Source organism: Gopherus flavomarginatus, chromosome 6, assembly GCF_025201925.1.
Source record: "Gopherus flavomarginatus isolate rGopFla2 chromosome 6, rGopFla2.mat.asm, whole genome shotgun sequence".
Lineage (NCBI taxonomy): Eukaryota > Metazoa > Chordata > Testudines > Testudinidae > Gopherus > Gopherus flavomarginatus.
Genome location: NC_066622.1, coordinates 85,142,562 through 85,214,650, shown reverse-complemented (window position 1 = coordinate 85,214,650; position 72,089 = coordinate 85,142,562). Strand labels below are relative to the sequence as shown.

At 39.6% G+C, this 72,089-nt stretch overlaps 1 protein-coding gene across 2 annotated transcripts; it reads right to left on the bottom strand.

Moving 5' to 3' along the window:
• Positions 1-29,233: 29,233 nt before the first annotated feature.
• On the bottom strand, positions 29,234-51,252 carry RGR (retinal G protein coupled receptor). 2 transcript variants are annotated; one of them, XM_050959107.1, is made up of 8 exons: positions 51,100-51,252; positions 47,835-47,909; positions 46,373-46,529; positions 42,980-43,101; positions 33,515-33,668; positions 32,304-32,421; positions 30,741-30,854; positions 29,234-29,540 (listed from the first exon to the last, which is right to left on the bottom strand). In XM_050959107.1, the coding sequence occupies exons 1-8, from the start codon at positions 51,176-51,178 to the stop codon at positions 29,397-29,399; spliced, it is 963 nt and encodes a 320-aa protein (XP_050815064.1). In that variant the 5' UTR covers positions 51,179-51,252; the 3' UTR covers positions 29,234-29,396. The 2 variants fall into 2 exon arrangements, with proteins under 2 accessions (XP_050815064.1, XP_050815065.1); XM_050959108.1 differs by lacking the exon at positions 47,835-47,909.
• Positions 51,253-72,089: the final 20,837 nt, after the last annotated feature.

Sequence of the window (72,089 nt, the reverse complement as noted above, 5' to 3'; positions counted from 1 at the left end):
CAAACATCTATCAGGAATGGTTTAGAACTTAGTCCTGTCTTGAATGCAGGGGACTGGACTAGAAGACCTCTCGAGGTCCCTTCCAGTCCTATGATTCTATGGCTGGAGGCATCTATGAAAGGGAGGTGGACTTGAGGGAAGATGAAGACATCTTTTTTCAGCCCATCCATCAGTCATTAGCTAATTTTATTGCTCCTTTTCAAATGACAGTGTAATTTCCAGAACTCATACTGTTCAAAGCACCAGTGACTTTTCAGGACTACTTTGTGGTGGACAGCATATTAAAGAGAGTATATAACTGATTTGTGGCAATTTAATGCCACCTTCTGGTTTGAAAATATAACAACAGAGCTACTCTTTTAATGATGTTTTGATGCCTTTTACTAACTAAACAGGATTGATCAAATATAGAGCCGCATGCGTCAATAATCTGCTTCCATTAATAGGTTTCTTTTTAATGTATTTTCCATAATACAACCAATTCATCTGATACTGTATATTGTCTTTATAAATAAAATAATAAAAAAATCAGCATTCCATGATTTGCTATTGCTCTGACAAGAAAGAGTAAAGTTTATGGAATTAAGCTTTGGACCCCTCCTACAGAAAGCTGTCAAAGTGAATTGACTCTGTCAAACAGGTGCAGCCCAATGGATCAATGTTATTTGTTCCCTAGGTACATGAATGTAACTGTATATTAAAATTTAGTTTAGTATATTTCACGCTCACTTTGCATGTTAAAATAGCTTAACTGCCCATCGTAAAGAGCAAGAATACAGTTTTTTTGATCTTACAAGAACGTGATCATTTCAGAAAATAAGGACTTTAGATGTTGTTTCTCTTCATTATGTGTTAATCTACTGAATAAACAGTTCATCAATAGAAACTAAGGGCAATTGCAAGTTTAGTTACAACTGATTTATTTAATATGATATCTTTTAGTCAGAATGTTTGAAATAAAATACAAATCTGATAGTTAGATGCACAGGTTAGAAAGAAAAGAGGCATTAGATCTGGATAGGATCCTCTTGGGTTTTACTCATGAGTTTTTCCCCAGCAGAGGGTGCAAATGTATTACTCATCGTGAGGGGAAATCCTGCTCTTTTTCTTCTGAACATCCTGAGTCTGATTCTTTACTGCCTTGTACCGGGTGTAGTCATTTACAGGAGTGTAAAATGAGTGTATTGTGATTATAATTTGCTACGTGAATGGAGTATTCTGACTTGATAGTATTTCATGCTCACTTTGCACTTACTACAGAGGGTTCAAGGCAGTGGAGAATCAGGCTCCTTCTGTTTACTACAAGCCCATTTTATTGTAACTGAAGATAAATGAGTTGAAGGTAAATAAGTATTTTGTAGTGAAAGTATATTTTATTTCTTTGATTTGGATTGCTGAAGAGATGCTGGTTTCTTTTCATTGGCATATACTATCTGATGCCACCTTTTAGAGTCCTGATAAAAATGTCTTTGCTGAAGTAAACAGGAATTTGATTACTGTGACACATGGGAAAGATAGATTGCCTTTCTAATTGATATAATTTGGACATTTACATGTATTGAAAGGCAGCAGGCCTGGACCAAAGTTTCAGATCCAATGCCACACCCCATGTTTGTGGCTGGATGAGTTTAGTGATCTTGATCCTAATTGCACAGTTGACTCTACTTTTGTTATTGAATAAACCAAAACCCCTCTGGGAACCCCTGAATTTGTTGGGTGTTTGATATTTGAATGCATACTTTGCAGTTCATGCTCCTCTCCATTAGTGACACTGCTGTTATTATACATACTCTTACTTGGTTTGTAGATATTTTCCTCACCTGATCTAGCCTGACATAAAGCTCTGAACTAAACCATAGAACTGTTTAACTTAACGCCTCTAAGATTTGTGATTGTGGTGGGAGTTGTATGGTTGCACCAATTAGTTTTCCTATAATGTTAAGCATTCTCACTAGATGCTATGATAATGATAAATTGTAGCATAAAATCATTTGAAACACTAAAAAAAAAAAAAAAAAGGAACAGCATTTTTTTAAATGACAAAAGTAAACTCCTTTTGAAATTCTGGTATTTTTGTGTATTTCATTTGCTTAAAACATTAGGTCCAATCCTGTAATTTTTTCTCATGGAGGAATTGCATTCTGCCAGACAAAGGACTGCAGGGTTGGGTATGGGAAGTATTTTTCTGTATTCCCATTGCTATTATTGAAAACATCTTTTTCATAAAGGTTTCCTTCCTCCTAGGACAGGATCACCTTCTACTCGATCCTTTAGTGAAGATATAACCATGTGTTTATGATATCATAAGGTATTATCGTTTTGTCTATTGTGATGTCACAGATTCAACATTTTGACTTTACTGCAGATGAGCTGGAAGACTGTCCTTATTTAATATGATTAAAATATACTATAAACACTACCTGAGGTTTAAAGTAATTTAAGATCTTTAGTGAGATATATTTGTAAATTCCTCTTTAACACAGTTTTTTTCTATTAAGAGCAAGCATGGTGGTGATGTATCATCAGAGTGTTGTATAGATATCATCAGTAGTTACCTTTATTTGCTGCCAACTTGTCAGTAGGCTAGCCAGGACTTAGGTCCTCAATGAAATCTTCAGTATTTATACAAGAACACAAAACAAACAACATCTGCTCTGCCTCGGCTGCTTAGAGTAGATTAAGATACAGTCAGGTGTCTTGCTGCAATGCTGACTATGTAAATCAGCCTTGAGTGACAGAGCGTTGAACCTTGGACTTGAGTATACAGAACTATGTCCTCAAGAGGGGTGGCTCCAGGCACCAGCATGCCAAGCGCAAGCCTGGGATGGCAAGCCACGGGGGGCGCTCTGCTGGTCGCCGTGAGGGCGGCAGGCAGGTTGCCTTCTGGGGCATGCCTGCGGAGGGTCTGCTGGTTCCGCAGCTTCGGCAGTCCTCCTGCAGGCTGCTGCCGAATCCGCGGGACCGGGGACCTCCCACAGGCAGCCTGCCTGCCATGCTTGGGGCAGCAAAATACCTAGAGCCACCCCTGGTCCTCAAAGCGTAAAAGAAGGCAGAAATTGATGTGTGATTAGATTGCTGAAAAAGGAGAGAGCCAGAAACTGTTGAATGAACTGGTCTGTTAGGGGACTTTCCCTTCACCTCCTCCCCTGGTTCTTGTCATGCAGACAGAAAGCAGAAGACTGGAAGTCCAAAGTTTAGGCAATACAATGTTTACTGGGGTTAGTTTCAAGAAAGCATATCCATAGCTCTTATGCCATAGAGCCTTATTTCCCAGTGTCCCATCCACCCCCCTCCTTAGCAGGCATAGATATACCTGTAGTGCATACCCTTGATCCCTTACAATTTATGGTCATGTTCCATTTTGAGGAGACGTGAGTCTGAGGGCTTCATCCCACCTCTTTTGTATCCCATGAGAGGGGTAAGGAGTGAGGTTGTATTTCGGTCAGGGACAGGCATTTCTTTGGCCCTAGTGTTTCTTATCTCTCCCCCCTCCCCGCTCCCGAATCTCCTTGCCCTCCTGATTGGTTGCTTGACCTTGCCTTGAGATAGAGTCAAAGCAGTCTTTAAGTGTGCGCTTGTATATTATACTCCCACCATACCCAGTAACACTTTAGCTGTTCTTATCTGTTTCCATTATACTAACAAACCCATCTGGCTAGGCAGAAGCCACACACGATGTCTTTGTTCTTTGTTCACACACATTAGTAAGGATATAAATGTATCAAAAATCAAACGGGCAAACAAGACCCAAAATTCTATCTCAGGCGAATATACAGGCCTGAATCCTATATTATCGTCACTAACACTCCTAACATGGTCCATTGGTCCAAAAATAAAAGATATTGATTAATTCATTTTTAAACATTTTAATTGTCCTCTGGCCAGAGTCTGAGAAAACTAGCTACCTCTGGCCTTTTGACAATGAACATTTTCTCTGGATATGAGTCCTCCAGGCCCCCTCCTTAAATGTCAAGATGCTCTGGATAAATCCTGAAGCCGTTTCCCAGTGTTCACTTAGTCAAATCTCACTTTGTATAAGAACTGAGAGCATGCTAAATAAGGACTTCTGGAACTGTCCAGTATACTTTCCTATAACTCAAGAGCCACAGGAAAAATAAAATAAATGAACAAAAAAGGCCAGCCCTGAAGTCATGGATGGCTTGGAGGTGACTCCCTCTAGAGATCATCAGAGCAATCTTGAGATGGAGAGAATGGTTACTAAAAAGATATATAAAATGCTTCCTCCTCCCAAGTGCTAAGCATTCTGCCTTCTCAGCACTATCTGCCAGCCAAGGATCGAAGGCCTACATCCAAGTTCTTCCTCCCCCATCACACTATTGTTGGACAGCTGGACTGGGCCTAAAGAACACTTCAGTGTCTCATGTTCATTTACAATCTCTGGTCATTGAATCTTTGCTAGGACTTTGTAATGATGGTTTTTGGATTATGTGTCCTAGGGCCACCAGTTGCAAAGTTGGGGAAATAAAGGGAAAGCATTTGCAAGTGCTGTTTGAGCATTATTGGCCAAGGGCAGGCTACTGGATGCAGCCTGGAGAGGCTTGCTTCCTGCAGTGTGTACTATCATTACAATAAAGAGTGTGAAATGGGCAGACTGGCTATCAGAGTCCATGTCATATCTATGTTTAAATGCCCTTTGAAGGTACAAGTCTATACATGTGTATCAATGCCACTCATAGCAGTGATATGCCTTGATAGGTCATGCATTGCTGAGAGATTATTGCACTTCTTAGGTGATTTATTTCTTGGTATCTCTGAGGTGGGTGGTAATCACCCAGAAGTCCATTGCCTGTTTTATGTCAAAGTGTTTAAATGGATCACACCATTTTCTTAACTAATTTTGAAAGTTGCAAATATGTGGTCAGGCTTTGGCATGCCATCAAAATGGTGCATTTCAAAATGCTGAGAATGGCAATGGTGTTTTAAGGGGTAGTATGCTCCTGCTTTGGGATAGTTGTAGTCTTTGATGGGTGAGTCCAGCTTTCATAAAGAGTCAAACCTCCCCCATCATGAGCAATCCATTTCCTCCTTCTTCTCAAATTGACATTGTCTGTCAGGTTGAGTGAAAATGCTTATTTCCAGGATGAGATTATCCAAAGGTGGTTTGTTTTTACCTTGTTGTGACAGGATGATGACAACTGACATTTCACTCGGAGTCATGCCAACTGTATCTTTCTACAAAAAGGAAAGGCAACTATTATTATGAACGATGTAGTTAATTTTAATTGATTCCATCCTGTCCTATTTTTATGTATTTATGTTTTGGGTCACTAATTGGCTGCTTAGAGAATGCTAATTTTAATGGTATTTACATATTTTATTGATTATATTTTAAAATCAATAAGAGTGCCCAAAATAGGGATCATGAATGAACCATGAGGTATGTATTGTAGATCCATAGGATCATGTATTCCCTTCTTTTTCATTGGATGGAGGAAACGCAGAGATGCCGGTTTTGGCCAAAAGGATCTAGGAAATCCATTAGAAGGTTAATACTGTAACATGCATTGGTTAATATCCACTAAATCCAGTGCTTACTGTTAGGATTTTCATAGTTTTTGCCTTTTAACTCAGCTTTTTTGGTAATGCTCTAGCACAATATGTGCTGTGTGAATATGTCAGGGGGTGATAGTGTAGCTTGCTACCTTTCTTCTTTGTGTGACATCTGAGACCCTTCCATGCTGGAGAAGTATGATATGGCCCTCAGAAAGGGAATACATGTTAACATGTGTGTATATATATACTACTCCTTCTACTATTTACCTATAAGAATCAATTGATATCAAAGTCCTTTATGAAGAAGGTAAGCATTGTTATCCCTATTTTACAGATGGGGAAACTGAGGTGCCAAGGGAGCTGTGCTATGTAATTAGAGAGAATATAAAAGCAGTGAGGCCTATAGCTATACAATAATTTATGATGAGAGCCAGCCTTCACATTTTTGGATGGGCTTTGGAAACTGTTTTTCAGTGTCCAGACTCCACCTGCCCAGCTTTATTCTATTTCACTTTGATCATACCACTACACAAAAATCATGGGGGAATTAGCTATATTGCTGTGTTTTCCTGTAATTAAACATGTCCCTTTCTCCCCTATGAACAGAGGTCAGTTGGAGAATTCATTTGGGGACCTGTATTTTCTGGTTCAGTCGATCAAAATAATTTTGTAAAATGCTAACTATTCAGGAGTTGTCTGAGATATCTGCGTCACAAAGCATGTGTACACTGCTATTCAGGTGGCTTATAGAAAAGCTCAATTGTTGTTGCACTATTTAAACACTAATGGATGTGCCAGGAATCCATCTGTCACTACAGAGACTTTTACGTATTGTGGCTAAGACATATAGTTTGGATTCCCTTTCACTGGAATTTTTGCCACAGTTCACTATATAATTTTCTTCAGAATGGTCTTTCCACAAACTAAAGCTAGATTTAAAATCACATAACTGCTTTAGTGGACGTTGGTTTTAATACACAGTGTAGATTAAACATTCATATCCCAAAACAATTTAAATAAATGGAGATAGGCAGCTGTCTGTTAGATGGAGCTATGAATGGTCAGGACAAAGGAGTTCTGTCCTGTCAGCAAGGAATTTAGTGATCTTCCTCACAGCACTGCTCAGCATTTGCTAACAAGAATTTTGCACATGAAAGAGCCCAAGGAATAGGGAGAAATGACTTCATTCTTGGTGGAAAAGAAGACAATTCCTAGGAGATTTTGTACATATAAATGAACATTTTAGACAACTCGAGACAGAAGGGCTCCTGCAGGGACTTGTTTTCTCCAGGCTAGGTGGTGTTAGATGAAACTCCAGTGCTGGATGATTTCTTCTGATTGTTACATGCAGTGGTGTTTTAGTTCTGTTGGTTCTGAGATATTAGTGAGACAAGTTAATATCTTTTACTCGACCAACTTCTGCTGGTGAAAGAGACAAGCTTTCGAGCTACACAGAGTTCTGTTTCAGGTCTGAGAAACTTATTCAGAATGTCACAACTAAAAACAAAGGTGGAACAGATTGTTTAGCGTAAATAGTTAACACGTAATAAAATTAGGCTATTTCCTGGGATTAGTCCAAGTTTTTTTTTTCTTGTCTTAGTTGAAGTGTCCCCCGATGTCATGGATGCAACTTATAGAAATTTGAACTTTAGGATCAAAATAGACAAGGTCAGTCTTCAAAAATTTAGAGCAAAATTTCTGAACCTCTTTAGAATCAGGTGGTATTTAAAACTCTAGCCAGACCTTATAGTGTCACTGAAGAGTATAAGAAGATTAAACTAATCTGAGGAAATTAGAGCATAGCTAGCTGCTTAACTGGCTAATCTCTTGAAAAGCATCAATAAACATGGTGTAAGAAATATTAAGAAATTCTACAGAACGAAAGTAAATATAAGAACCAGGTGTCTCTGGAATCCACTGAATGAAACCTAGACTATTCCATTTTCTAAAATGCCCATTTTAACACTGTTTGCTACTTATAAGAGATTTAGTATGAGACAGCTGTTTTTGAGCAACATGACAAGTATTTCAGGGAACAATGCCGAGTCATTTGCTTTCAAGAAATACCACACTGTGAACAGAAAATTGTAATAATGCAGGTGATTCTGACCATTTGTAAATGATAGCACTGGAATATATTCCCCATTGAAATGGTGTTTTTTCACTGTCTATCACAATGGCTCAAAATATATTTTAGATTAGAACATGCTATAAGCTATAATGTATAATTAGGAGAGTAAGCAATGATGATGTAGGTAAAGTTTCTCTGCATTGCGTATTTGAGAATCCCATTGCTGTAGACCCCTATACTAAATGGATATAGTTATTGATTAAACATAGCATCACTTTTGGAACAGCCATTAAATAGGAGAGTTAGGAGCCTGATCCTCTTCCCAGTGTAGAGCTTTGCTGTTGGTTTAAAAATTGAGGGTGGGATTAAACCCTTAAGGTGAAACATTGCCCATTGAAGTCACTGGAAGGATTCTGTCTTTACTCATTTAGTGAAGTGTCCAGCACATCTCTGGATGCTCAGAATAAATTAATAAAAAAATGGACTTGGAGATTCTTCCTGATCTTTGCGCTCTCAGTCACTTTCTTGCCTCCTTTTCAGTATCTTGCCATGGTCAAAAAGTTTTCTTCATGTTCCTCCCATGCTCCTTATTCAGGAAACTTGAAAGAAGTTTATTATCAGATCAATTAAGTTCTAGAAGCAGCCTGAGAGGCTATGTACATCATGAGGAGCTGAGCTTTTCAATTTACTTGTATAACCAACCTAATTCTACTGATAATTTGGAACTTCAGTACTATTGTTTTATTTGTTCATTTATTTATTTTAGAAGGACTTTGTGGCTGAACTATCTAGATTGGGGTTCTCAAAAGATTTCAGTTGTATGGATGATAATCTTAATAGAGAGGTTTTCTGATGGATATCCTCACCCAGCCCTAGTTCCCCTCCCATTCACAACTGCATAACATCTCTGTGGCAACTCTCAGAATGGCTTACATGGAAACATAATACTAGGGATGTATTTTACTACAGTTATAGCAGTCTTCCAGTGTGATAATTGCAATATGTTTTTGTGGACTTACATTTCATCTGTGTAGTAAAGAGCAGTAAAAGGAAGTTCTCTGGTTGAGAAGCTAATTCTCAGTTATTTATAATCTTTATGATTTATGTGTTCCAAATGCTAAGAGAGAAGTAGAATACTGTTTGCTCAGTGCTCAGTTAACCTGGTTTAAAATGAGCTGAATCTAAAGTTCTTCATAAATCAGCACTTGGGAAATATGTCATTAAGCAAAGAGGTGACACAAAGATATGTTCCGGTTTTAGTTGTTGCTGTGTTCATTCTGGTGAAGCCAGTGGGGTTACTCCCAATTCATACCAGTGTAAGTAAAATCTAGCTTGTCATGAAAGAAGTCCACTTGGTACCTTCTTTGTTTTGTTTTATTATGGTAGTGCCTACAGGCTAACTGAGAACAGGGTCCCATTGTGCTAGGCATTGTAAAAACAAATAAGAGACAATCCCTGCCTCAAAGAGCTAACAATCTAAATAGACAAGACCAAAACAAGGTGGAGAAAAATAGCTATAGATGGAATATCTGCTTCATTTGCTCCCCAAAGGACTTGGAGTTAAATACAGAAAAGGGCATACAGGAGCATAGGGCACCAAGACCTTGAAATAAATGGGATTATTCACATGCATCAAGGCCATAGTGAAGACTTATCCATTACAAATAATAATTTCCTTTGGTTAGTAAAGCAAGCAGCATGAGAATTAGGCGAATCCTGCAAACATCTGTCTGTGAATGTTTGTTTGACTTTTGAAACAAGTGCTACATTTGCCTTCTTATATTTGTGTTCCACTAATGTTCTAGTGAATTAGTTTACTGGCAAAAATGTTTGTGGAAACAGCAAGTTTTAAAGCAGTTTTTATAGATGAATTTCAAATTCTTCTTTACATGGGTAATCCAATTTTAACAGTCTTGCTCATCCAATCAGGGAACCAAAACAGATACGGTAACTTGTGCGTCTAATGAAAATGGGTCAAATTCCCAGTATTGAACATTTGGAGGAAACTCCTTGTGACTGAGTGACACGCTAAGAATTACTATCAGAAATAATTTAGCAAATGGTTTTGTTTGAATAATTAATATATTTGAGAATATAGTCATCAGTGAACTGACAGTTATTAGATTTATTACTCATTTTTTGCCTAGTCTTAAACAAGCTGAAATAAAATGGACAGGCAAACACAATAAAATGTACTTTAATTTGCAGTCTTTGCACAATCTCCTTTCTCTTCCCATTTCTGGGCAAGTGTTTGGAGGTAATCCTCTCTGTGGGGTATGAAAGCTAGGTTTGTCAAGGACAGCTAATTCTAAACAGTGCCTACAAAAAGCAAAATAAGATGCAGCTGAGCTTGCAGCCTTGTAAGTTCAGTACTAAGCATTCAAGACAAACCTATACATTTCATGAATGTTGCTCCTGATTTTTATTTACATAATTCTGAGCCAAATTCTTGGAGTCCCTTTGTTGTTGTCCCCTCAGAACAGGCACAAAAATGCTGAAAACTCATATTCCAGTTGGTCAGGATGTCTGGATAATTGACTGCACAGCTGTTGGTGCAACAGCAGAGCACACAGGAAAGAGTGCACATGGATTGAGCTATGTTGAAACACACAGACTTAATAACACTGGAATGCATGCTCAGTTGCAAATCTGACTGAATACCATGGATTTTGGAGAAATGGGGCAAGATTAATCTCCTGAGTATGGTTATGCTCAGCTCAAGGCCTGAGTTTTAACACTGATTTGCTAATTCATAGCTATCTTTGTGCTCAGATAATCCTTCCATGACACTAGTATTTTAATGTTGGAAACATAAGTTTCCCTTGAAGCGATAGTCAAGTATGATATTTAATTTCAGTTTCTTCATTAAAGTAATAAAACCTCCTTTGTCTCTGCAGTGTAGTGACTCTTCATGACCTAGTGATGTTATTTCTGTAGGTTATCAGTGGTTCTCAGCCTTTTCAGACTACTGTACTCCTTTCAGGAGGCTGATGTGTCTTGTGTACCCTAAGTTTCACCTCACTTAACTACTTGCTTACAAAATCAGACAAAAATACAAAAATGTCATAGCACAGTATTACTGAAAAATTGCCTTCTCATTGTTACCATATAATTATAAAATAAATCATGACCCCACAGGTTGAGAAACACTGATATAGTATATAGAGCTGAATAAACAAGTCATTGTCTATATGAAATTTTAGTTAGTACTGACTTCACTAGTGCTTTTTATGTAGCCTGTTGTAAAACTAGGCAAATATCTAGATGAGTTGATGTACCTCGGAAGACCTCTGTGTATCCCAAGAGGTATGTGTATCCCTGGTTGAGAACCACTGGTTTAAGTGTTGTGTCAGCCTTCCTTGTGAAGGAATCAAGGAGCATACAAAGAGCTGTCCTGGGTAAACTAGTGGGAGTTAAATTCACACAGAGACTTTGATATGTGTTACATGTTCAATTTTGTATTCATTTACTAGTGCAGAAAATATAAAGAAACAGGATGACCAATCCCAATTTGTTACAGCACTTTGATCAGGATATGCAAATGAATAAGGATAGACACGGGAATGGAGTAAAGCAGCAACTTTATCCAACGGAGCACCCCAGTATTATCTTCACTGCACCATACCAGGCATTTAACTGGGTCCACTGTGGGGTTTATAGAGCTTTCAGCATATAGCCTATAAATCATGGTATACATCCCACTGTCTACCTTCAAATTCAACTTGCTCTGCTGAATCCTCTTACCCTCCCCTGTGTGAAGGCGACAGAAGATACCAAAGAGGAACCTCAATCTGCATAAGTGCCTTTTCCCCACAGTCTCAAAGTCCACCAGCAAAATCCCAGGTCTCTTTTATTTCTGAGTGCAGGCCCCTTTGGACCACTGCATGCTGGCCACAAGTTGTGATGCACTAACATTTACACAAATTCCAAATATTAAATGTCTAAATCCTATTCCTATTTAACTTAACTGTGTCTCCATGATGCTCTGAGGAAAGTGAAAAAGCCTACCAGGCTGCAGCCAGTTTGGCCCCAAAGTGAAATATCCCGATGTAAGCAGAGTCAGGATGAGCTCTACTCTGACATCTGGTGGTGAATTGTGGTGAGTGTGGAAAAGAACTTCAGGGACTGATCTTGTTTGCATAGACACACCCACCCTGCCTCGCATGAGCCCACATCAGCCCAAAATGGTCACTCTGGCAGCTGTGGGATCCCCAGTTTCTCTGTTATTGGGGCAGGAGGAATAAAGTGTTGTTATCCTGATTATGTGAAACAAGGACAATGAAACTGTTTTATGACAGAGGATCTCACCATCAACTGAGTAGCACTCGCTAGACAAGGGACATGGGTTCCAAAAACCCAGTGAATTGGGGGAGGTTGGGGCTAGGTATGTATACTTAATGGTATAGGCCTCTTTTGAGGGCCTAGAACACCAATTGCACCACCTTTTCTTCCCACTGTTGAATAGCAGAGCTAATTCTGATTCCATCAGGAGTCTAGTTACAGTTTGCTGTGTTGAAGTCAGTGTGGGCTGATGGTGCACCAGCACTGGGGCTACCCTACTACAAGCAGAAATCACTAAGAGCTGAAATTACTAAAGTGCTAAAATTACTGAGCTGAGATCACTGAGTGATGTGTTAACCAGTGTGGGAACCTGAAGATATATTGCTAAGTGGCTGGCAGTGGAGCAGTTTGTGGGATGGTTGGAGTGGCACATAGAACAAGGAGCTGAGCGGAGGTGAGCAGTTTGTGGGGGCAGATGGGGTAGCTCACAGGAGGAGCGGAGCAGAGTGGCTGGTACAGTGGAGCAGTTCGTGGTGCAGGCTGCAGCAGAACCCCATGGAGAGGTGGGGCAGTTGGCCTCGGACCATGTAAGGTGCCCCTTAACACCCCATGTGCCCTTTTTCCCCCCACCCATTTCCACCCAGGCTGGGGGTAGGGGGTAAAACTCTGCAGATAAACTTTTGAACTCTGGGGCTGAACTGATCAGGGACAGAGACTTTTGGGTTGTTGGACTTTTCGATGATTTTTAGGTTGCTGGACTCAAGAGACTTTTGGGACTTTGGGGTGATCTTTTGGGTGGTTGGACTTAAGACCCTGAGAGGAAAAGGATACTGCCAAACTTTCTTGGGAGTGGGTGTTTTGCTCATGGTTTGTGTTATGAATCCTGTTTGTGGTGTTTCCCCAACATAATGCCACATTGTTTCTCTCCTTTATTAAAAGGATTTTGCTACACTCAGACTCCGTGCTTGTGAGAGGGGAAATATTGCCTCCTAGAGGCGCCCGGGTGGTGATATGTAATTGTCCTAGGTCACTGGGTGGGGGCTCAAGCTGATTTTGCATTGTGTTATTGAAACGGAACCCCTAGATACTGAACCCGGCCCTTGTTGCTGCCAACTCAGACGGGCAGAAGAGTTACACTTAAACCAGGTGATTTGTCAGACCCACAGCACCTCTAAAAACAAAGTTTCTATACTATATAACTAGGGGGAGGGAGGGTTCAGCTGAAACGGAGCAAGAAGGTAAAAAAAAAACAGGCAAAGGTTTAAATTAATGCTGATAGGGAGCAAAGAGTGAATTAGTTTCCCATTTCTCCCCAGCTCACTAGTGGGCAACAAAGTGCCCAAAGGGATAAGGGTCCTAACTCTGCATACACTCCCTCTTTTATTTGTAAACCAATCCAAGCAGATCTTCCACCCAGGGGGGTGACATTCTGTTAAGGTTATTTTATAGTGAGACTATTGTAACGGATTTTCTAGTGTCTGTTCCAATACATAGTCCCTTCCACTGGATGGAAACATCAAGTTTATATGTGTGTCATGGACCCCAAATTGCTAACATATAATGGAGACTTTGATCATAGCTTAAATGGTAGGGGCTTGTCCTTTTAAAGTAGGAAGCGTTGATTTCTCTCCCCGCTGTCACAAGAAGATCCAGGTCTCTATAGTGTGCCACATAACAACAGCTAGGAAGTCCTAGGGGGCCGTAAAGTTTTTAAAATATTCAGCACTGCCTGCTGGAGCCTGTTTGTTCATTAAATGAAACAATATAAATTCCATTTTTCCAAATAAAAAGTCTGGAAATCACTTGTGGTTTTCTTAAATGATTATTACTGTTCCAACACAGTTAACAAGAGTCACTTGGGTGTTAACATTATATTTAAACTGCATGGTATATTTAGCATTTATGGGGCTAGAAGGATTATATGAAAACAAATACTACATAAATGGTCATAATCAGATCACTGTTTAGCAAAACCTGAGTGACAAAGAATGGGGTGCCAATCTGAGATTAACATTCTAATTTTAGGGTGCTAACAAGAGAGTCACCTGCAGCCACCAGGTAACTACCTAGATTTCTCAGACATGGTGTCTCATCTTGTCCCTGGCTCACTCAAAACTTTATGGTCAAATTGTAGATTATATATTGCCTTGAAATAGTGAATTAAAAAAATCAAACCGGAGACTCTGTGTTATGTCTCTGATGAAATAACCAGATTACGTTTCAAGAAGTCAGTTCTTTCTGCTGGAAGGCTACCAAAAGTGGAAGTTTAACAAGCAGGCTACATGACCACTTTGGGTCTATTTTATGATTGCTAGTGGCAGTTCTTCACCAACTATAGCCCTGTTCCTATAAGATATCTGACATGATTACAGCAAAAAGAAGTAAAGCTAGAGGTGCTGCCGGCTAACACAAACTTTAGGTTGCCCTTTCTGTGCGTCCTGTGCCTGTCTTAGATTGTCCTCTCCAAAAGGGATCCTCCAACTTATTTCCTTTTTACCAACTTAAAAAAATTAAGCATATTAATATCAAAGGCTCTCATGAATCACAGTCTTCCCACTCTGGCAGGAGGCAGGGTGACTTCTAAAATAAGGTACAATCAGTTTCTAAACTGGTCAAATCCTCTTGCTGCATTACCAAGTAACTAGCAGCCTCAAATAAAACAGGTCAATGTTATTGAATAGGGGTTGGTATATGAAACGTAAGGGAATGCTCTGCAGTCTTGATTCCCCACTGCATTACATTTTTGTAGGGTCATTTGCACCTGTGCCAAGGGAGTATAGAATGCACACATTTTGCCCAGGTGTAAATGACTATACGAGGTGCTAGGCAGTGGAGAATCAAGCCATGCAAGGATATTCTATTACTTAGAACAATGGGTATTTTTTTGGGAGCAAAAAGGGGCAAAAAAACAGGGAAGTACTGTAATGCAACAGTGACCTTGCAAAGGGCCAGTACAAGCCACTGGATCACCAGCGTTCACTTACAAATATAGTAGCTGTACCTGTTACTATAGCTTACTTGAGTCTTATTTAATAGCAGGCAATACTCTTGCATTTCTTATGTAACCAAAACATTTATTGAGCTGGAAGACTGTACGACTGGGCCCAAATGCAAAATGGGCATTTGGAGAATACCTGAAATAAGCCCCCTTTTATTCCTGTTTGACTGTAGGCTTTTAATGAGACTTTAAAATAACAATAAAACCCTCTTAATAGGATATGTGTACCCATGTCACAACCAGTTTCATCCTAAAATGAATCTTTCAGTTCTGTCACTTGTCTCAGTTTACAGATATTTTTTCCAACAGGAAAAACAAAATGCATCATTTGAAACAGATATGTGAGCACTTGCAGCAGAATGTCATCTTCACATGGGATTATACTTTACCTATTTCCCAAGGGTCTAACAATGGAAAGTCGATGTAATTTACTCATTTCTTGTATGGGGCGCATTGGGCCCCTGAGTTGTTGTGAGAAGTATTTAATATAGTGCTTGAAGGTGAAAAGCCCTATATGAATACTGATTTTATTAGGTAACAGCATTTTAAATTGCTTGCAGCCCATTAAAAAAATCTTTAATTTTGTTTACAACACTATTACCCACCCTTGCTCATGAAAACTCTTAAAAAGCAACTGAAAAAAGGAAAAAAAAGGTAGTTTTTTCTACTTAGTAAATGTTAGTGTAAGACAGGCTGTATTACTGCTTGTAGTGCTGCTGTTGGTAAACTCTCAGTTTCCTGATTGATGTTTTTACTTCTTGATTATTTTTGAGTTAGAAAATGTATACCCAATGCCTGTTTATTAAAAAAAGTGTGGCTAAATATTTATCAATAGCTTGAGAGACAACAATAATTCTTTCTACTGTTGAGAAGTCAAAGGAAAAGGAAGACAACTCCCAAACTCCTAAAGCTTTGATATTTCTAGACCTGACTAAACCAGGAGGCAGAAATACTGGAAATCTCATGAAAAACATTTTTCTCATGAGATTTCCAATTAAATTGTCCAGACTAAAATAGCAAAATTGCTTTGAATAAACATCCTAAGGTTTGGGTACTTATCTGAGGCAAATCAAAATTCCAAACCTATTGAAATCGAGCCAGTGCTAGTCTGCAGGTCTGTGCACTGACAGAGAAGAGCATTGGAGCTGAAAGTGTAATTTCCAGCTTGGCTAGACATACAAGCACTAGCTTTCATCAAGCTAGCATGCTAAAAATAGTAGTGTAGCCATGGCATTGTGGGCTAGCTCCCTGAGTACAATCCTGTCAGAGACCCTAGGTACATACTTCACTTCCAAAAGATTCTATAGAATTAAGGCTTCTAATTTAAATAGCTGACTAGCTTTTAATCTTGGAATCGAGAACCATAAGTTTTTTTCCGTATAGTTTCAGGACTAAAATCATTGCTGCTTAATGTGTTGTATTTAGCTGTATAACTTCTATACGCCTTTGATTTTTGTGTATGTCATTTTTAGATCTGTAAGGTCACTGCAGTTTGCAAAGATAGGAAGACAGACTGAGAGGCAGTGTTACTGCTGACTGTTTAGAGGACATACATACACACACACTGTGCTCTGTCATAGAGACATTACTTTTATTCAGTCTCATTATATTGTTTTCTTTGAGTTATATAGATGCTATTCAGGCTGAAAGGACAGCTTTACTCTTTGAAGATGTATAAACGTTACATCTCTATTAAACGCCTCTAATGTATATGCTAATCCTTCCAGTAACTTTCTGGAAAGTTACAGTTCATTGTTGATCCTTAAAGTCTCTTGGGATTCAGACAATTTGTGGCTAAATTCTGTTTTCACGTTACACAATAAGTCTGAATCTGTAGAAATGAAAATGTTTAATTTCTCTCCAGCTCCAAAGGAACTCAAAGTCTGTTCAGACGATATAGTCCTAGTTATAGTAATAAATCCAGACAGATATGATCCTTCCTGTGACCATACTGGAAAATATACTTAACTTACTTGAATGTAAACAATGTAAATCAGAGATGGGTAGGAAGAAGATTCAAGTTACTTACTGCAGAAACTTAGCATTGTCAACATTGAAGATACTTTGGCACCAATTTAATTTCACTTTTTCATAGTTGGCTTGTCTCTGCTTCCTCAACAAAGGAGTTGTGGAAAAACATGTTACTCCTTTATTAAACGTTAAAACTTGAGATGGCCTTTAAGTCCAATTTTCAGCTCCATTGTGAATTCAAACTTTTCCAGAGTTTTAGTGTGTTCAGATATTCACCAGCTATCAGATTTGTATCAGGTATAAATTTTCTTTATAGCAGATTCTATGGTCAAGAATTTTTTTAAAATTAGGAGCCTAAATTTTGGTCTTCTAAGTAAATGGGTTTATCTTCAAAAGTGCCTAACACCTAGCAACTCCCATTTAGAAGCCAAACTTTAGGCTCCTATTTTTTAAAACCTTGGTCCAGTTTGATACCAGTTGTCATCAGAAGTTTAATCCACCAAACCTAGGGTTAATAATAGCCATGCTGCTGGTGCATTTGCTGGCCAGTCCACTAGTAGAGGATTATATTCTATCAAATGGGTGCCTCCAAAGACATAGCATAATGTCAGGGCTGGATACTTTTCTAGAAAGGCAAATCAGAGAGGGTAATGAAGCAGGAATTCATAGAAAAGCAATCATACTATATTCAGCAATATATAGGGCCAAATTCTGATCTCAATTACACTGCTATAACCTAGGAGTAACTGCATTCATTTAGATAGAATTACTTCCAGTTTACATCAAGTTAACTGAGGTCTGGCTCCCAGAATGCAACTTGTTCCTCCTATTGCTCCTGCTCCACTGAACTGTGAAAAGAATCAAATGTGGTGTCTAGAAGATAGTGAGACAGAACTTGGAGCAGGTGTTGTTAAAAAGTATTAACAGCCACGGCTCCTAGACACAGACTAGACCCTGTGATCTGAGTAATCAGCATCTGAGAAAATGGAAGAGGAGAACTTTAGCTAGGCGCAAGGCTTGAGTGCAATCTGTCCTCCCTGAATTTTTATTCATGTAGTAGGTATCTTCTTCCTTTTTGAATTTTTAAACAAATGTCAGCTGTCCTAAAAGGTGTCATATCAACATCACTGGAAAGCCACAGCACAAATAAAGCATGGACAGCAGTACTGCAGACTGTGAGCTTTTCTCATGCTGTCCCATCAATGTGACTCAACCCTGGATGACAGGGACCGCCTCTGAGGGTGAGTTCTTGGCATCCCGGTAGCTAAATACTGTCATTCTGATCTGGTTCCATTTGCTGCCAATCTGCAATTACTTTACACATATGTAAATGACTATACAAGATACAAGGGGGTGGAGAATCAGGCCCCATATTTCCAGTTCTATTATTAAGTATTACTGCCTAAGAAATCTTGAACAAAGTTCTGTGTAACTAAAAGTTAATCATTAGGGCCATGATCTAGCTGAGGAATTAAGCAGCATGCTTAACTTCCGTTGGCTTTGATCAAACTGCTCATGTACATGAAATTACATAAATGATTAAATGCTTTGCTTGGATCAGAGCGCAGGTCTCTAAGAACTTAATCTCCAGTGCAACCCACTGGCTAGTATATTTGATATGAAGGCAAATCCATATCCCAGTCCAGTGCTAGGTGAGTCCCTGCTCTATTATCCATTATAGTGTGATGTTGCCTTCTTAATAACGAAGTTCCATATGTACATTGAGTAATTTAATATACTGCCTACTAGAGAAAGCAAGCACCCATAATACTCTCTGTGAATATCTAAGGGGCTTAAAGTATAGAAAAGATAAAGAAGGTGGTATTTAATATTAATCTTTGTGCATGCAGTTTTAATTCTATTTAAGTTTATACCCAATTTCCATCAGTTTTGGGAATTTCTTACACATTTGTGCATTTAATTTCAGGTGTTCATGGACTTCTGGTTTTCCAATAAACTCTTGTGTGGAAATTCAGTCATGTGAGATAATATACAGCTTTAGTATGTGTGCACACATGTGGTCACCATATTTTTTTTTATTAAAATGTACTTCATTCTGTTTAGAAAGGGAAATGCACATTTTCACAGCAAAACATACCTCATATTTACCAGACTACCCATACTGGCTTATGTAGAACACAGAATGTTTCTTATGATATATATTCTCTCTAGCTGTGAATTTATATACTCTGTATATATGAATTCCAACATTCATTTTTGCATTGTAATGTCAAAATGCAAGTTTACTATAGAATAAACTAATGTGTGCATTTTCAGACAACCATCTTCGCAGACAACACAATATAATAGATTTAAGTGGGATTTTAAACTAAAATGTTTTTTATAGTCCAGGTGGTTGAACCAAACTCATAATAAGATTAAAAGATTATTCATAGATTATAAAGACAAAGGAATCACTGTGATTTTCTAGTCTAACCTCCTGTATAACACAGGCCAATGAATTTCGCTCAATTAATTCCAGTTTGAACTAGAGTATATCTGTTACAAAAACATCCAAGCTTGAGTAAAAAATTTCCAGTGATGGTGAATTTACTAAAACCCTTGCAAAATTGTTCCAATGGTTAATTACTCTCACTGTTAAAAATTCCACAGAATGCTTTTTGGACTCAGGGACATTTCAGAAGGTAGCAAATGATCTAACCAAAGTTTTGAGAACAGAAGACACTCTCATGTACTTACATGACTTCCTCCCATGTTTTATGGAAACAAATGAACGTCTGGTGGAAGTGGAAGAATTTTCTTTTTAAGGAGACAGGATTTAGAGTTGCACGAAATAAATGTCAATATGCGAGGAGTCATGTTACCTTCCTAGGACATGTAATCGGTAAGAATGGGTTGGAGCCTCAACCCCAGAAACTGAATGTTATAAAGGATTGGAAGGTTCCTACAAATCTGGAGGAGGTACAGCAGTTTGTAGATCTCTGTGGATTCTATAGGAGATTTGTAACTAACTAAGAGCAACTTTGTCTGGATAGTAAAACACCAAAGAGCATTTGGATCACTGAAGGAAGAACTTCTAAACCATGCTGTGCTTAAATTCCCAGATGTATCCTGTCCATTCATGGTAATCTGTGATACATCAAAGGTGTCTGTTGGATTTGCACTTGAGCAAATAGATGAGCTCAGTAGGTGCTGCTGCATGGCTTTTGGAGGTCACAAGTCAAATGAGAGAGAAATCAAGTATTCAGTTACACAGCTGGAGTGTCTGGCTATTGTGGAGGCCTTCAGGCCTATCATTCCTATTTATTAGATATGGAATTCACAACGTACACAGACTACAGTGCCCAGCAGTGGTTCCTTACAAAGCACAATGCAGAAAGACACCTGTGGAGATGGATTCAGAAACTGTCTAAATATACATTCATGGTTCACCACAAATCTGGAAAGCAAAATCTGTTGGCTGCTGCTTTCAGCGGGGGTAAGGGCTATGAGAATAGACTCAGCATGATCTTGTGAAGACATCAGCAAGAACCATCTAAGGACTCTAAGTAGTGTTTGGTGTGCCAGTAGATCCTACTGAAGTAGACCTAGACTGGGGAAGTTCAATGCAATTCAGGAATGTTTATCCATTGATCTGGTTATCAACTTGATGATATATAATTGTAACAGGTCCATTGTCTTGCCAACAAGCTTACAGATAATGGTACTGGAATGAGTTCCTGATAAGGAAGTGACAGGATACTTGGGATGCAAAAAGACACAGAACTATGTGTCCAACAGATTTTTTTGGCTTGGCATGGCTGCTGCAGATGTTAAGGACTGGGTGCTTTCCTCTCTTGTTGAGAAAGGAAAATGCCAGCAAGAAGAGGCAGAACTGCCACAATCTAGTAAACCTTGGGAGTTCATACAGATTGACTTGAAATGCCCACTCCAGAAACACCAGGTGGAAATTGGTATTTGCTGGCACTGTATGACCTCTTCTCTGAGTAGATGTTGTCGTACAACCACTGAAGGATAAAATGACTGAGATGGTTATGGATGTATTGATGAAACATGTAATGTTGCAGTTTGGCCCACCAAAGGGCATCTGTAGTGATCAGAGGAAGGAATTTGAATCACAGTTCTTACATAAGGTGTGCTGACCACTCCAGATAACCAATGTGAGGACTACTCTGTGAGTAATAGGGGAGTGGGGAGAATAATCCACACTACTGGCTCTATATTTAGAGTTAGTGAAGATAAACAAGACTGGGATACGAAGTTGCCTTTTGTCATCTTTGTATATAACATCAGCAGGCACTTAATTACCTATTACTCTCTTTATTGGATTATTTTTGGACTCTGCAAACCTGTGACTTGCCAGTTCTTGCTACCTGAACATCAAGACTTAGAGTTGCCAATCCTCCAGGAATTAAAGATTAATCTTTAAAGATTGTCATGTGATAAAACCTTCAGGAATACGTCCAACCAAAATTGGCAACCCTATCAAGACCCCACACACCTAAACAGATGGATGATGAAGCAAAGTCTTTTATAGGTGACACAAGGATAGCATTCCAGAAGGTGGAGGAACAGATGAGCCAGATGTGAGTGCCAGGCACAAGATGCCAGGAAAAAGGAAAATAATGTGCCCATCCAAGAAAGAAGGTGTGGCCACACAACTGGAAAAAGCAGCCTAGAAAAAATCCCAAACTTAACTTTGTTTTGGAGGGGACCTCACATAGTGAGTAAAAAACGAAACAATTTATCATTGCTTGCTGATACAAAAAGCAAGCGCTTGCCCCTTTATAATGCATTGAGAACTGGTGCACAGATTCACTGAAAGAAAGGAGAGGGTAAATACTGAGGATGCTCAACAACTATCCCAAACGATGCAGAAGTGCATTTGGAGGTACCCTAGCAGGTTCCTGTGGCTCATAACAGATCAGTTGTGTCGGAGGAATTACCAGGATGTTCTCAAGGCCTCAACACGTGCTGTTTTTAACAGACAATCTGTCCACAACAGATAGAACTGACCTAGAGGACATGAACCCTGCACTCACTGATAATCTGGATTCAACTATGAATGAAGTGTCCATGACTGAATATAGGACTTGAGTGGGCAGATGCCCACGGACATAGGCGTTGACTTACCCTCTGCCCAGTGGGTGCTCAACCCACCCCACCCCTGTCCCCACCCACCCCACCCCCATTTCACCCCTTCCCCAAAGTCTCTGCCCCACCTCACCTTTTCCCACCTCTGCCCCGCCCTCTTTCTGTCCCCATTCTATCCGCTTCCCCCAAGTCCCCACTCCTGCCTCTTCTCGGCCTCCTCCCCTGAGCGCACCGTGTCCCCACTCCTCCCACCCCTGAAAGTCCTAAGTGCCGCCAAACAGCTGTTAGGGCGGGCGGAGGGAAGCACTCAGAGGGAGGGGCAGGAGTGGGGACGTGGCACACTTGGAGCGGGGAGAAGGAGGCGAGGAGCGGGGAGCTTGGCTGCCGGTGGGTACGGAGCACCCGCTAATTTTTTCCCATGGGTGCTCCAGCCCCGGAGCATCCACGGAGTTGGTGCCTATGCCCACAGAAACCTGTGTGGATGGCAGACTACCTTGATTCTTAAGCGCTATTGTTCAACTTCTTATTTATTTGTTTGTGTATGTGTGGAGGAAGGTTGTGATATTTAGTGTATAGACAACACCTCCATCAGTAAATGATGCTATATCCTTATTTTAATGTTAAATTGTCTTGTACATTATGCAGTTGATTTAAGCCAGGGGGTAGTGGGAAGTTTAGTTCTGCCTGTGTGTAGTGGAGTGGGTACTTGCAGTGAATCCCAGTAAATCTCTGATGCTATGAGTATTACAACAACTAACAAAATCATCCAAAGCCCAAGATTTGGTGGTGATGGGGGACTTCAACTATCCAGATATATGTTGGGAAAATAACATCGCGGGCACAGACTATCCAATAAGTTCCTGGACTGCATTGCAGACAACTTTTTATTTCAGAAGATTGAGAAAGCTACTAGGGGGGAAGCTGTTCTAGACTTGGAGGAACTCGTTGAGAATTTGAAAGTAGAAGGAAGTAGAAGGAAGTTTGGGTGAAAGTGATCATGAAATCATAGAGTTTGCAATTCTAAGGAAGGGTGGAAGGGAGTACAGCAAAATAGAGACAGTGGATTTCAGGAAAGCGGATTTTGGTAAGCTCAGAGAGCTGATAGGTAAGGTCCCATGGGAATCAAGACTGAGAGGAAAAACAACTGAGGAGAGTTGGCAGTTTTTCAAAGGGACGCTATTCCGATGGTTAGGAAAGATAGAAAATGTGGCAAAAGACCACCGTGGCTTAACCATGAGATCTTGCATGACCTACAAAATAAAAAGGAGTCATATAAAAAATGGAAAGTAGGTCAGATTACAAAGGATGAATATAGGCAAACAACACAGGAATGCCGGGGCAAGATTAGAAAGGCAAAGGCACAAAATGAGCTCAAACTAGCTATGAGAATAAAGGGAAACAAGAAGACTTTTTATCAATACATTAGAAGCAAGAGGAAGACCAAGAACAGAGTAGGCCCACTGCTCAGTGAGGAGGGAGAAACTGTGACAGGAAACTTTGAAATGGCAGAGATGCTTAATGACTTCTTTGTTTCAGTCTTCACTGAGAAGTCTGAAGGAATGTCTAACATAGTGAATGCTTATGGGAAGGGGGTAGGTTTAGAAGATAAAATAAAAAAAGAGCAAGTTAAAAATCACTTAGAAAAGTTAGATGCCTGCAAGTCACCAGGGCCTGATGAAATGCATCCTAGAATACTCAAGGAGTTAATAGAGGAGGTATCTGAGCCTCTAACTATTATCTTTGGAAAGACGGGAGAGATTCCAGAAGACTGGAAAAGGGCAAATATAGTGCCCATCTATAAAAAGGGAAATAAAAACAACCCAGGAAACTACAGACCAGTTAGTTTAACTTCTGTGCCAGGGAAGATAATGGAGCAAGTAATTAAAGAAATCATCTGTAAACACTTGGAAGGTGGTAAGGTGATAGGGAATAGCCAGCATGGATTTGTAAAGAACAAATCGTGTCAAACCAATCTGATAGCTTTCTTTGATAGGATAATGAGTCTTGTGGATAAGGGAGAAGCGGTGGATGTGGTATACCTAGACTTTAGTAAGGCATTTGATACGGTCTCGCTTGATATCCTTATCGATAAACTAGGCAAATACAATTTAGATGGGGCTAGTATAAGGTGGGTGCATAACTGGCTGGATAACTGTACTCAGAGAGTAGTTATTAATGGCTCCCAATCCTGCCGGAAAGGTATAACAACAATAACCCGCAGGGGTCTGTTTTGGAACCGGCTCTGTTCAATATCTTCATCAACAACTTAGATGTTGGCATAGAAAGTACACTTATTAAGTTTGCGGATGATACCAAACTGGGAGGGATTGCAACTGCTTTGGAGGACAGGGTCAAAATTCAAAATGATCTGGACAAATTGGAGAAATGGTCTGAGGTAAACCAGATGAAGTTCAATAAAGACAAATGCAAAGTGCTCCACTTAGGAAGGAACAATCAGTTTCACACGTACAGAATGGGAAGAGACTGCCTAGGAAGGAGTATGGCAGAAAGAGATCTAGGAGTCATAGTGGACCACAAGCTAAATATGAGTCAACAGTGTGATACTGCTGCAAAAAAAGCAAACATGATTCTGGGATGCATTAACAGGTGTGTTGTAAACAAGACATGAGAAGTCATTCTTCTGCTCTACTCTGCACTGGTTAGGCCTCAACTGGAGTATTGTGTCCAGTTCTGGGCACCGCATTTCAAGAAAGATGTGGAGAAATTGGAGAGGGTCCAGAGAAGAGCAACAAGAATAATTAAAGGTCTTGAGAACATGACCTATGAAGGAAGGCTGAAAGAATTGGGTTTGTTTAGAAACGAGAAGACTGAGAGGGGACATGATAGCAGTTTTCAGGTATCTAAAAGGGTGTCATCAGGAGGAGGGAGAAAACTTGTTCACCTTAGCCTCTAATGATAGAACAAGAGGCAATGGGCTTAAACTGCAGCAAGGGAGATTTACGTTGGACATTAGGAAAAAGTTCCTAACTGTCAGGGTGGTTGAACACTGGAATAAATTGTCTAGGGAGTTGTGGAATCTCCATCTTTGGAGATATTTAAGAGTAGGTTAGATAAATGTCTATCAGAGATGGTCTAGATGGTATTTGGTCCTGCCATGAGGGCAGGGGATTGGACTCGATGACCTCTCGAGGTCCCTTCCTGTCCTAGAGTCTATGAGTCTATGAATCTATGAATCTATGTCACCCCTTAACTTTCTCATAGTTAAGCTAAATAGATTGAGCTCTTTGAGTCTGTCACTATAAAACACTATTAGGACTGATCTTGGCCTTTTTCAGGTCCATATTTACTGAATCCATACTGACCTCTTTCTCCTTTTGGGTGGTTGCACAACCAGGTCACTTATATGTTGCACTGGAGGTGCAGTGTAATATAATGGTAGACAAGAGGATACTGCAAATTCTTTGCCTGACCCTTATGCAGTTCCTAAGTCAGTTTTCTGTGTTGTGAGAAAAAATCCTTTATTTCCTAGGAAAAATGCATAAAGACAAGAGCAATGAAGAAAAACCTTAGAAAATCTGAATCTCTTTTAATCGAAGTGTCACTTTTTTGCAGGTATAGGTAATGCTGGAAGATGATGTTAGCAAGAGCTTGATTTTCAGACTTCAGTTGTAGTTGTGGGTGGTTGGCACTTCTGAAAATCAGACTGCAAGAGATTAAGTGTTAGAAGTTCGTCTGCTGAAAGAAAACCTGAGGAAATTATGTGTTTTTATCTAGGGATAAGGAGAAGAATTTCCCTCTTTTCTTTCTTTCTTTCGGAGGTCTATTTTTCATCAATGCATCAGAGAATTATAAAGATAAATCCCACTGACACTAATGGGAATAATGAGCATAAATACCCTGAGCATTAACAATGTATCTCTTATTATTAGCAGAGTTAGAATACTGCATATTCTAAAATATTATTAGAATTATCGGGTGCTGAATCAAGCAATTTAACCTGGAGGAGCTGAATATTTTTCCTTATGTTATGTTAATTCAAGGACAATTGCCAAGCTGTACCCAGCTGAGGGCTGCAAAAGGAAATTTACAAGTAGTCCAAGTACTACACCTAATTTGTAAAAGTAGAGCAGATTGTAGACACTCTTTATTAAATCTTTATTAAAGAGGTGCAGAGCAATGAGTTCCCAGTATCCATCACTCCACCTTGAGCGGAGTGGTCCTGGAACTGCAAATATCCATGGGTTGCACCGCTTTTTTTAAAAACCTGTGTGGATATGGGCTGCACTGTAAAAATTTGTAAGCCCAATTTGGCTCTCAGGCTTCACTTTGTAAGAATATTATAAAAAACTTGTTTCCAGATAACTCAATTTAAATCCATATTGTGTCCTTCAGACTCTACAGTGCATGGAAGCATGTTTTTGCACACTTGAGTATGCTCTACATCAGGGTTTCTCAAACAGGGGTTGCCGCTTGTGTAGGGCCGCTTCTAGCAGCTCCCATTGGCCCGAGACAGCGATCCGCGGCCTGTAGGAGCTGCGATCAGCCGGACCTGCGGATGTGGCAGGTAAACACACCGGCCCGGCCTGCCAGGGGCTTTCCTTACACAGGCGGCAACCCCTGTTTGAGAAACCCTGCTCCATACCTTTTCCTAAGAGGGGAAAAATGAAATGTGGTTGTTAGTGGATATCAGCAGTCCCTGCTTTATACAATTAGGATGCTTTTGGGAAAGGCTGTATCAATTGCAAGGGAACTTTATATTTCAGTGTCAAGTTTCCAGATGTTTTTGGTATGTTTGTCTTGCTTTTTTTTCCTTTTTAAAAAACAAACCAAAAAAGGAAGAGAGAATCCAATTTTCTACACCCTGGTAAATTCAAATCTCTGCAGAAGTCACAAGCTGGCTGATTTACTGCTTTCTTCACTAGCAAGTTATCAGCTAATGTGTGATGAACTGAAAAGTTAGTGAGGACACTCTTCAGTCCAAACAACTAATTTAAATAGACTGTATCAGTTAAAGGTGTGCAAGATGAAAGAGAACAATAATAGGGAAAAATAAATGTTTGATAGAGAAAATCTACAATTTTTTATAGAATTTTCTTTGGCTTTTCCTTTCGAATATATAAATATTCAAATCTGCTGGGCAGTTTTGGATTTATAGTCTGCTTTCCTATTGTGACGTCTGGGCATGAGGTGAGAGCTTAGAGATAGAACTTAGATCTGTGTAAAGTGAAATTTTCCTTAGCATGAGTAAAACTTTCCTATGTAAAATTTGTTCAGGTGTAACGGAAAATGTCCAGGTTTGAGGCTCCTGGACATAGTCTTGCTATAAGGCTAGGACCTGAGAATCTTGAAACACAATAACCTCTGATTTTTCTTGACTCGTGCCTTTTTAGTCAGCATTACAAAAATTATTGCTTTCCTCACTCACAAACACTATTAATAACCAATCCCTTTATGACTGGTGTATGTCTCCTCAGCTGCAATGGCACATTGGTGTTTTAGTAGGCCAAAGTGCCTACTGCCACACTGCCTTTGAAAAAAAGACAACCCTTTCTTTTGCCCATTCCTAGAAATGAATCCACACTAAATTAACATTGACTTACCCAGTCTGTGGAATTCTGAGAAAGTTTATATCTAGATCCAGAACTGGATCAGAATTCAGAAGAATGAACAGAATCCTAAATCAGAACAACCATGTGCTTTGCAAAGATTCAGGTTCACCTCTTAATTTAGGTCTGAATTTTAGGTCTTGGGCCCTTCTGTAACGTGAAAGGTTTGAATACCTTTATCTGCAGCACTTCCTCTCCTTTTTGTAAAATGGCCTCTGTATTTTCAGCTGCTAGCTTGGACCAAACTGGAAAGTGCTGAGATATCATGAAAGAGACTTGTGTTTTCACACTCTTTCTGGCCTCATGTGAAGCATGAAATAAAGAAGTTTCATGAATGAACTTGTCCTTGGGAGATTTCAAATAAAATTTTGCAGACTCGTGCAGATAATTTGCACAAGCACTCAAAAGTTTGCATTTGTACCCAGTCCTGTATTTACCTAAACTAACTCCAAACCTTCTGAGATTCCACATTACCTCATGCTTTTTCAGATATGGTGTGTGACTCTTAGATTGTTAGCTGCTCAGAGCAGTGATAGCATTTTTCTAGAGGCTTATAGAGCGTTGGTCAACCTTGCATACAATAAATAACTATATTAAGGTTCACCCATCATAGTTTTCAAGAAATACTAAAAAAAGATACATAAAAACTAAATAGAGAGAGGTGCAGGCACTGCTGAAACTTGTAACCATGCAGGGAGGTAAAGAACACAAGATGAGTTCTGCCACTTGTTGAATGCCATCCTGCCCCTAAAAGATGATCACAATACAATGCACAATATTACTTTTCAAATGCACTAACAGCCAAATTATGAGGTCTTTACTGAGCCAAGTTCCTTTTGAAGCCAGTGTGAATTTGCCTGAGTGTGGGCTAATTAAATGCTGGGTAGACCTTAGAAATTGTCCCTAAGAAAATAAAATAAATGTTTTTTTCCGGGATGGAAATACATAAGAAAAAAATGTTTCCAAAGAACGAACTCTTGAGGAAAATATACAGCTTTGGCTAATGTTTTATTCTGTAGTAGTGCACCGCTCTACCCTTCTGTATTCCACTACTCAACACTCTCTCCTCTCCAATAAATTATGTGTTGGAAATGGCAATTGTGACTAAGACTTTTCCTTCCTTAGATTCAAAAACTCTATTACTTTCAATGTTTGGAAACTAACCAGGAGCTCTCTCTAAGAATCAGTTGGATTTGGGTCTTTATACACACAATATCTCTTTCATTCTAATGTGTCATGAAACCCATTTTTGTAACTACATCATTCAGAGACACATCTTGTGATAACAAGCAACATCCAACTGCTGGTTCTCAGTTATACAGGCACCATGAACAACATGATGAAATACAAAAGTCTTAAATACACACTACTGATCATTCACTTTAATATGAGCCAGTGTCTGCTCTCAGTTATGTGTCTGCTCTCAGTTATATAAGGATGGTAGATTCAGGCTCTAAATTTGCAAACTTCTGTTTTATGTGAAATTAAAAAATGCAAATGAACAAGTCATTGACACAAACATATGGTATAATTCTCGATATTGCTTTAATCTTTTGGTTACCCAGACATATCATGTGGATAAATAGAGCACAAATTAATACTGGTAGGCCTCACTGGATAACCTAATATCCACAGTTCATTTTCTAAACTTTGTTCTTAGTCCAGCAGGAAAAAAATGTTTCACAGCACAGTTTATTTGCAATGACATATAAAATGAGACTGACAACAACCAACACAGGTTTAAGCCATCTTGTTTGACAAGCAGCTCGTAACAGTTATCCATATGACTTTCTTTCAGTATTTCATTGCTTTTAGACCAGGCAGAACCTTTCCAATGTGGAACCACCTTTAATTAAAGTTAGCGTACATACATGGTTTCCTCTGCTGGATTTGCTTTCAGTTATGTGTCTGCATTAATTTAGGTTAAAGCCATACTGTGTTACTTAGTTTTGTTATCGACCTCTGCTTTCTCAATCTTCTGTCCTGTGAGGAACTGCCATATTCCTCCTCTGTAGTTCTCATTCCCCAGGGCATAGACAAAGGCATCCACTGTTGGCACTGTCTTGGCAATAATGGCAGGTATCTGTTATGAGATATATACATGCAGAGAACAATTTTAATTTCATGTAAAAAATGTAAGTTTCAGCAGAAATTGAAGTGATGCTACACAAGCTCATTAGATCCTCACTGCAGTCTAGCCCTGAGAAATGCTTGGTTTGCCCCTTACCAAACAAGTTCCTGCTGGATTATTTTTTAAAAATGAATTTGCTGCTTGTGATGAGTTTTGAGTCAACTGAAGATAAGTCCTTTACCCGCATGACAGGTATAAGACAGACTATGAAACATCTTCAAATTGCCCAGCCACTATTCCCTGACTAGGAGGGGACCACCTCCAAAGTCAGAAATCAGTTCAGTGTCTGTACTCTTGGGATTTTTCAGTTGAGACTGAAAACAAATGCACAATTTGTGGTAGTGAATTTTGTGATGTAGGCACCTATCCAGTGTGAAGTCAGCTAAGATCACAAACTCATTTTAGGTGGGATACTGAACTAATATATGGCAGTAACTTGTAGCTACCTGCAACTTTGGGTGGATTTTAACTAGTGAGCTATACATGAAAGGCTTCATATGTTATTATTGAATCCCTGAGCCAGTCAGTTCCCCAAGAGAAATTATTTTGATTTTGAAATAGAATGGTAAAATACTTCATGTACATATACTAAACTTCCATCCTTTTTATATGCCGTCTTAGCATCCCCTTCTCGTTTCCTACAAATGTAGAACAGAGAGAATCTAGAGAAAATGTTCATTTCCTCCAATTCCAGAATAATTTTTATTCAGAGAACAGTCCTCTGGGAAAAGTAAGCATTTTAAAAGTGGTTTTACTAATTAAAGATTCACTTAAGAAATAAATGCCCCACACTGGAAAACAATGGGGCCCAAACTAGCTCTTTAGAGTAATACCACTTGAACTTAGATGAAAAACTGACCAACCGAATAATACTGAGGCTACAGATCCAGATCCAAAATCAACTATTGAAGCAACAAGTGAAGCTTATTAAATTTTTTCAGTATCTTGTGGCAATCTCACTAATATAATTTTTAATTATTGTTATTACTATACTTAGCTGCTTTTCTTTAAAGATAGTTGATGAATAATAAACTATGTAGAAACCATTTACTTATTTATATATCCTGTGTCAAGCAATTGATTAGTGAAATGATATGCTGTAGGAGTAAGTCAGAAAAAAGCAAGGACAGTGTGAGGGCTTTTTCAACATACCATTCGGAGTTTTGGGGAGATGAAAGTCACATTTTCAACTGCAGCATAGAAGCATAAAAGGGAGTAGGGGCCCCAGCAAATGATCAATGTCTTCACTGGTAAACTTGTATTAAACTGAAAAAACAAAACCACACATTCATCTATTACATAATAATATGCGGCATTAAACAGACAGGACAGATGCAGTAACCTAATATTCTTTGCTCAAAATCAGTGAAGATTTTTAAATAGAAGGCACACGTGTTAGAGACTGTCCTCCTGCTCTCAGCTCTTCCATTGATGTTATTTGGATGAAATTGTGTGGAATTGGCTCCCAATGTTTTGGGCTCCCCCTCCTGGGACAGCAGTAGCTATTTGCCTGTGAATGCTATTCCTAGAGAGCTGAGATAGATCATGGGGTGACATAACAAGGTGAAATGTGAAGTGTCCCTTGAAAACAGCAGGGATGCTAAATAAGCAGCTATGTTAATTTCATTTCTACAGAAAACAACAGGATTTAGGGGCGACAGGAAGCTTGCAAAATGGACAAATCAGTGATGGGGTGTGATTTTGTAAGCATCCATTACAAATGGGATGAAGCAAATATAACAAATATTACAAAAAAATAAATGAGATCATTGATATCAAGTCAAAACATATAGTGTTGCCATTGTGTCTATATTTTGTAGACTTTTCTATAGTTCTCATGACCATAGTATTTGAGTACCTCACTATTAAACACTGAACTGTAGTTTTTAATGCCTATACATTTCCTGCATCATAACTAGGATTACATAATACCATACACTATTATACACCATCCTATAATAGGCAAAGACATAAGTTGTCAGACTCTTCCATAAACTCACTGAAAAAAAATGTTGATCTTTGTTAAAAGTAATATATTGTTTGTGTACATACCCTCTATCCTGCACACTAGTCCGCTAGGACAAATCTTTGCCTCAAATTTTAACTCTTTCTTTTTTTAAAGGAGGCCATGAGAATGAATTTGATAACTGAGGGAACTCTTTGTGTGAATTGGCCAGTCAAGTCTAAAGCTCACTGACTGTACAGTATGTGCCTAAAAAAAACAAGTTACATAATCACCACATTACATCATCATAAACCTAGTGCTCCAGAACATTTCTGAAGAAACAATTCCTTTGTTTCCACTTCATAAAGATTTCTGATTTACCCTAGCCAAGTGTAAGCAAGTCACATTTATAAAACCAGCCTCCTCTCCTGCCCCCACTTAGAAACTGAGTCCTCCTCATAACCTTTCCTTTGCAGTGTTGTGGGTCTCAGAGAGCTTTGATGTGCGTAGTAAGTAAGAATGAACTTTCATGAGCAAAGCTACTCTGGATGATTATCTATATAAAATCAACAAAAACTCCCTCTATTCTGTTTTAGCATGGACTTGTTTTAGTGTATAATCTGGGAAGGATTCTGTAGGGAGGGGAGGTGAGGGGTTGTTTCAAAACCTTGGTCAATGATACTGAGGCCAGGAGGGAGAGTGTGTTTTCAGGACTTTATACCTCACATAAGTGATCTTGTTTTGGGGGGAACTTGGGGAAGCTTTCTTACCTTGAACTGTCCACTTTTCTTGAATTTCTGCTCTATAGATTGGTAAGCTGTCAGCATGATGAAAATAGGGATCACAAAATTGAAAATGGCCATAGCAAAAAGGAATGTGACGAAATTTCTGGTGGGTAGAGGAAAAAGCCCTCATTAATCCTTTTCTGATATGTTGTTTGTTGTTTATAAAATACACTAATCGGAGTGTGTTCCAGCACACATGCAATATTTGAAATACTAATTAACAACCATTCTATATATTACCTTACTATCAATAAAAGACTGCATAGAAAAGGAAATTTAGACCTCTTGTAATCTTTTCTCAGGCAAAAACTTCTAAGTATTTATATATTTATATTTGTAAAAATGCAAAGAAAGGAACGATGCTTTAGGTGCAGCAGACAGGCTTTGGGGCATGTGCCGAAGCTCAATACAGTTGCACTCTGATAGACCAGGAGTGGAAGTGGATTCTGGTAAGAAAAGCTACTCAGGGAAAACAGCCCACCACCTATTTCCAGCCTTAGGGGCTGTTGGCTCAAGAGTTTCAGCTGATGTCAGCAAACAGACGGTATTACATAAAGATAATAAGAATGATAATGAAATTAATTAATTAATATTGTGATAGTGCCTAGAGTCCCCAGTCAAAGATCAGGACTTGTGCTAGGTACTACTGTGAGTAAAACAAAAAAGTCTCAGTCAGAGTGTTCAGAATCAAAGATCATGACACAATGTATTAGGTGGATAAACAGGAGAGCATGAGGAATATTGTAACACTAGTGGTAGTACAGTCAGTATTTGGCATAGATCACATAGCAGCTGTCTAGGGTGTCGATTTTTGAGGGATGCCACTGACCCAGCTGCCCTCACACCTGTGAGATGAATCAATGCAGCTTTGGATCCAGCTCTTTTAAAGGTGCCAGAAACTTTGTGACGGCAGCAGTGAGTGGGATTTACCATACTAGTGGGTCTGTGGCCCAACTGCTTCCAGAAGAGGTTTGCTGAGATACTTCACACAGATGTAACCAAGGCTGGGGGTTGAGAGCAACCACACCAGCACATCTCCACCAAATTGCTCTGTCCCAGTAATATGGGGCATCTAGGGCAGCCAGATGTCTAGTGTCAGCTCTGAAAGATAAGCGTATGCTATAAAATTCACCTACTGCTGGTCTTGTCACTCATTTCACAGAAAGCTGAGGGAATAATCTAATAGGCCTCCTCACCTGTCTCCTTTGGTGTAGTCCAATGTGCAGCAAGTTCTTAGTGGCTCATAGTCATATTCACCCCACCCCAACAGTGGCATTGCAGACCAGAACGCAGAGAACACCCACACAAATATCACCATTGAGATAGTTGTGCTCCATTGTAGCTTACTTCCTGCAAAGTATAGAAAAAAGGAATCTTAAAGCATGAACAAGGACTTTTTTAATTTTCCCTTTTCAGGACAGAAATAAGAAATGTTTTTTCCCATTGAATGCAATAATCCAGCCTTCGCTTTCATTTCTATGAAATTACTGCACCTCCAGTGGTTGAAGTCCCTCAACCTCCTGCCTAAGGGCTAAATCCAGTCCCTATGCCAAACTTAAGTAGCGAGGCTTGGGAAAAGGCAGATGCCAGTGGTGTTGCTGTAAGGAAACCCTCCAGGGCATAGAGTGGCATTGGAACTACTCTGGCTATTACAGTAGCCCTGCAGTAGCTTATTTCACTCCTCTCCCTTCACTTGACCCATGCCTCCAAGACATGCTGTGCAATGACACACAAATGGGGTGCAGCACTCCCATAAAGAATGCTCAAGTTCTATCCCTCTGCTGTGGAGCGATGAGATTTTACCCTCAGAACAGCACTTGATGGGTCAGGTACTGTCTTCAAGCTATGGAATGTCCCAAAAGCTGTGACCAGAAGGAAAATTGCAAGGTGAAATTTGTTGTGCCTCTGTCCTGGCTCTTGCAAAAATTGTAGATCTTACAATCTCTACTTAGCCCCTTCATGGGTCATTTGCACATTGAGACATGAAAGGTCATAGTGGGTCAAGGATATGGTCTGCTCCAGATGATCTATTCTTGCTTGCCATCAACACGTCTTTGCCAAGATTACTTTTGTTCCTGGTGTCTTTGTGGGGTTGTGTAGAGCCAATGTTGTCTAGAATCTGGGTGCAAAATCAAAGAAACTCAGGATATGACCCAAGGTGAGTAGTAATTGCTTTCTGTCATATTTTATTGCCTGAAGCATAGGTGTAGGGACATCAGGCTGATTTCAGTGGAATTACACTGTCATAAAACTGGAATATCACAGTGATGCATCAGTTCAGGACTTCAGGACCCAGGAAACTACTCTCCTTTTTGGCATGGTCTTATCAGATATCTAGTATATCGCTGAGCAACTTTATACAAAACAGGAGGTACATGTGGTGCTGTAGTTGAAATGTTCTTTTTTTTAAAAAAAATGTTTCTCCACTAAAGAGCTTTTCATGTTTTTTGAAAACAAGTTTTAAGAATTTGGTCAGGCTAGATAACTGAAGGAAATAAAGAAGATCTCATACAAATAGAGGGGTCAGATGAAATGGGATTCCAAAAATGAGTGTTCACCACAAAGTGTTGTTCTGTTAAGAAACGTGACTCAATAAACAAGTAGCCCAAAAATTTATTTATAGTGGGTCAAAGATTCTAGAGCAAATTTGCTCACTTTACAAATTATATTGTTTTCTAATTGCAGACATAACCTGAAGTCATGGGGGTATTTTTTGGTTTGTGCATCATTGCCTATAACAAAGGTTTCGCCAGATAAATTATTCTGCCCTGAGAAACTATAATTGTTCAGCCTGGACTAGAGATGAGTCATGGGAAAATTGATAGAGGTACTTGCCCTTCATAATTTTATAGTAAAAACTGATTAGTCATGCCTTTATCCCCAGTCCCATAAAAATAAAAAGGAATGGGTTAATAAATTAAATTAATGGTTGGTAAATTTAGATGACTGTATGGGAAATATTTCTTCAGAGAAGGCAGGCAGTCTATGGAATTTGCTGCAGTGCAAGTCACTGAGTCAAATACTGTGGCTGCATTTAAAAGGGCTGGATAATTTTCTTACCAAGATTACCATTTATAGTTATACTTATGCTGAGATAGGATAATCAAATCTCATGCTACAGGGCATAAACTAATCTTCACTGAGACTGGGAAGCAATCTTCTTCTCCCCCCTAAATGAGTAATGTACAGTTGGCCAGGAACATTATGGGATATTTGCCCCTTTGTTTGAAGAATCAGTAATTGGACACTGCCAGAGGCCTGTTTTTGGACATAGTATCTCATTTGGTATGGTTAACCTTGAGTTCCTATGTTTTTGTGACACATAGCATCCTGAGAGTGTAAACTGGAGATTGGGGACATTATTAAGAAAAAATATCACAGTAGCCTCCAGCAATGCCCCCCAAGCCCAACCGTTAGTGCTCTGAATCATTTCTGTAGCATACTGTAGTACTTTATTTCTGTCCCTTCTTCTTCTTTTTTTTTCTTTTAAAGACATGCATTAGGCAGGAAGCATTAAAACAGAGGTGAGCAAACTATGGTCCGCAGGCCCGCAAGCCGGCCCGTGAGCTCCCGCTGGGGAGCGGGGTCTGGGACTTGCCCCGCTCTGGGGCTCCTGGAGGATACTGCTGAAAACTTTGGCTCTGAAGTCTTTTTGCCTCAATTTCCTCATTTGCAAGACAGAATAACCATATTATCGTATGTTACAACAGTATGTTTAATGTATGTAGAGCACTTAGAGATACTTGGCACTGAATTGGAGCCAAGTGTGGTTCTGTTTTATTATTAAAATAAACTGCACCAGTGAAGTCTCAGCTGACAGGTTAACAACTGAATTGACATAGAGTTACCTTCTTTTTGGAGGTGATCGCTTCAGAACAGAGATGCCACAATGGCAAGACAATGTAAACAAAGCTTGCACAGCCACTGCTTGTGCTGTACCTGTTCAGGACTCAGAGAATTTGGATAGATCTGAAGAATATGATTGGCATCTTACTAGAGCATTAAATTCACTTCAGTGATGGTGTTAATTAAAGAAAACAAATTCAATATCAGTCAAGTATCAGAGGGGTAGCCATGTTAGTCTGGATCTGTAAAAGCAGCAAAGAGTCCTGTGTCACCTTACAGACTAACAGACGTATTAGAGCATGAGCTTTTGTGGGTGAATGCATGCATCCAAAGAAGTGGGTATTCACCCATGAAAGCTCATGCTCCAATACATCTGTTAGTCTATAAGGTGCCACAGGACTCTTTGCTGCAATATCAGTCAAGTTCCCTGGATCTGGTAATGCATTGAGAAAATGAATAAAACTAATTTCAGTGAAAGAATAGACAAAACCACACACTCATATCACACTGAAACAATATTATTTCAAGTTTTGGAGATCATATGACCGCGTTGGTACAAAACAATAACTATTCAATACCGTGTAGATCAGATTATGGCTTTATGGTCTCTTACAATTGCCCAAAGTAGGAATAAAGGCCCTGATTGTGGAAAACAATCACATACCTAAAGGTCATGATGTGCTCAAGTGTTGTGTGAATAGAGATGCTTGCCTGAATCAGGGCCAAAATGCTACCCCATCAAAAGGGTAAGTGGTAGTGCTTGCACAAAGTGCAAGACAGTAGAGATTCAGACCTACTAAAGGTAATCAAATCTTGTGCTCTGGCCTTAACTCCTTTGAGGCTCAGAAAGCATATTCTTCCTGTGATGCACAGTAGGACATTGGTATGGGCAGTATGGGGAATTTTTACCATTTGTTTTAGGAATGCTCTGTTAAAGAGGGTTGTCTATATATGTTACACAGAAAACTGTGTTAACAGGACATGAAAGTTGAAAAGTGAAGCACTGAAAAGTTAGGAATGCCAGATTTAAGGGGCAATCTTAATTCACACCCTTGTGCATTAGGATAGTCTTTAATTTAATTACAAGAATTATGTAATTCTTGGAAATTTTAATAACTAAATTATAAGGAATACCTACTGAGCAGCTGGGAACTGAATTTTTTTCAAACTATTGTAACTTGCTCAAATTTGGGTGGATTCTAACAGAAACCACAAAAGGTACATCCCTGGCTCAAAGACCACCCGTCTGCCAAATTTTGAGTCCCTGCTCCAAAGTATGAAAGAGCTACAGCTTCTCAAAGGTCACCAGAATATTTTAACAAAAGAACTGTTGAAATGGCTGAACTGTTGTGACTGATATTTTCCAGAACAATTCAGCTTGAGGCAGATACTGAACATGAAAAATTTCAACCAAAATGATTAAAGACTGGCAAAGTTATAAGCAACTGAAAATGAGGTCTTTATAATGGGAAATATCAGGCAACCTTAATAACATGTGGTGCCTATAGTTAGGGTGCCAGTAGACGATGCTCAAAAATTATAGTAATGTTACTGGGTTTTGTAGGAACAATAGGACTTCTTGTTGTGCACTGCAAAATGGCTTCTTTACAAGAAGCTGTTAGCAAGGTGTCCTAGGTAAAAGGTTTTTCATCCTTTGATTCTTGTTATGACTATTGAGGGGCCCAAGTCACTTTGGTAAATGATTGTGAGTAATCTTTCACTGCCTGTTGCAATGCAAATGAATGGGGATTTATGTGGAAACTAGAGCTTTTTCAGGGCCTCATAGAAAAACTACGAAATAGCTGCAAGTCTAGACAAAAGGAGAATGACAGAGCAGCTACACTGAATACAATAAGTCGGTAAGGACTGCTTTGGAATTGTTCAGCACTTGCAGCTAACAGATGAAGACACAATAACTATCAAATCACTGAATATTGATGTAAAAATCTCATATTTGCCTCTTTTTCCTCTGATTGTTGAAGAGCAATGTAAAATTTGCTCAAATTTTACCCTTTTTTCAAAATCCCTTCTGATTTTGTCCCTTTTTCCTCTCTAACAAATATTGATAGAAAATCTTTGCAGATTTTGCCTTTTGCTTTCTAATTCTCAAATCCTGATATAAAATTCTCTCAGGGTTTGTTTTCCCTCCTTCCTTTTTAACCTGCAATCACATACGGTTTTGAAGAGGAAAACAGTTGGCCTCAATCACTGATTTGGTGTGCTCCTCCCCACAGCACTGATCAACTTTCCTATAATATCTGAGAATTAAAGTGTTTTTTTTCCTTTTCAGTCGTTTGACATATTTGATAATTAGAATAACTCGTCTCATATTTAATATTCATTAGTGATTCAAGCTCCAGATGGAGCTACCCATTCAGATGTCCACCTGAACTCCATTTCTCACTTGCAAACTTTTTCTTCATCCCCAGGCAGTACCCATTCCCACTAGCAACAGAATCTTCTGGAACCCTCTCATTCCAACCTTCCCTCTCATCTCATGCTACAACTCCATCACACAGGGCTTTCTTTTTGAATGGCAAGAGAGTGGGAAATAACTTTCTCCATCACTGCTGAATTTTGATATAGAAATCTCATATTTTGCCCCATTTCTTTCTAATTATTGAATATTGATGGGATGTCCCCTCAGAATTTGCCCCTTTTTTATTTAGTTTTCAAATATATAGATAAAATTTCCTCAGGTTTTATCCTTCTTTTGCTAATTTTCAGATATCTATATAAATTTCCTTTGTTTCTCTTCTTTGTGCCTAATTTTAAAAAGTGATATCAAGTCCCCTCATATTTTGCCCCTGTTTTCTCTAATTCTTGAATACTGATATACAACCCCACTCAGCTTTTGCATTCCCTCATTCTCCCCTTTTCTTAAACAGCAGCCACTTCTGGTTTTGGATGGAAAACAACTGGCCTGAGTCAATACCCCACAATGGGGCTGAAGTTATTAAACACCCCAGACCCTCCCCAGTGGTCAGCTTTCTCCTCATGAATGAGAGTTACGTTTTTCCTCTTTCAGTCAATAAAAACTGACATGTTTGCAGAGTTTTCCCATAGTTAAATTAATCAAGGATAGAATCTTTCACCTCTCCCTGAGTTGGTAATGTACCCAAATGAAACTGCCCACTTCTAGATGCCTAGTTGAACCCCAGTTCCTCCCACTGCTGCCCGCTCCCAGCTGTCACAGAATCTTCTTGAACTTAATGGTTCCAGTCTCTCTTCACTTTTCCTATTAAAGGCATCATCATCAAGCAGGGGCATCTGCTGCCTGTTTGAAAGGCATGCAGATAGGGAATAACTTTCTCTGTAATCAAAATCAAATTATTTGAAATCCCTTCCAGTTTTACCCATTTTCTCCCTAACTATCAAGATAAAATTCCCTTAGGTTTGCTTTTTTTTTTTTTTTTTTTTAATTCCTTAAACTGCAGTAGTATCTCTTGGGGTTTGAGTAGTTACTTTGCGGGGATAGAGGAAGGTGTTAAATCCCTCAAATGTCAACATTCCCCTTACCTATGACAATCAAACTGTTTCCTCATTAAGTCATTAAAAAATCAACATTTCCTAATTAAAGTTCCTTGATTTATGCATAAAAGCTTAGAGCCTGCCTCACATATTGGGGAAAATGGTGATTCTACACTTCCAGTGTGACAGTTGCCTGGATCCTAATTGATCATTTTGCTCCAGAGGAGGCAGGATGAAGGGGAGTTTGGGGTTCAACTCCAAGGGTAACCCTATTACTCCTACATCAGTTGAAAAGACCAACTGCATATAACAATCAGATTAGTTCAGTTCTATTATCCTTTTCACTCTAAACTTTAGCATCCCAAAATCAGATGATAAATGGTATAGAATGAAACCCAGTCCCTTAATATCAAGTTTAGTGTTTCCATGACAATGACTATGACAAAGCATGCTGAGAGATGTGATTGAATCTGAACAGCCTGTAGCTCAGGCCATGTACTTTCTGGTGAGTCAGAGATGAAACTGACCACTAACTAGCCTCTAATATACCTTTGTTTATAGGCTAAAAGTAACTTTGCACCCAGGGCCAGCTCCAGCGTTTTTGCTGCCCCAAGCAGCAAAAAAAACCACGACGCTATCGGCACTTCATTCTTCGGCGGCGGGTCCTTCCCTCCAAGTGGGACCTAGGGACCCGCTGCTGAATTGCCGTTGAAGACCCGGATGTGCTGCCCTTTCTGTTGGCCGCCTCAAGCACCTGCTTGCTGCGCTGGTGCCTGTAGCTGGCCCTGTTTGCACCCTTAGTACAGGCATGCAATGCATATGGATATCAATGGGAGTTGAAACAACAGGAGTACTTGCGGCACCTTAGAGACTAACAAATTTGTTTGATGCATCCGATGAAGTGGGCTGTAGCCCATGAAAGCTTATGCTTATGCTCAACTAAATTTGTTAGTCTCTAAGGTGCCGCAAGTACTCCTGATACAAACTAACAGGGCTGCTACTCTGAAACCTGTCATTATGAATGAGAGTTGAATGTATGGATTGACGGCAGGATGTGATCTGGAGTTTTGATGTATCAGATTTATAGAGATCAGGAACTGTGAACTACTTTTCCTCACAATCAGCATGTGAAATAGTCTTGGAACACTGGCTTTTAAAACTACTCTGTTCTTCTTTTCCTTTTTATTTGAAATCTTCAGTAAGAGCATTGCTGTTTGGTTATCAGTAAGTAACAATTCAAGCAAAATAAAGGAATTTATTTTTGCCCTAAGGATCCATCTGCCTTAGCTTTTAAGATAATAGTGCAATGAATGAGTGGGGGAAAAAAGCTTGTGCAACACACTCCACAAAAGAATTAGCCAATACTGCAGAGTGTAAAATGTCTTTCCAAAGCTATACTTATTTTCAGTCCAACTCTCTTATCAGGTAGGGATGCTGCTGTTCTGCTTCCAAACATATTTCAGTGTCCAAAGGTTATTAGGATGCATGCTGCTTATGGCCTGCGCTATCCCAGGGCCTTTGTTTAGGTCTGAAAGGAAAACTTTTCATAGCCAGAGCTGAATTCTTGACAAAAGCTTCAGAACAAAATTATAGCAAATCCTTTAGCAGCTAATGTAGTGGAGTTGTCATAACAAATAGCTCATTGCAAGCTCCACATTTAGTTTTAATATTTGCTGTTTCAGTCACAGAAATGCTGGATCTCAAAGACTTCGTGAATACTGAGATAGCATCTGTCATTGGGAGTGGGGAGTAGAGAGTTAGTGATTTCCCAGTTAACTAGCAGTTCACTTTTTGAAGACATTTCTTTACTAAAGGATCTCTGAAAATAGACGTGCTCAGATAATACTGTGCTATGCTTTAGCAGAACAAATAAAGGGCTTGATTCACCCAGCAACATAACTAGGGATGCAAGGACCCTGATCACAAAATATCTTTGCAAGGGGTGTTGTGGCCAGAAGGTGCCAGTCACCTCCAGTCTATGGGGGGACTCATAGCAAGTTTTTGCAATCCCAAAATGGAAAGTGCTGACTGAGTACTGTATGTGGTATTGCAAGGTAATACGGGAGAAGCATTGATTCAGCATATCCCATGGGCAGGTTTGGCTTCCCCAGCTGCAGACATTCTACAGAGCAACCTCCTGCATGCTTAAGGGGTACAGGTCAGTGTTAGAGTTAGGTGGCTAGCCAAATAGTTCAGATTATGAAATTTCCACAGGAATTTCCATTTGCAATGTCTTGCTAGCCAAAATAACTTTGAAGTCTGGGAAATGAAGATTCATATTTTCATGGTTTTTTCCTCTAACTTTTTTATTTTTAAAAGAAAACAGAGCTTCACCTCCTCTTGAGCACCACTCAGTGCAGAATATGAAGGTGGCTTTATCTTTGCACCCCTCTCCATTCAATAAAAGGGCTGTCTGGAGGGCAGTTTGGCTCCCAGCACAAATTACATCAACCTCTGGGTAGCTCTGTCTCCTCTGAGACCATATTGGACAAGTCTGTACACATTAAAACTGAAATCTTATGCATGCATGCACAAATTTAATGGCATCCTGGGAGATGGTGTAATACAATGGAAATTTCCACTCACTTTACATATGCACATGAGCACAGTGCCCAGAGGACATTGGTAGATAGTTTTATAATTAAAGCTAGGTCACATCTCGTTATCTTAGCCAATTCAGAACCAGTTTTTACAAGACCACAAAAAGATATTTCTGTGCTCAGAAGTATTTAGACCCATTGATATCTCTGCCAAATATTAAGTTTCCATCATTTCCAACTAAGGTGCTAGAACTAATATAAAAAAAGTTAAAACATTTTTTTTTAGCAAGAAAACAGCATTTCCTCCACGCTATCAATTCTTGAAAATGATCCAACAATTTTTGTTGAAACTCTTGGGAAAACTTTGCTCCCTGACTGAGAGCAAATGTATTACATGTCAGTAAAAAAGGGGAAACTTGAGAAAGCTGCAAGAAAAGAATTCTTTAGAACATAAACGCTTGGGCCATCTTAATATAGGTGTCAAATTCTGCATATAATACATTCTACCTATTTTTGATATGGGCCCCAATCCTGCAACTGTATATGTGCAGAGTCTAATTGCAATCAATGGGGCACCACCCAGGCATGAAAGGTTGCTTGTGCAGATCAGATTGATATTTTATTTATGCCACATCTTAGACACATTTTAAAATAATTTTTAAATTGTTTTAAACATTTATTGGTGTATATTTATATTTTTGTAATGTTTTCATACTATTTCAGTTAGAGACTTTTGCATCTAAACAAGTCCTATTTTAAAATGAAAAATCAAAACACTGGCACTATGTAAACTTTAGAACTTACTGGTACAGTAATGGTGATATCGGTCCCAGGCAACTGCAGCAGAGGAGCTAATGCTTGCCAGTGCTGTCACAAAGCCCTGAAATCCATGAATCTGACAACCATCAGAGCCATAGGGCCAGTACCTGCAAACAAATAAGGAAACCATTCAAAATGTAATAGAAATAGGTGAAGACGTCTTTAGTGATTGAAATAATTCAGAAAAAAAATATGATATATAATTGTTTTCCTGTTTTGAAACGTGTGAATGCTATTACAGTGTGATCATGATTAAACAGTCTATATTTGCCAGTAGTTACCACACAGTTGTGTCTGATATAATACATTTTGTCTCTGTATTGAAAATGGAAACCACCTGTTGTTGGTGTATTTGGTGAATGCTGACTTCGTAAGCAAACAATCTACATACCATTCAATTATACAACTTTAAAATATATATGCACTGAGTGTGGCTAACTTGTCAATATATTATTTTAAGCCCATTTAGTAAAGTTTATACAAAAAGAAATGGAAACCAGTTACAAAAGCTTTGTCATGAAGTGAAAGGAAATGCAGTAGAACCTCATTAAATGGTAATTTACTAATTTGTACACAAAGCATAATGGTCCACCTCACAAAGATTTTTTAGGGCTACATTTTAATCTCAGTGTTCACCAATCCTGTGTTTTAGTGGATGTAAAACTGTAGGCAGAGTTGAAGTTACCTGGTGATGGCCCTTTCTATGTACTTTTATGACCCCTAACACCATAGTATGAGACTGTGTACTAAATATGTTTCTAAATCCATGTTTGAGTACTCAAATCGGAGTGGCCTGAAGTTCAGAGAGATTAAAGAACTCAGGTCTCATTTAAATTAATGGGAACTGTAAATGCTCAGCAGCTTTGCAAAGAGGCTCCTTCTATTTAGGTACATAAATATGGATTTAAGAGCCTGACTTTAGGTACCCCAGCTGGAAAATGTGGGCAAATCAAGCACTCAACTGGCCATCCAAGTGACAGTAATTGAAGGCACAAAATTGTGTCTGCAATTATTTGTGCTCACAATTTATGGATGCAAAAAGGATTGTCTGCTTTTGCAACTATAGTTTTTAATATAGGAGTTTTAATATTGGGGATGTAAACCTTGTACCAGTTAGGAAAGGGTTAAGCAGCTGTGCTGGGCCCAGGCAGATTCCTCCCACCACACTTGCAAAGCAGTTCTAAAGGGGAGCAGGCCAGCTCAGTAATGCAGCAGACTCTGGGGATGAACTGACCTACATTCTGAGCTCCTGGGAAGGAGCTCCACAGGAACTTCTGTGCCCTGAGGCCTGACTGTAGCGTGGCCAAATGCAAAGGGAAGAGGCTTGATATTTATAGAAGATCTGAAAATATCTTTGATTTCCACTTATTTGATGTCTTTACCCTTTGAAAAAGAGGGAATGGGTAGGAAGTAATCCAAGGAGGCAGCAGTATGGCACTTTGGTAGTGTAGGACATAGCTGTCTACACTGGGCCCTGGATTGGAACCTAGTGGGGAGGGCGTACCTGGGTTCTCCTACCAACCCCTAAGGGGTGTCAAAGGGAGAAGTGGACCCAGTATGGGGAGTCTTGAGTAGAGAAGGGCCTGAAGGACAAGACCCCAAGATCTCAACCCGGGGAAGACCAGAGACAATCACCTAACCCAGAAGGCTATCCTGTTGTTGGGGTCATTGTATACCCTGAAAGGGATGGATGTGAAACATGTGACCTGGCCAGAGGACATGAGTCACAGAAGGGCCAGATCACAGCAGGACCAGAGAGGCTGTCAAAAGGGGTGCCAGGAGGGAAGAGGACCTGTCGTACCCTGCCTGACCACTGGTGAGTGGACCCCTTCAGAGTCTTATTTATATAACAATAGTGCCTGGGAGCTCCAGTAATGGACCAGGACCCCACTGTGCTAGATGCTATAGAATCATGGAACAAAAAAGATGGTCTCAAAGAGCTTACAATCTAACCATCAGTTCCATTACTTTTATAAGTATTGTATTACTGTATTATGAAGTAAAATTAAAATGAAACTGAAGTTTTTTAAAGAAATGAACCATGTACATTTTTTGATACTGTCTTTTATTTTTAGGCTCCAATTCCAATTCTATTGATTTCAATGGGATTCAAGTACATACTTAAAATTAAATATGTGCTTAAGTACTTCTTGCAATAGGGATGGACTTAAAAACATATTTAAGAGCTTTCCTGAACTGTGGACCTTATTGTGCCTATCCATTTACTTGTTTAGTTTGCAAAATTCAGTTACTCACATTAATAGAGAGGGGTAAATTATAAAGAGGGATCCTGTTTTCTGTGATTAAACCCCCAAATTTTCAGATTAAACCCACCCCCATAAAAACCTACACTTTTCTGTGATTAAAATGAAATGCTGAACTTCAGTTTCCTTAGCCACAATATATGTAGGTATCAGTTGCACACAATGTTTTACTGATATATGGTAGAACCCCATTTATCTGAGCTGACATTATCCAGCTCTCCATATTAACTGAACTTGGGGCTGGGGCTGACAGAGGCCCAGGCAGCTGGTGATTCAGATAATGCGGAGAGCTGGATAATGGAAGCTCGGATAAACAGGGTTCTACTGTATATATTTTTATTTTTTCACAAAATGTATAAACTAACGATTCTCTGTAAAAACTCAAATTCTGTGTTTTTCCATGGCAAACAGATTTCTAGGATCCCTTATTATAACATATTTATTTGAAGAATTTAGCTCTTTTCTATTTGAGTTGTTTATTCATGCTTTTAAAATATGCTCATGAAATTATTTAATAGATGTTTTATTTGAACATATTTGAGAATCTGGATTGCCTGTGAGTTAGTTGCTGTGACTATTCATTTGGTGTGTAATTGATCATCTATAGTTGCATGGTATTCTGTTCCCTGATTGAATTACTGACCCTTATGTAAAAGAGAAAGGCTTAACAGGTCATAACTGGTTTGAACCTCCATGTAAACAGATTTTGTTTAACCAACTTTTTTGGAACAAAAATGCCCTCGTGCAAGTGTTTAGGGAAACCTCATAGACAGGGTCACAAATAACTTTGGAGCAAATTCAGTTATCGGTGATCTAATTGGCAGTGCTAAAAGCAACTCTTTAATTTGCCTGGTGAAAGCACTAAGGCCCAGATCCGCAAAGGTACTTAGCCTCCTAACTTCAGTGAGTGTTAGGATCCTAAATAACTTTGTGAATCTTGTCCTAAGTACTGAATCTAATTTCATAGTTTTTAAGATAGACAAAGATGGTTAGATGGTGCAGTAGAAATGGGTTAATTAAATTAAGCTATTTAGAATTATTTGTTTTTGATGTAGTCCTCATGAGTTAAAAAAAAAAGAAAATAACATGAGAAGAAAGTGTAAGATATAGATACCTCAGGAAGCTGGAAAAAGCAGCAATGAATGCATTGATGCAGATCCCACAATCAGCCAACGCAAGATTGAGAACCAGGAAGTTACTGGGAGTTCGGAGTTCTTTGATTTTGCGAAAAGAAATGATTGTCAAGCCATTCAGACAGAACCCAAGCAGAGCTGAAAAACATCATCATTTTGGCTAGAATCAACTGAAATGGGAAACACAATGAACACCACTGTTTTCTGTAATGAGACAGAAATAATTGCTATGAAAACATATACACAATAAACAACCAGTGACCCATAAATATCGTATTGGTCAAAACAAATAAACAACAAAAGGATTTTCAAGGGGAGAAGACATGGATGACAGCTGAAGCCATGTCTCCAGCTGCACAATGGTGTCACGGGTGTGACTGCTCATATGAAGCACAAACTATTTTCATACATATTTCTGTATTTCACTCTTCCCTCTCTAGGCAGAACTTTTTTACCAAGTTCCATATAGCGATCCATGAGCCAGAACACCGGAGGTCAAAGGGATAGTTTAGGGGGACCAGCCCTCGACATACATCTTTGGGCTTATCTACAGTGACTGCCATACTTCTCTGGGCTTGTCTTTACTAAAAAATAGGTCATGTTTAACATCAGCTTTTCTCCCATAACAACTATAACATGCCTTGTATCTAAACACAAAAGTTCCTCAACTGTGTCTGTCACCCTGACTATGTTGGACTTCTCCCAAAGTTTAACCTTGACAGAGCCTGAATTGTCAACTCAATCTTATTGTTGCCCATCCTCAATGGATTATATATGGCAAGTAATAATCTAATTATAAAAAAAATCACTGGTGGATGTCAAAACCAAGTTATTCTGTTTCCTAAGAGAGTGGCTTCTGGACAAACAAGACAGAGCACTTAATCAGGTTATCTTTGAAATCAGTTCCCCACAAACTTTAAAATCAGACACTGGCTGCAGTTTACTGCCCTCTCCAATTAGCCTGAATTTTTTCAACAATGATATGATTGTTTCCTCATTTGGCACCACTCATATTAAAATTTCAAATGCCTGATGCCACCAAATCTAACTCATATAATACATAGCATATCTTTATTTTTTTCTAAAGAGAAATGGAACAACACTTAAAAAAGTCTGTATGGAATAACACTTAAAAATCCTTATCACCTGATTCCTTAAAATAGTAAACTTACTTGCAGCAACTGTCTCGATAGTGCCATTATGCAGACTAGACAGTCCTGCATTGTAAGCAATCCTTGTCCTAATTTAATTGTCCTAATCAATGCTGGGATAATCTTACTAACAGTAACCATAAAATCTATATTCAATTGCAAAAATAGATACCAGAACTATTTCAAAAAAGAAATATGCCCAATGCTCTTTTTTTGCTTGATCTGTAGCAATAGCCAGGGGGAGAGGATTTGATTTCTCCTGCATCCCTCAGTTTTCCCCTCAGCAGCTTACCTTCCACCAGTAGGGCAGTGCCAATTCCAACCATCTCTAATTCAGTGAAGCCTTCGGGGAAGGGGTTTGAAGTAACTATATTTGCAATAATAAAACTAATTAGCCCAAGCTTTACATCTTGCTAGCAACACTCGTCAGCCTTTTTCATGGATTCCCTGTAGCAGAAGCTCAAAGCAGCTTTCTTCTTAAAGGGCTAGTTCTTGTGTGGACTTACATTATGTTAAAAAAAAAAAACTTTGAGTTTTCAGTTCAAACACTGCAGTCCTGTCCAATTAGTGATGTGACCGAAAACAGACATGTTCTCCACCCTGTCTGCTAACTGAATTGGCAAACCATAGGGGGGAAAAGAAAGTCTTTATGAAGATATTAACCCTTACTTATTTAAAATTATTTAGTTTTATAATTGATTCTACACATTTAATTTTTGTCCAGGAAGACAATAACTATAAAGTAGTACTCCAATGTACTTTAGTGACCTGAAAAACAACCAAGAATGCTGTCTAAAACAGTGTATTAAAATATTGAGCTGTCACAACTTCATAGAATCATAGGACTGGAAGGAACCGCAAGAGGTCATCTAGTCCAGTCTCCTGCACTCATGGCAGGACTAAGTATTATCTCGACAATCCCTGACAGGTGTTTGTCTAACCTGCTGTTAAAAATATCCAATGATGGAGATTCCATATCCTCCCTGGGCACAATACTCTAGTTGAGGCCTAATTAGCACGGAGCAGAGTGGAAGAATTACTTCTCGTGTCTTGCTTACAATACTACTGCTAATACATCCCAGACAATGTTTGCTTTTTTTTTTTCTTTTGCAAAAGTGTTACACTGTTGATTTTTATTTAGCATGTGATCCATTATAACCCCCAGATCCCTTTCTGCAGTCTTCCCTTTTCAGTTGTGTTTACTGAAATAAATTTAATCAAATTAGGTCATAATTTTTTAAAACCCTAGCATGTGTGAAGGTCTGTTTTATGAAATTCATATTTTATTTGGGTTTCAGTCACCAAATGCTTGTCTCTGTGGATTGCATGGAGTAAACACATATACTCTCTTTAGGGAAGTGTGTTTTATCACAGATATACGACAAGGATCGCTAAAATGAATTTGCATTGCAATGGAGAGCTCTGACTCCTTTGCAGCATCTATCATGTTAAAAGTGATTGTTATAATTTTTTTTAATGGTATATAGGCCAAAAGTGAAACCCTAGATCTGAACCCACAGAGTTCAGATACAACTTTAGGTAATCTGTTAAATACATATGCTTCTGAACACTTATTAAGATGCCAGTAGTTTAACAGTTAAAACTACTGGCTGGTTAATTTAGCAACGACCATAAGAGAATTAAGGCGTTAGACTAGAATTGAAGAAAAATACATATAATAAATAGGGACAAGCAGGCATAGATAAAAATAAGAGTCAGCCCAAGTCTTTTCCCAGAACTTGAACCAAACATTTTTGAGGTCATAAAATATTTCTTATTTTTGTATATTACTTCACTTTTTGGTTCAAAGCAGACTTCAAGACCCAGGCTCTGGAGTGTAAGCCAAAAAGACAGAGAGTGCTGGCCAGAAGAGTCTTGTCCTCTGGAGTGTGATCAGAAAGCAAAGGCTACTGTAGGCCAGAAGAAAAAGACCTGCATTCTATCCCCCATACCAGATTACAAGTGGCAGGAAGAAGCCAGTCACATGAAGGGACATGGTGCTTAGGCAAGTAACAGCCAGAGACTGGAGCTAAGAGGGGTAAATCTGGGCTGCAGGCAGATGATTTAGAGGAAAAGAGAACAGAATGTCAAAGTGGGAAAGACTGGAAGGCCAGTCAGCAGGTAGCTGGGGAAAGGCATTTTCAGCTTGAATAGAAGGTGTTGAACAGTCATCTCCTGTGACAAGTGATTCCATACTGTCCCACTCAGCTCCAAACCCTTTCTATACCCCCAGTTGCAAGTGTTGTGGTTTTCCAGTTGTGAAGAATTCATTCATGCAGTGGCCCACAAAACCTAAGGTCAGCCTTAGCATGGGCTTCTGGTTAATGGTGGCCCTAAACCCTCTGTCTCTTCAGTCAATGTTGCAGAGATGGACTCTTAAACCCTCAGCCCTTTTTCTTCTAGCAGCGGAAGCTCACTTCACTCCCTGTGCTCTGAAGGTAGGCTCCTAAAGCATGAAACTCTTCTGGCCAGCTTGTGTGGGTGGATATATTTCGGATTCAAAGTCAGGGGGGCCTGGCAGGTGCGACTGTTCTCTCTTTTCTGGCACTGGGCCCTCTCAGTCCAGGGAATTGCATCTGGAATGTTGGGGTTTTTTTTCCTCTTCCCATATTCCTGAGGGTGAGCTATAGAAGAAAGGCTTTTTCCTTCTTGATGGCACTTATGGAGGGTCTCCCTGAATGCTGCCAGGACCTCAGACTCAGTGCATGGTTCTAGGAGGGAGATGAGAGTGGGACCCAAAAGTGAGAAGCCTGCACAGCTGCATACTTGGCATGGGTTCGAGCTGGCCCTGAACAAGGTCCAGAAGTCAGCATTTGGGGATGGCTACATGAATAGACTTTGATAGATCCCCAAATACATATAAATTAACAATTTAATTATGGTCAGAAGAAGATGTGCATGTTCTCACAAGAGCAGCCTATGGACCAACAGACCATCTTGGCTAAGTCGAGTCTGTTCTACCTGGAGCCCAATTCTTAATAGTGTTCAAGCTTCTGAGTCTCATGCAGCTATATTTTTGTTCCCTAGATTTACCAAAAAGCTATTAATTAAAACTACACCAAATTAGTCTGACTGTATTGAAAGTTATAAGACTAAATTTTGACTTCTCTGATTATAAAATGTCCACCACATCAGACAAAATATGAATGCTAAATATTAGCTTGGTATCCTGAATCAATTCAGCATCCCTTCCCTAAGGAAAACATAACAACACTTAAAAAATCAATAACAAAAATTGCATCCCCTTTGCCCACAGTCAATTTCTTTCTAAAAAAGGCAAAATACAAGCGCTGGCTCTCTCAATAATGTAGTTACATAAACAAAAGAGTTCTACATTGCAAGCAACCTCCACCCCACCCATCATCTTATTTTAATTATCAAAACTACTGATAATGTAGCCATAGAAACAACAGCAACACTGAAGTCTATGTTGCTGTATTGCAAATGCTTCTCTTTGCTCAAATTTTGAATTGTATTTCACAAACTCCATTTTTGCTAGATTTTCAAGAATAACAATGGAGAAAGGATCTGATTTCTTAACATTCCCTCCAGCTTACCTTCTACCAGCAGGGCAGTGCCAATGCCAAACACCTCTAATTCAGTGAAGCCTTCAGGCAAAGGATATGAAGTGACCATACTTGCAATAATAGTGCCACCTAGTTTGGGCTCTGTACCCCACCACCTAACAGTTTATCAGCCTCTTCCCTGATTCCCCTTTTCCAGTAGCCCAAGGCAGCTTCCTTCTTAAAGAGCCAGTTCACGTGCAGACACATGCAAGTTATTATGTAAAAGCTTTGGGATTTTAGTTCAACACTGCAATCTCTACAAGAATGCCATTAATGATGTGCATAAAGTACCCCGCTCCGCAAATCGTATTTGCAGACCATAGCAAAAGGAAAGCCTTCATTGCATTTACAACAAGGTCTTTGTAGAGACAGGATTAAGTACACTGTCTAGTTAATTCTGCAACACTGAAAAAGAATTAAAGAGTCTGGAATGAAAAAAAACCCAACATGTAATATATAATTGAGAAGTGAATTGAAAAACAAAGGAACCGTTATTGAATTTCTAATTAGGGAAAAAAGAGCCTACAGGGAATTTTTGGGATGTATTATTAAGAAATATGAAGTATGTATTTTTTTGACAGAAATGGCTCTGAATCTAATCCTCCCCCATCCTCTGCCCCCTTGTAACATGTTTTTAAATTCTATAGGATTAAATTAAGATATTTTTTCCAGCATAGATGTGTATCTCATTGACACAGTCCAACCTGAGGACACGCACATGCTATAAAGGCAATTAATCCTTATAAACTAGGGATCCAGTCCTGCAAACACTGACACATATGAGTGGTAATGGGTCTGCTCACATGTTTAACTTTATGCATGTATGTAAGTGTTTACTAGAGTAGAGTCTTGGTATGATAAACTGAGCTTTGTGGAATTTGTAAAGAGATTACCTTCCACCCAATCCCCCTCTCCCCGCTCCCCGGTAAAAATAAACTATTCCACAGAGTCATTCCAATAAATGCAATTATAGGGACTGTGCTGGTGTCACCAGTTCTGTCCTTTTTATTTCCTACCTGGTACAGTTGCTTTGGAATGTTGTGACATATCAAATTGCAGTCAGCCACTTTGATTATTCAAGTGACACAAATAATAAACATTTTGAGACACATCTAACATGCCAATATTTGCCTTTAGTTCATGACATTTTTAATGCTTCACAAACACATATGGAGGTCACCATTAAAAAGTCAGTGATTTTACCATGTTATATGAGACACTGTCATTTCGTTTTATATTTAGGCTAAGAAATAACCAATACTTGTTGAGGAATGTTGATCTTTTAAAATAGAGATCACTTCAGATGTCTTTGCATTTCTCTGTTCCCCCCTTTTCTTATGTCACTTGGTTCTTTCTCTTCTCCTTTTCTTTTCCTTTTCTTCTGCCCTGAGTAAACCCAGCTATTCTAGTGACCTTCTGTCTGTCTTAGATATTTACATAGCCTCCATTACCATAATATCTTGACACTTAACAATCTTTATAACATTCCCTTGTTATAGGGAAGTACTATAACCCTCATGATACAGATGGGTATTTGAGGCAAAGAGACACTAAGGGTGAATTGCTTTACTTTCATTTAATGTAATTATATCCCACAACTAAGAATCATGAATTCTCAGTGATCTTGTAACATTCATCATTTAAAAATACTTCACGAGTTTACCAATCTGTGTAGACTGTTGTTAGGAACAGAGAGAAAACAGATTAGAGATGCCCCTTTTGCCAGATTTCCTTGTGGTCTTCACAGGACAAAATGTGTTTGCCAAGTTGGCACATCAACATTAATAAAATAGGTATAGCTACAATCACAGTGAAAAAGGTGCAGTGCAACAATAATAGAACACTCAAATACAGTCATGACTTTTCTCTAAACAATCAAAGCTGATTGACATATATTTTTATATTCATGGAAGACCTTAGTTATATTGATATATTATTATTTAGCTGCCTTTCTAATTCTTTCCTCTGATTCAGGTTCAGCCAACTGTCTTTGATTCATTGTATTGAAAACACGTATTAAATGCCAAACTGCAACATTTTACGAGAGACCATCTCAGAATACAAGCCTACTGGAAGTTAGTTTGGTCACACAGATGAGCCGTAGCTATGGCTTTAACTGGAAATGCTCCTAAGCAATGGTTAGGAAAGAAAACAAGAAGCACATTGTCTGAAGACATCTGATTTAACTTGGCCAGCTTAGTTGGTTTTCATTTTCAAACAGTGATTGGGGAAATGTTTTAGACAGTCTATAGGCATGTGATCTCCGCAGAGGGAGCAAAGAAGTAGAAGATGATACTGCAGTGCAGACTGTATTAAGGTTAACAGAATCAACCCTTTGAACATGTTTGGAGCCTCTTAATAGTCACTCTACTCAAAATAACAAGATCCTGAATGTGTGTCTAATCTAATTCCCCCCTGGCCTCCGTCAAGACTTGTTTAGAGAAAGAAATAATAGTGAAACAAGAACCTCATGGTCTAATAGCAGAAGATGAGGCGAATGAAGCCTTTGGAATGTAGTTGCAGTTGGGAAGAACAGTAAACAGTCTTGCTGTTAAGGTGGAGTTGGAGAGCTCCCTCTCCCTGGAGGAATCTTAATGGGGAGAACAGCAATGGTGACCATCCATGAGTAAAAATGAAGAGATGCGGTATGAAGGACTAACACAGCCTGTCAGAGAAATTAAAAGGTGCAAAAATCTTAGGTTAGCTCTCCCCACCATTTTATGGATATGGAATCTTTGGACTAGGGCCATGCACAGCTGGTTGGTTGCTCATTAGCCTTAAAACATATCTGCTTGCACATACGTGAACTCATGTGCTATAGAAACAAACAGTATGCTTGAATTCACAGTTCCTAATATCTCTCTTCTCTCATGTGTAGCCACCTTAGGTATGGAATGGACAAAGTGGTGTGAGTAATATAAGAAGCTATGTGACCAAAACATGCATCCATCTTGAGCACTAAGCTCAAAGGAAATGTATGCTGAAGCTCTGAAATGCTTAGATTTTTCTTTTCATTTGTATACGTTTATAGATTACCAAGATCTCTTAGGAACTAGACATGGAGAAATGGCTAGAGAGAGATTTTTCTCAGAACTCTAGCTGAGACAGGAAGTGGAACTACTGCAAATCTTGTGAGGAAGCCCATTATACAGAATCAAAGGTTTAGATAGTTCAGATCAAAATGTTGGATAGTTTGGATCAAAATGTTTGGCTGTTTTTCTGCATTGAATTTGAACTCTAAAACTTCTCGAGGTTTGCTCTACACTAATGCAAGGAGCATGGCCACTGTTTTAAGAGGCCCTAGGCCTGACAAAAGGAGACAAATCCTGCCATCAGAAAAAACTCCATGCAAGGGAAAACAATTACCAAGTTCCGGGCTGGATTAAGGCATAAGCAAGTAGCTGCATCCCCAGCTCCTGGAATCATCTGTTGACTTCAGAACAGAAGCTTTTATTAAAAACAATGTTTCTAGTCCATCTGATTACAAAGAGACTCTTAACACTGTGATCTGCATATTAGCAATACAATGATATTTGCTTGAGCTGCAGATGCCTGAAACAATAGCTCTTGAGAGATCTGAAAGGCTCCATTACATTCTATTTGTCAACACTGAAACCCACTGCTCTGTACTTCTGTCACAAGCACCAACACTAATTTTGCAGAGGACTCAAGGATGTCCTCGCTATAGCCACCCTATCATGGCTTTGATGATGTGTTGGAAGGTCCCTCCCCACCCCGCACTGAACACAGGGAATGTGGTCCAGGAAGGGGAAGCACAGTCTATTTAAAGAGGAATGGTGGTGGATCTCCCAGTGGACTACCTTTTTCTGGATAGTCCCTACCACTGGCACACCCAGGAGGGGTAGAGCCATGGTGCAGGTGTGTGGGTGTGTGTGAGAGAGAGAGAGTGAGAGAGAGAAAAAGAGATAGAGAGAGGTCATGACATGGGGGCATGGCCATAGTGCAGTAACAGGGCCAAGGAGGAGCCCTATATAGGGGTGTGCCTACTGCCCCAGTTTGCCTTAATCCAGCCCTGGGTAAATCAGAAGAAAAAGGGATTGATACTCATCTACATGGAGGAAGTTTAAAACAATGGGATGATACAGTGGGGCCAAAAGATGCTTAGTTTTACTGGGCAGAAGTCAAGCCCAGTAAAATTAGGTGGAAAATATAGGGATGTGTCCAGATTCAGAGTTATAGAGGAAAATGATTAAGTAGGACCAAGATGTTAGTAAAGCACCCCAAAAAGGTATGCACCTGCTTCCTCCTGAAAGCTAGTGCATTTACTTGGGCCAAAATAACTCTGTGATCAGGTGCACAAGTAAGTAGAAGTGCCTTAGCATTGCCAGGCATGTACAGTAATCCATTAACATCCAGGTCGTCCATGACCTAGTCCCCACACTCCAAATTCGTTTATAGAGTGGGCATAATGGTGCAGATAGTTCACTCTCTGTATACAGTAGGCTGCTTCGGGAAAAAATGAAGAAACTGGCTATGGAATTTAGAAGCGATATAATTCTGTGTTGCATTTCATAGGTTTTTGAGTGGTTCCTATAAAGCCATGTAGATTTCAGTCCTGTTAAATTAAATAGGGTATTTCCATAAGGGATATGCATAGTGTGTCGATATAATCTGAAAAATATTAATTATGTAATGCATAGATATAATATTTCAGTCACATCTATTATTAGTCATTGCTGAGTAACTGATGTAATCATTATCAAATGTATATTTTGTTTGTTTAAATAACTCTATACGATGAACACATTTTAGATATATATAAATGATAGCTTTCTTGCATCAGATTTATATATGTCTCATACAATAATTAAATATATTGTCACCTCTGCACAGAACAATAGTAGAATTCAGGGCATTACAGTACAGCTTCCTATTGGAGAAGAAATTAGTATTGTGGAGTCTGGGTATATTCTTACATTCTTTGAAATATAGACCAGTCGTTGGACAGAGGTGGTCACAAACAGCACACAAGCAAGCCCCCTTTTCAGGAATTTGAGTCACAACACCAGTGACCAGTTCCCAGGGAGCAACTCTGCCCCAAGAGTGTCTTAGAGAGATTAAGGCAGAGACAGCTGTTTTCTACAGCTCATCTGAAGACATTGCATAACAAAATGAATGTACAGCATTTCTTCAAAGACTGTGTATTGATTACAGGTTTAGAAAAAGAACTTTTAACACTATGTTTGAACAGCGTCACTTGGTGACTCCTGCCATAATGATATTTTACAAAATATCTGTCCTACTGGCCCATGCATTCCATGCTTGCTTTCTCTCTAGTGATCACCCACTTTTTATGTTAATAGGCACTTATCTTGGCCACATCTCTTCAATCCCAATTCTCCCATCATAGGTTCTGTATTGCTCCCCTTCAATGAAAGATATGCTTGTACTTCAGTGTCAGGAGAATAGAACCATTGGTAATTTGGATGCTTTTGGTATCCCTCATCTCTAAAGTGAGGCACTTCAGTTTCTCCAACCTACTTTCTGTCTGTGAACTCTTTTCTCCTCCTGCAAACTATGAGTAACTCCCATTGAAGTCAGCAGAAGTTACATATATTCTGCTGGAGTATCAGGCCGACATTATGGTACCTTAGTTGCATTTGTTAGTTTGTTGGGAGGATTTGATAGAATTTATTTTATAAACTGTAAAATATCTTTGTGTTTCCATTTCAGGTATCTAATGTTACAGCTTTTTTAAGGTTGCCTGATTTCTAGCCAACATAGCTACTGCCGCTCGCTGGGGCTGGGGTAATTAAGCCAGCAAGAGAGCTTTTCTTAGAATGGCTATGATACAGAGCTTACAGCAGCGCAGCTGTAAGCTCTCTAGTGTAGCCATAGCCTAAGCAAAATGCTCAAGCTGAGTTCTCTTTTAGGGTATGTCTTCACTACCCGCCATATTGGCGGGTAGCAATCGATTGCTCGGGGATCGATATATCACGTCTCATCTAGATGCGATATATTGATCCCCGAATGCGCTTATATTGATTCCGTAACTCCATCAACCCGAACGGAGTTTCAGAATAAACAGGGGGAGCCGCAGACGTCGATCCCGCGCCGTGAGGACGGTGAGTAATTCGATCTTAGATACTTCGACATCAGCTACGTTATTCACGTAGCTGAAGTTGCGTATCTAAGATCGATTTTCCCCCGTAGTGTAGACCAGCCCTTACAGTAGGTAGTAGCGACACTTGTAAAGACTAGGCTATGTTGTCTCATAAGATGTAATTGATGATGAAAGCAAAGTTTTTGAAAGATCCATAGTGCTTTTGTCATCTTCTCCAATGTGCGAAAACTGATGATGTATTATCTGTTGTATGGATAGCCAAGTAATAAGAGGATTGGAGTTTTTCAATACTTATTGCTGAAAAATGGGATTTTCAATACCTGCTATGCTATTTCCAGCTACTTTCAATATTGAGGAAAAATTTTTTTTTCCCATTCAGCCAAATGTAATCAACTTTGGAACAGTCTTTGCCAGATGGAATCTCATCATAAAATGGTAGTCTTGGCTAGGAAAATGCTTTCTGGATAAAGAAAAAATGTGGACCAGATATTTCAGAGGTACTATAAAAGTAATTTTCCCAAATTGGAGCAAAAGAGAATGCCAAAGAATCAAAATGTTCTCTTCATTTATATTCCCCTAGCTAAATGGGGTAAGCCTCAAAACATATTATATAAGAGATAAAAGCAAACATAAATATATATTTTTAATACTCTAAATGGATGCATTTATGCAATGGGAATGTAGAAATCACTAGACTTAACAGTGGAGAAGTTAAATGCAGGCACTGAGGAAAGAAACAACTCAAAATCAGAAAGAAGACAAAAAGGGAAACTTTATGCTCTATTAACTTTCCACAATATACTGTTAAAAATTCTTAATTTCATATATTCATAGAGGAAGAAATTCACTTCAGTGTACAGAACCTGCACAAGTCCCTCTGCACCATTTAATTCCTACCTAACATCTTTAACAAGGATCCTTTCTCTAGATTATGAAATTCATCCTAGGGTAAATTTCACTCAGATGGAATCTTTATATAATATGAACTCCTAACATTGTGTTTTAAACATCAGCTTTCTTCTCTAGTGTATAGGAGATGGTGGGACAAATTCATCCCTGGTGTAATTCTGTTGAAGCGAATGTAGTTACTCTAGTGATGAGTGTGACTCAGTATAACTTTATAGCATATTCTAAACTAAGACTAGAATTGCAGGAATTTTGCAAGTCAGCATTGGAGTGCAGTTCCTAATTGTCACATGCTTTCATAAGAACATAAGAGCGGCCATACTGCGTCAGACCAATGGTCCATCTAGTCCAGTAGCCTGTCTTCCGACTGTGGCCAATGCCAGGTGGCCCAGAGGGAATGAACAGAACAGGTAATCATCAAGTGATCTGTCCCCTGTTGCCCAGTCCCAGCTTCTGGCAAACAGATGCTAGGGACACCATCCCTGCCCATCCTGGCTAATAGACATTGATGGATCTGTCTTCCATGGATTTATCTAGTTCTTTTTTGAACCCTGTTATCGTTTTGGCCTCTAGCAAGGAGTTCCACAGATTGTGGGTATGTCTACACTACGGGATTATTCCAATTTTACAGAAAACGGTTTTTTAAAACAGATTGTATAAAGTCAAGTGCATGCGGCCACACTAAGCACATTAATTCGGCGGTGTGCATCCATGTACCGAGGCTAGCGTCGATTTCTGGAGCATTGCACTGTGGGTAGCTATCCCGTAGCTATCCTATAGTTCCCGCAGTCTCCTCCGCCCGTTGGAATTCTGGGTTGAGATCCCAATGCATTATGGGGCAAAAACAGTGTCGCTGGTGATTCTGGGTAAATGTCGTCACTCAATCCTTCCTCCGTGAAAGTAACGGCAGACAATCATTTCGCGCCCTTTTTCCCTGGATTGCCCTGGTAGATGCCATAGCATGGCAACCATGGAGCCTGTTTTGCCTTTTGTCACTGTCACCATATGTGTACTGGATGCTGCTGACAGACGGTACTGCAGTGCTACACAGCAGCATTCATTTGCCTTTGCAAGGTAGCAGAGACGGTTACCATCCCTATTGCACTGTCTGCCATTTTAAATTGGCAATGAGATGATGGTTATCAGTCATTTTGCACCATTTGCAATTGGAAATTGGCTATGATAGTTATCAACCCTTTTGTACTGTCTGCTGCTGTCATGGGTGCTCCCGGTTGGCCTCGCTGAGGTCGGCCGGGGGCGCATGGACAAAAATGGGAATGACTCCCCAGGTCATTCCCTTCTTTATGTTTTGTCTAAAAATAGAGTCAGTCCTACCTAGAATATGGGGCAAGTCTACTAGAGAACCAGAGAGCACAGCTGCTCCGGGTCAGAGCCCCAGAGATCCCGCAGAAATGATGAGTTGCATGCCATTCTAGGGGGTGCCCCTGCAACAAACCCGCCTGTTGCTTCCCTCCTCCCCCAACCCTCCTGGGCTACCGTTGCAGTGTCTCCCCATTTGTATGATGAAGTAATAAAGAATGCAGGAATAAGAAACACTGAATTTTTAGTGAGATAAAATGAGGGGGAGGCAGCCTCCAGCTGCTATGATAGTCCAGACAGGACATTAAAGGGTGGAGGGAAGAGGATCGCAGCCTCCCACTGCTATGATAGTCCAGGGATTACAGAATCTTCTTTAGACATGAAGCGGGAGGGGCTGATGAAGCTCAGCCTCCAGCAGCTATGATGAGGGCGGTTACCAAGGCTTATGTACCATCTGCTGGGAATGACTGGGAGTCATTCCCATTTTTACCCAGGCATCCCAGGCCAACCTCACCGAGGCCAGCCAGGAGCACTCACAGGCTGATGATGACAATGGCTACCAGTCATTTTGCACCATCTGCCACTGGGAAGGGGACGCTGGTGTTCAGCACTGCAGCACCTCATCTACCAGCAGCAACAATTTTTTTCCCTTTTCTTTCGGGGGGGGCAGAGGGGGGAGAAGGATGTAAATGGATGACTTACACCCTGAAACACCCGGGAAAATGTTTTTGACCCTTCAGGCATTGGGAGCTCAGCCAAGAATGCAAATGCTTTTCGGAGACTGCGGGGACTGTGGGATAGCTGGAGTCGTCAGTACCCCATTCCTCCCTCCATGAGCGTTCATTTGATTCTTTGGTTTTCTGTTATGCAGCACTGTGCTGAGTCCTTGCTGTGGCCTCTGTCTATCATAGCCTGGAGATTTTTTCAAATGTTTTGTCATTTCGTCTTCTGTAACGGAGCTCTGATAGAACAGATTTGTCTCCTCATACAGCGATCAGATCCAGTATCTCCTGTACGGTCCATGCTGGAACTCTTTTTGGATTTGGGACTGCATCGCCACCCGTGCTGATCAGAGCTTCATGCTGGGCAAACAGGCCTGTCTACCCAGCCAGTGCATCCGACTCCAGATTGCTGTCCAGAACGGTCACAATGGTGCACTGTGGGATAGCTCCTGGAGGCCAATATCGTCGAATTGCGGCCACACTAACCCTAATCCGACATGGCAATACAGATTTCAGTGCTACTCCCCTCGTCGGGGAGGAGTACAGAAATAGGTTTAAAGAGCCCTTTGTATCGATATAAAAGGCTTCGTTGTGTGGATGGGTGCAGGGTTAATTCTGTTTAACACTGCTAAATTCAGTTTAAATGCGTAGTGTAGACCAGGCCTGTGTGTTGTGTGACAAAATACTTCCTTTTATTTATTTTAAATCTGCTTCCTATTCATTTCATTTGTGACCCTTAGTTCTTGTGTTATGAGGAGTAAATAACACTTCCTTATTTACTCTCTCCACACCAGTCATGATTTTATAGACCTCTATCATATCCCCTCTTAGTCGTCTCTTTTCCAAGCTGAAAAGTCCCAGTCTTATTAATCTCTCCTCATATGGAAACTGTTCCATACCCCTAATAATTTTTGTTGCCCTTTTCTGAACCCTTTCCAATTCCAATATATCTTTTTTGAGATGGGGCAACCACATCTGCACACAGTATTCAAGATGTGGGCGTACCATGTATTTATATAGAGGCAATATGATATTTTCTGTCTTATTAGCTAGGCCTTTCTTAACGATTCCCAACATTCTGTTCACTTTTTTGACTGCTGCTGCATATTGAGTGGATGTTTTCAGAGAACTATCCACAATGACTCCAAGATCTCTTTCTTGAGTGGTAACAGCTAATTTAGACTCCAACATTTATATATATAGTTGGCATTATGTCTTCCAATATGCATTACTTTGCATTTATCAACATTGAATTTCACCTGCCATTTTGTTGCCCAGTCACCCAGTTCTGAGAGATCCTTTTGTAGCTCTTCACAATCTGCCTGGAACTTAGCTATCTTGAGTACTGGTAGTTTTGTATCATCTGCAAATTTTGCCCCACACTGTTTACCCCTTTTTTCTCCTTCTCTCAGATTACTATTGCCTTTACCTCTTTTATTTCTCTGAGGAAAGGACACTTGCATATAGGCCAATTATATAACTCTTGGGAAGGAGCAAATGAGGGGCAGATCAGTAGGAAAATCACTTACAACCAGATCCGATAGCCTTTTTTATTCTGAGTAGTACCTTACTCTGTGAATAGTCCCATTGGTTTCATTAGGACTATTCACAGACTGAGGTAGCACCCAATGGAAGCCAGAGTATCAGAATCTGTCCCTGAGCCATTTGAGTAAATTCTTCAAAATGAAAAAAGTGTAACCCCCTAAAACTCCCAACCATCTCTCAAAACCGCAATAACCTTCCAGAAAGGCAGAAATTATACTTGACAACAAGAGTGCTAATAATATACAAACACTATGGCATTTAGTCCAAGGGCAATTGCAGTGATATATTTACACAGAGAATATATTACCTATGCTGTACACGTCATTAATATATCCATACATTGTATCACCGAATATAATAAATACAGAAGAATGCATTACACTGAAAAGCTAACATATAAAAAATAACACAGAGACAAAAAACACTCCTCATTCTTCTCCTACCTTTTGTTACCCTCTCTCTTTTTTCCAATTTTCCTGAGTTCCCAGTGTGTAAGACTTGACTTGTAATTTCCAAGAGGTTAATGAAAACTGCCACAAGGCCATGCATATGGCCTATAAAACTGTGAAAAGCGTGTAGTGAGGTTAGTCAGAATATGAAAGCTGATGATTATCAGATTGGGATGTGGAGGAGGGGTCTCTTCTACAGAACTCAGTATGTTCCACCTGCACTTGGAAGCAAAGTAAACCATGCAGAGGGTTTAATTTTTCCAGTGTGCCTGACTACGAAAATGATGATGCAGAACAAGCACTGTTTTCTAAGCTGAGTTGACTCTGCTGAGCTTAGAGTAATACTATTAGGGTTCAAATCAGAAAAGACTGTTGCAAGTCTATAATATTGTCACATGACCTTCTCTGCCATGCAGCCTAGGATGCTAGGTCCAGTTTTAACATTTTTTTTTAAATGTAAAAACTTGAGTGGATTTTTTTAAGGGGGAAATTAAATATAAAAATGGTGTTATATCCTAAATGTATATCAAATACATAGATCATTTTGCCTTTTGTTCTTTATGCAACATCAATATGACAGATCCCAGGGGCACAATTCAGCCCCATATAATCATGTTTACCAACTATATAGAAACAGGCAAGGTCTAGCTAGATATATATTGCTGCCCTAAATTGTTTCTGGTGGCTTCTAAAAGAACAGAGTGAGTAACATCTGAAGGCTTTTAAAGGGATACTACCTTATTTCTATACACTGCAAGGATTAAACTAGAAATCCATAAATTCCAATACAAACTTATTCTCATCCATTCTAGTTTGCTATCCTTTCCTCTCTCAGATCCTTCCTTAAGTCACACTTCTGTTGCAATTGCTATAAGAAATCAGCCAGTTAGTGATAGTTAGGTTGAGGCTAAATGGAGATAGTTAACACTTGTTCTATTTATCCTATTGCAATATAGATATTAAATAGTAAATATGTTACAGGTCATTAACTGGACTCCATGTACTCCTGAAAGTATCTAGTCTATTATTGTTGAATGATATAACCTTTCAAATGCAAGTGTCATAAGTACAGAATGCATCCAGGCGTCAATATTTAGTTTAGATGCTTTCTCTTCCTCCTCTGTCCCTACTCCCAGGCTCAAACATTGTTGGTTGAAATATACAGAGTGTGGACATCTGGATTATGTCATGTCTGAGTATATCCTTTATGAGTGACACTTAGGTAGATATGTATGTGTCTCTTCACATGCTGAATAAAAGTAATCAGGAACACCAGTATCCTGGCAGAATTCCGAGATGTGTAATTCAATTCTGCCTATCGACATTTTCTTTGTACATTCAATTTGATAAGGTACAATACTCTAATTTTTCTAGCTTAAACCTCTGTGCACTGGTGCCATCTGCTGTTAGATGCTGCAATTCACCCGACAAGTGGCCGCATTTCATTGGTGAATGAAAGTGAATCTTGCGTGCAATTTGTGTATCTGTTTAACTTTTGCTTTGGAATCCTTCAGGATGAAAAGTGCTATGTATGTATAAGATCATGATCATTAATTTTCATGGTTAAAAATGTCCGAAGACTTTGCTTGTTCACAAGGAAATGAGATAATCGTTTTCCACACTTGTGGATTAGTTATTTAAATTAACAAGGGGCGTGCCTAATATTTCTCCTCTGCTATAGTTTTAACTTAACATTTTCATTGAATAAATTGAATAATTTATATAGTGTATACAGCTGACTGGGTATATGGTGAATGAATGGTTTGTTGACCTCATGAATGGGGAATGCATGAAATTTTGCAGAGTAAGACACATGCAGGGATTATATTTGACAAGTTACCTCTGAAGGCAAAAATCAACCTATTCATTAGACATGGTGTTTTTTCCACTACAGAAATACCACAGAATATATCATCATCACCATTTTTTCCTCAGTAAATAGTTATGGCTAAATGGCTAAAATCTCCCGAGATGGAGTCATACAGATCTCATGCCCTTTTCTAAGGTTTGGGAGAAGTGATATTACCACTTCCAGACAGCCCATCTGCTTGACAACATGTACATTAGCTTCATCTAGAATTAATATTCTGTAAAAGGCTAGAAAGGACAGTAAGGATCCAAATCTTCAGATGTTTCTGTATATGGGGGAATCCATGCCACAAAGAGGTTACACAGGGGATTCTGCTCTAGCTGCAAGAAGTTGTGATCTGTAATGGCTGCTTTCTTGTCACTGCTTGCGGGAATGGGGGAAGTCTGTGAAAGAGGAGGGGCAGGGGCATGGCTAGTAATCCATGAATATGCAGATCTAATAGCCATCCCCATTCCCACTGGAGTGCAGTAGTTATGTACACTACTTTAGTTCTTAGAGTGGTAGCCATGTTAGTCTGTATCAACAAAAACAACGAGGAGTCCTTGTGGCACCTTAGAGACTAACATATTTATTTTGGCATAAACGTTCATGGGCTAAAACCCACATCATCAGATGCATGTTTTAGCCCAAGAAATCTTATGCCCAAATACATTTGTTAGTCTCTAAGGTGCCACAAGGACTCCTCGTTGTTTTTACTTTAGTTCTGAGGCAGTTGTAAAGGCCAAGGAATGGCCCTGCAGGTGATCTGAGGCCTGAGTGGAGTAGTCTGTTCCTACCTGGACCTCACAGAGCCTTACTTTGTAGAACCTGTTGTCTTGGGCTTTTCACAGAGGTCAGGGCTTGGCCCTATAGAGTTGATTATTGATTTTTAAAGAATATAGATCAAATTATGGTTTCATGAACTATATATGTCTCTTACTCTTGGTTTTCTATGGTGTAATGATTTATGTTACTCACTGCTAACTATAACTAAAAGAAACATAATGGATAGGCTTTAATATTCCATGCCAAAGAGCATCAGAGTTTCTTTTCTTTTTTTTTTCATCAATACACATCTAGAGGTCTCCTTAATTACTTAAGTTCTATAGGTCTGGAGGAGATTTCTTCATCAGCATTAAGTGCAAAATCCAATTTAGAGTGACATAATGCATTAATGTGCTCTCAACATGCATCAGTGGGGAGGATTTTTCCATTTCACAAGATGTGCCTTGCCAGAAGCTTCTTGAAGATTCATTTACCTAATGAAATTGCTTTAGTGTCTGGCTTGAATTGTCCGCTTTCTGACAGAATAGTGACAAGGCATTTTACAGCTTTTATTTATTATAAATATATGCTATTTTATTTGTATTAGACTACCTTTCTCAAGTACGGAAAGGGGAAAGCAAAAATAAATCTATTCCAAGAGTCCAGTTAAAGGAAATTAACTCATTAGTAAAGGGTTTGACTTTTTGAGCTGTCATGTTAGCTTCTAATTTGTCTTTTGATTCCAAGTGAGCGAAGTCTATTGATATCCATCCACACTTGGGTTCAGAAATTCTATTAAGGAAAATTAGATATTATAAAGACAAATAATTACATTAAATTTTATGGGAAACAAAAACAATGAGGAAAATTCTACTCTAAATTACACACCCTGATTTTACTGAAGTTGCTCAGGAGTTTGTTGAGGTTGTAATGAAAGTAGAATTTGGCCCAATACACATAGCCTCAAAATCTGAACAAGAGATCCTGCTATATTCAGGGTATGCAAAACAAATCCTCATACCTTTACTGAATGCAACTTTATATCTCCTGCTGGCATCTTTTCCAGTGTTCCGCCTAATTTGTACCCAAGTGCTCCATTCCTGTAATTTAGGGCCCTCTATTGCTTCCACTGAAGTCAATGGCATAGCTCTCATTGACTTCAGTTGGAGCAGGAGCAGGCCCAATGGAAGACAGTGTATTGCTGTACAATGTTACCATTTTATCCTCCCTAAAAATGTAACATTGAGTTTAAATAAACAAACAAACAAAAAAGTTAAAGTGTAGCATACAATGTGGAGGGAATTAATTACTTAACATTAATGTTAAGTTAAGTGATGTTTTAGTATTTGTAGCAATGTGATCAGGGACGGAGTTACACCTTATGCGCCCCTAGGAACAGCATCTTCAGTGCTCTTCCCCTACAGCCGACCTTTGTGTTTTCTGTAAAAAATGAAACGAAAAGAAATATCAACACAACCTCCCTGGGAAGGTATGAGACCTTCCTCCATGCACGGTGCTCCCAGCCTGAGCTGAGGTGCAGCCCACTGCATCAGGCAAGGCGCAAGGGGTGGGGACTGTACCTCTCCCCATGGTGAGCAGTCCCTGGATGTCTTCCATTCCTCCCACAGCCCAGCGCAGCAGCCCTGCTCTGGCTCTGTCCCCACAAATGAATTGCAAGCCAACCATGCCCCTCCCTCACTTCCCCTGGTACGGGCAAGAGGCAGTGGTGCAACTGAGATTGGGAAGGAGCTAACGCTCCCAGCACCTTCAGCAGTCACCCCACCCAGCCATGGCTCACAGCGCCCCCAGGTGGGCGGACTCAGATGCTCACTCTGCTCCAGCCCCACATGCCTGATGGCTGTCAACCTGCACCAGGAGCTTGCCCGCCTGCAGGGGAGCTGTATGTTTTAACTTTTAACCCACTTTTAACTTTTAGGGCCCCTAAAACGCTGGCACACGTAGGCACGGGCCTACTGTGCCTAACTGGAAATCCAGCCCTGAATGTGATGAGATAAAGCACTATATAAGGGATAAATATAATTAATATGGAGATCTAGGTGTCTCCTACACTGCATTGTTGGCTGCACTGCCAACAAGCTACAGATCTGTGTTACATGAGATGAAAAAAATTGTGTTGGATTGCACAGAAAGTTATTTGCAATTTAACTGAGGTCTGAATTGGTTCATAGTGTGTTCATATTCATAGATTCATAGATTCTAGGACTGGAAGGGACCTCGAGAGGTCATTGAGTCCAGTCCCCTGCCCTTATGGCAGGACCAAATACTGTCTAGACCATCCTGGATAGACATTTACCTAACCTACTCTTAAATATCTCCAGAGATGGAGATTCCACAACTTCCCTGGGAAGGTTTGTCCAGAGACCTCTTTTGTATCTTTTGGATTCAGCGGTGTTTTTTAAACTGCTAATTGTAGAGTTACTGAATGATGGGAGCACTGACATGCCTCTCATTCCTTACTCTTCTCAGGGCATGTCTACACTACAGCCCTAAGTTGACCTATGTTAGGTCAACTTACAGTCATTGCAGTAATTACTGTGGTGGCTGATGTCCACACTACCCTCCTTCTGTTGGTGGTGCACAGCCTCATTGAAAGTGCTTCCACTGACTAAAGAGGGTCAATGTGGAGCTGAGAGCCAGCAGCCCAGCTGGGAGTGGGGAGACTCTAGCTGCTCAGCTTTCTTGTCAATTTCACAGCTATACTGGAGATGGCCAAAAGCTGAACCAGGTAATGTAGTGTCTACACGGACACTACTTTGCTGTAACTACACCAATACAAGTGCTACACCTCTCAGTGTATGTCGGTGTAGTAAGGCACTTACATTGATGGGACAAGGCTGTAGTGCGTACACTAACATAATTGACATCAGCTGCCTTATGTCAACCTAACAGTGTAGTGTGGACCAGGCCTCAGTATCCTCTCTCCTTACTTATCCTTCTACTCTCCCCCCCTCTACTTTACGTCTTCTTTCAGGGTGTGCACCCTCTGGGAACATTCTCTCATTCCCTGTACACCAAGGCCCCTTCTTTTTCGCCATCAAATCCCTTCTTATAACCTTCCAACAGAGATTTCTTAACCATCTGTATCTCCATTTCCCCTGAGTGAACCCATTCTTGCTCTATTAACCATATGACAGTCTTTTTAATCTGTATTTCACCTCTTTGGGGTAGAGACTTTATTGGCTTGAAACATTTAACCTAATCTACAGTTACAATGATATACAAATAATAATAGGCAATATATGGTGGCACAATGAGCTTGGTGAGGAATATTCAATGAAAATTTAAAATGATGGACATTCTGGAAATAATGGAAATCTCTTTTCATGAGGTTTCTCTGGTGTTCTCTCACCTTTTGCCATGCATCTGTCTCTGAAATAAATGAACATATGCCCCAAATTCAACAAGCTCTGAATAACATAACTTTTATTTGATTATTACATGAGTCTACCAAAGGGTCTTTTTTTTTCTATTTCATCTAGAAATGTGATCTTCCATAGTAATTAATTAGCAATTTCTATAACTAGTGTATAGCAATAGCAGCTATTTAAGGGACACTTTCTGCTAATCATTACTTAAATGTGTCTTAACAGAGGCAAAATTGAGGAATATGCCTTCATGAAATTAAACCCTACCTTAAAGTCAATGACTAATTTCTACAGGTTTGTTATTCCAGAAGGCTACTTTGGTGGTAACCCGTTGTTTAGCTGCATGGAAAATAAAGACAGAGGAAAGGGTGCAATGTTTACAGAATCACTTTTCAGAGTAGAATTCTACATTTAATAAGGATTGATGTCTTACTCAGGGCCACAAGAATCAGACTGAAGGGCCGAAGTCTGGGCATTAAAGTAAGCTGACCAGTGATTACACCCAGAGGGGAGGGAGATAAGGGACTCTGAGGGCTTGTCTACATGACCCAGGCAAAGTGCACTAAAGGTTTGTGATTTGTAAAACACTCTAACATGTTGCACTCTAACTGCCCTTTGTAGAACCTGCTGGCATGCTCTAAAAGGTACTTACTGTTAATGTAGTCCTCCGTCCCTTCTGGGATTTGGAGAAAGTGTTGCCTATTTTTCCATAGTATACTTCCCTATGGGGAGACAAACTCATATGACTTATTTGACTCTACGGCTGTTTATGATCATTGTTTCCCATCACGGAGCTGCACTGTGTCATTTTCATGAAGCTCCTTGGTCTCCAAATCATACTGATTTTTTTGTTCGTTTTTCTTATGTATCTTCTTATACAGCTGTAAGTCCCCAGTGATTCTGACATAAGATATTTTGTGCAGACATTTTTGGTTATAGTTTCCAGTTTCCTGTTGAACAAAATGTCAGCTGGTGACAAGCCATGCTTCATTGGTGCCATTCTATAATTTATCAGTGCTAAATACAAACCAGACTCTGACTCCACAGACTTTTTCAGTAGGTGCTTTATTTTTTTGATACCATTTTCCACCAGCCTGTTGGATTGGGGATAATAGGGACTGGCAGTGATACATCTAATCCATTCTTCACTACAAATTGCTTAAACTCATGCCCACTAGACTGTGACCCATTGTCTGACACTAGTGTGTTAGACCATGTCTAGTAAAAATAGATTTGATATGCAGATCACTTGTTTAGCTGTAGTATCTTCTGAATTATCTTCTATAATTATCTAGGACAAGTACATAGTTTTTTCCAGACTGTGGAAACAAATCTATGCCTACTTTGCTCCAGTCCCCTTTTGTCAAATGCTCTTCTAGTTGTGTCTGCAACCACCAAATCTCTCCCAGGATTGTATTCTATTCAGAGACTATTTGTAGCTGAAAAAATAATCTCTCTATCTTTGAGGGATAGGGAAGATCTCAACAGAGCACAGAATAAAGTTGAAAGAGCCCAACTGCCCCACAATTCATGCCTCTACACAAGTTCCCCTCACCTTAAGGCAGGGGCTAAAAGAGGAGCTGAGTAGGCTTATTGCTTTGGGAATCATAGCATGCATGTAAATGAATCAACAGAGTGAGTAAACACATTGGTTATTGTAGCAAAAAAGACAGAACCCTTAACTTGTATATAGACATAAAAGAATGAAATAAATATATACAAAGGGAACATTTTCCACTACCTATGGGGAGAAATTTTGGGTGAAATGGCTGATTCCAAATATTTTTCTTTGCTTGAGATGTCAGCAGGGCCTGGCAAACACCCCACTGCTCGTACCATTTGCTGCTCATAGATCACTCTGTGCTAACAGTGCTTAAGGACTCTTCTTTATTCTGTGTCTGGTTCCAACTGGCTGTGCATAACAACAACATAAGATTCACAGCACCTGGACCAGGCACTCTCTCTGGGAAGCTCAGCCATTAATGACGGTCCCCCATACCACACAGATATCTAAGAAACAAATAAGGGGCTGTTTGAAGTTCTTCTCAAAGAACAATAAACATTAAATATAAAAACAGCATTGGGAAAATATCCTTTGAGCACTCCTCAAAATAAATGATTTTTGAAAGACTTGTGATCTAAATCATCACTTAGTTACTGGTGAGAAATCTTTTACAAAATCATGGCACTGTAAACTCCTACTTAATAATTAGCCCACACATCACATATACGTTATCTTGAAATTCTAATTCCTTTGAATTCTTTCCCCATGGTTATAATACAATTGCTAGTGATATTTCATTCTGATGAAGAACTAAATATGAATTCTATGGTATAAATATTCTATAGTAAAAGCATTAGTAAAGGTTCTGTGTTAGAAATAATGTCCACTGCTCTTACTGTAATTTATCCATTAACATTCAGTAATGTGTCAGTTTTTCCTGCAATAAATTCAGAAGTTTTTAATGAAGTGCTGAACTGATTACGTATCTGAAGGGAGACACAAAAGCAATTTATCCATAAGAGGGAGGGTTGTCGGTGAAGAGTGTTGGCAAGTGTGGGTCTGAGGGGATGGTCCTTCTTTGAAGCATTATCCTTCACTTCTACCCTACATGGGTTGCTGGAATAAATTCTGCAGATCCTATGTGCATCAAATTATATGGGTTCCCTCACCACACAGATAATTCCCCACCTCAGATGAGAAAGTTTGATGGCAGCGGCTGGTGGGAAAGCAGTGCTTCTGTAGGAGCTGAGCAGATCTGAGAGTCAGGGAAAGCCTTGAGCACCTCTGAATGAATGGCACTCACTTTTCTCAGTCTCTCAACATCCAAGAAGTTCTGGAAGATATCTGAGTGTTGAGGGGAAACATTCCTAGCAGGTCTTCAGGACAAATCCTTCCTTCATGGCATAATCAGGTAGAAACCCTGCAAGTCAATGTTTTTTTTTTTAATATTCATGATCTACTTAAAGTTTGAATGTGCCTAGCCCTTACTTGGTTACACAGAGGCATAAGTGGGTGTAAGGATTCACTGCTGCTTTGCAAGGGTCTGTAAGGGATGGAACTTCAGTTTCACCTCTGGCACTCAGGGGAGCACAAGGGGCTAGGCCCAGATGCTTCCCACAGGAGCAACTGGATAGCAACTAGGCAGAGCCAAGGCTACTCCTTACTAAGAAAGCACTGAAAGGAGGAACTATAATGGTCATGCTTTCTGATCTAAGGGCCAGTAACAAGACCAAAGGAAATCTCATTCCTGAGGTTTTTTTTCTTTTCTGATCTTAGCCCTCAGTAGAGAAGATGGAAAGTGACAGAAAATAGACTAGTGTTAAAAAGAAAAGAAATGGTCCTGTAGGAGCGGTAGAAGCCTTTTTGCTGAATCCAGAAACACTGAGCAGTGTGCCACAAAATAAAGAATCCTAATCTCATTTACACTAGTTTTCACAGCAGTAACACCATTGCGTGAAATCCTGGCTCCACTGAAGTCAATGCAAAGCTCCCATTAGCTTTGTGGGGGCCAAGATTTTTCTGGAATTGTTCCTAATTTATATCAGTGTAATTCAGCTCAGAATCAGCCCTATTACATTTATATTGCAGGATGTGAAGACTTTCATCTGACTTTTGTCAGGTAAGCATAACTTCAGTACCAGGCAAATTGGCTGAAACTATAGTAAAGAACAGAGTTATCAGGCACATCAGTGAACATGGTGGGGAAGAGTCCACATGGCTTTTGTAAAGGAAAATCATGCCTCACCAATGTATTAGAATTCTTTGAGAGTGTCAAGAAACATGTGGGAAAGGGTGATCCTGCTGATAACGTCTACTTTGACTTTCTGTAAACATTTGGCAAGGTCCCTCATCAAAGCACAGTAAGCAGTCTTGGGATGGGTAGTCTTTAAGGAATGTGTTAGCACTGGGACAAACACCTGGAAAATGTATGTATTTAGTATTTTATTAAA

Excerpts from the sequence above, each read along its gene's own strand:
- RGR (XM_050959107.1), bottom strand. The coding sequence starts at position 51,178 with ATGGTCACTTCATATCCTTTGCCTGAAGGCTTCACTGAATTAGAGGTG. Across the intron at positions 46,530-47,834 it reads CACTGCCCTACTGGTGGAAG|CTCTGCTTGGGTTCTGTCTG; the intron begins GTAAGCTGCTGA and ends GATGTTTTTCAG. Across the intron at positions 29,541-30,740 it reads TCTCCCCAAAACTCCGAATG|ATACCTGCCATTATTGCCAA; the intron begins GTATGTTGAAAA and ends ATCTCATAACAG.